General features: G+C 43.4%; 1 protein-coding gene across 1 annotated transcript; it reads right to left on the reverse strand.

Moving 5' to 3' along the window:
* Positions 1-1,744: 1,744 nt before the first annotated feature.
* On the reverse strand, positions 1,745-54,787 carry MCUR1 (mitochondrial calcium uniporter regulator 1). The gene is made up of 9 exons (XM_040353748.1): positions 54,432-54,787; positions 50,099-50,215; positions 44,167-44,270; positions 40,797-40,898; positions 35,010-35,051; positions 33,615-33,686; positions 31,189-31,242; positions 10,957-11,071; positions 1,745-2,019 (listed from the first exon to the last, which is right to left on the reverse strand). Exons 1-9 carry the CDS (start codon positions 54,529-54,531, stop codon positions 1,964-1,966), a joined length of 762 nt encoding a protein of 253 aa, XP_040209682.1. The 5' UTR covers positions 54,532-54,787; the 3' UTR covers positions 1,745-1,963.
* Between the last annotated feature and the right edge of the window lie 9,110 nt (positions 54,788-63,897).

Consider the following 63,897-nt stretch of genomic DNA (forward strand, 5'->3'; position numbering starts at 1 on the left):
CTCCTTTTTCTGTTAAGGCGCACTCGACCAGGGCAATAAGTGCTTCATGGGCAGTGCATCACCAGGCTTCGATAGCTCAGATCTGTAAAGCTGCAACTTGTTCTTCAGTCCATACATTTACCAAATTCTATCAAATAGATGTAAAAGGACTTGAGGATTTGGCCTTTGGGCGTAGTGTGCTGCAGGCAGCGGTCTAGGGCTTCTTATCCGTTGGCGGCCTGCTTGATCTGTGTCTCCCACCCTTCATATTGAGCATTGCTCTGGGATGTCCCACTATGTAATGACCAAGCTTTTTGTCCCGTGGTGTACGATAAAGGAAGTAGGATTTTTAATAACAGCTTACCTGTAAAATCCTTTTCTTTGAGTACACCACGGGACACAGAGGTCCCCCCCTTCTATGGGATTCTTACTGCTTTGCTACAAAAACGAAGGTACTTCCTGTATGGGAGGGGTTATATGGAGGGGAACTTGTTCTTATTGGTTGTGCCAGTTTCCAATCACCTCTGGTGACCATACAACCCACTATGTAATGAATAAGCTCTGTGTCCCATGGTGTACTCAAAGAAAAGGATTTTACAGGTAAGCGGTTATAAAAATCCTACTTATATTGGTGGTATTTAGTAACCATTGAATATTTTTTTTTTTACTATATGAAGGAAGAGGGACAAAACGTTGTTATAAAAATAGAGCAGATAAAAATGGCAGGACAATAAGAAAACCCCAAAATTACCTTTTTGGAAAGTAGACACTCTTAAACCGGCCATGGACAGTTTGTATCTTGGCCGTTTCAGCATGGACTGGCAGAGATTCGGACCATGTATGGGCAGGTTGATTGTACCCAAGTTGATCACTGATCAATTTGTGTACAACCAGCATGTTGGATTTTCCATATGACTATTGCCAGCGGCTATAGCTGCTAGCAACAATCACTGTGTGTATTTCTTGCCAGGACAGGTCCCTGTGCCCCCCCTGCTGGGAGAACACAATAGCTCAGCGGTTTCACTGACACACTGACTGTGTTGCTGGGGGAATCCGCAGAGCTATTGTGTTCTCCCACCATCAAGCAAATTTCTTTCCTGCAACCACAGGTTAAAGAAAATCGGTCCATCCATAGCTGGCTTAAGGTGATCTCATTGTTTTGCAAATAAAGAAATACACTGGTTCTGAGAGGTCCAGACAAGGAGAAAGGTAATGGTGCAATAGATAAATTATTGTACAGGTCACACACAGTGGAAGGAGGATGGATATGAAGGGGATAATGTTTAGATGTGCAGGATAAGGGAGATGAAATTTTAACATACAGTTCATATACAAAGACAGCATTTAGATATAGGAGAGGAGGGGTGATGACAAGGGTTAAAAAGCAATCCAAATCTCACTGAAACTGAATGAATAGATCTGCATTTGCTGCTACCTAGCCATTCATGCATACCCTATTCACAGATTACTACACTCATCCTCTACTGCAGAGGGATCAGTATGTGACTGCTGTGATGACCAATACAGCAATCTCTGTGTACCGAACTGTCCACTAATGGCTCAGTACTCTGCAATTAGCAGGTAAAACGTCTGCAGCACACATCTGCAGCATAAAATGCATTAAGGTGAAAAACCTCAAGACTTTACAACTCCTTTAACAGTATACTGTTAGTAAGCATTCCATGACTGAAAAGAACAGAAAACACACATTTACTCTTAAAAAAATATTTTGACAGCATTTCTTTTTTTGGAAATAAAACATTTGTTGGTATGACACTTTTTTTTATTGAATGGACGGAAAAACATTCATTTGACTAAATATAATATCTTTTTTTGTGACATATGTGGTCGTTTCTCACTCTTTGGTTATGCAGCTGCTTTCAAAATAAATACTTGGTTGCCACTGAATCCATCATATATCTTTTTTTTTTTTTTTTAACAACACAGTGAATTATGATGTATAAAAATAACAGATTGCCATGTGTTACATCCACAAACGGTAAAATCCAAGCGCTATTGTAAGGCATGTGAATACAGAACCTGTTAGGAAAAAAAACACAAGCATAAAAGTCATAAAATGACTCACACAGCTAGCAAACAGCAATGCACACAGCACAGTAACCCATACAAACAAAAAAAAATTTCCCCCCCGATTTTATTTTTGAAATTTTTATAACAAAAAAAAAAGTTAAATCAGCATTCCAAACAGTTTCAGCATTGGTACAATTGATACATCATCATCTAATTTTCCCAGAATACATCTGACATTTCTCTCCTACATATAAAAATATTTTTTTTTTGCTTGAAAATTACATGGAACCCCCAAACATTATATATTTTTTTAGCAGAGACCCTAGAGAATACAATTGCGGTTGTTGCAACTTTTTATCTTGCACAGTATTTGTGCAACAATGAGTCGAACGCGTTTTTGGGGGGGGGGGGGGGTGGTAAAGTTAGCCCATTTTTTTTGCATAATGTGAAAGATGAAGTTACGCCGATTAAATAGATGCCCAACATGTCACAGTTCAAAATTGTATACGCTCGTAGAAGAACGCCAAGCTTCAGTACTTAAAAATTACTCTTCTTTTTTTAGTTTAACACTTTGGTTGCAGGAAAAAAATTTGCACCATCTATAGCTGGCTTAACAGCATGTAACAGATCCAGACAAAGAAGGGAAACTCTCATTAGGATGTTTAGGAGCAGGATAGAGATGATAGATCAATGCCCTGGTTAAAATGAAAAAAATAAGCCACCTTGGAAATAAAAGGCATTGGACCTCAAAACAACTATGTTCTTGTGTAGCACAAGAAAGCGTACAAGTTAAGGTCACCAACTCAAAAACTCACCTTGCTTAAAGCGGAGGTTCACCCTCAGAGAGCACATTTTCCCCTTAGATTAATGCTCGTTTTGTCTAGGGGAATCGGCTAATTGTTTTAAAATATGATCCGTACTTACCGTTTACGAGATGCATCCTCTCCATCGCTTCCGGGTATGGGCTGCGGGAATGGGCGTTCCTTCTTGATTGACAGTCTTCCGAGAGGCTTCCGACGGTCGCATCCATCGCGTCACGATTTTCCGAAAGAAGCCGAACGTCGGTGCGCAGGCGCAGTATAGAGCCGCACCGACGTTCGGCTTCTTTCGGCTACGAGTGACGCGATGGATGCGACCGTCGGAAGCCTCTCGGAAGACTGTCAATCAAGAAGGAACGCCCGCTCCCGAAGACCCATACCCGGAAGCGACGGAAGAAGATGCATCTCGAAAACGGGTAAGTACGGATCATATTTTAATACAAATAGCCGATTCCCCTAGACCGAACGAGCAGGAATCTAAGGGGAAAAGGGCAAAAATTTAATAAATGGGTGAACTCCCGCTTTAAGTGATGGTGACAAAAGGCAAAAGACAGGGGAATATCCCTAAGGATAGAGAAATTAATATCCCTAATAGGTTCAAAAGGCAGTCTTCGAAGGGATACAAGATTCAAGATCTCACAGGGTCATTGGAAAATATACTGTACAGGGAAAACGATGTGAGCAACACCCTGTACGAAGTCCATCACTAAGGAGCAAACAGCAAGTGGTCTCTGAAAAAGCCCTTGATGGTTCCCAAGGCCAAACCATCATCCAGACCAGACTAGAGGAAAAAAAAAAACGAATCCCACAAAGAGCTTCCTAGGATGGAATTTCCTTGCCTTGCACCACTAGTAAATGCAATTGTAGAGATTGCTTGCTTGGTTGTCTAGAGAGCAGCCAGTTGCTAATTCTATGCCCTATGCTTATTAATAACCAGTTTGCCTCATTTTATTGCAACCTCTATAGATCTACAGTAGCCTACTCGCTGACAACCTAGACACTTACTTGATATTTCGTTGCCCACTCTTTCTCCTGTAAAATGCTCTGAGCTAGAGGCATATATAACCCAGGGTGAGTCTCTCCATACAATTACATCTAGTCTGGTAAACCGTTGGAAGCAGATGGACTCCCAGTGGAGTACTATGTGCATTATGTCCAAATTCTTGTTCCCCATCTACATGCAACACTCACACATGCTTTCCAAATCAGGGCTCTCCCCTCTTCTATGATGGAAGATATTCTAATGGAATAGTCATTTTTAAACCAGGAATAGGTGTTGTGGGATAGGTGTTCCTCCTCCCTTTGAATGCAGATGTCAAAAACTTGGCAAAGATTGAACTTGGTTATTACCACCCTTGTGCATAAAAGACCAATCTGGGTTTATCTTGGGGAAAAGAAAGGGAGATCGCTTTGTTCAACATGACAATATTGGCACCAGGGTTGTTGCCTCTGTGGATGCCGAAAATACATTTGAATCAATAGTGTGGCCTTTTCTTTGGGCAATCATATGTAAATTTAGTTTTGGAGCCAAATTTACCCAGTGGATTAATCTTCTCTATTCAGGCCCTGCAGCCAGGATCTTTGCCAACAATACTCTCTTGACTCCCTTTTCACTACACAGGGGTACAGGTCATTTTTGCTCAAGTCATATAATTTCTGGCTACCCTTGCTTGTACCGACGCACATATGTGTGTTGGGGCATTGGAGAAAAAAACTATCATTATATGCTGATGGGTTATTGTATCTAAATGATCCTCAGTCCTCCCTGGCTGCTACACTGGAAACCTTTAACAAATTTGGATCTCACTTTTGTATTAATCACTTCAACGCTGAGTACTGTCATCCCATTCCTGCCCAGCCTGTTTTTCATCCTTAAGAACTGTCACACTTTGAATGACAATTGTGTGGTCATGCAACACTGTACCCATATGATATTTTTCAAATTTGTTTTCACATTAATAGAGCTTTCTTGTGGTGGTTTTTAATCACCACTTTGTTTTTTATTTGTTGCTAAATTGTCTTAGGGAAGAAAAGCCTAGGACAAGGCTGTGTCTAACAGATTCTTCCATCTAGACCAGTGTTTCTCAACTCCAGTCCTCGGGGCGCACCAACAGGTCTTGTTTTCAGGCTTTCCATTATTGTGCACAGGTGATTTTATCAGTTTCACTGCCTTAGTAATTACCACAGCAGTTTGATCTGAGGGAAATCCTGAAAACATGACCTGTTGGTGCGCCCCGAGGACTGGAGTTGAGAAACACTGATCTAGACAAACAAGGTAGACTGATCCCCCAAGCACAGATACCCAGGTACTTCAAGTGATGGGATGCTTCAGAAAGCAAAGTGAAAAGATCAGACCCACAGCAAATGAAGTCTAGAAACTGACCTGCAGTACACAGAGAAATGCTAAAGGACAAGAGGCAAGATCTAGGAGACAATCTCTATCCTGATAGTCTTCACCCTCCCAATGGGAAAACTGTTTAAGGAGCCTTTACGGACACAGGATTTAGGGGTTCCACCAGACAAATGCACCACTACTTAAACCTATAGAATGCTCACTTTATAGAGTGCTCTGCGGCTAACTCTGTTTAACACATACACTGTAGCAAATGCCTACAGTGCCTTAAAAAAAATATTCACACTCCTTGAAATTTTGCACATTTTGTCATGTTACAACCAAAAACATAAATGTATTGTGATTTTATGTGATAGACCAACACAAAATGGCACATAATTGAGAAGTGGAAGAAAAATGATAAATGGTTTTCAAAGTTTTTAAAAATAAAAAGTCACCTAATTAGTAAATAGAGTCCATCTGTGTGTAATTTAATCTCAGTATAAATACAGCTGTTTTGTGAAGGCCAAGGAACACACCAGACAGGCCAGGGATAAAGTTGTAGAGACATTTAAAGCAGGGTTAGGTTCTAACAAAATATCCCAGCTTTGAACATCTCACGGAGCACTGTTCAATTCATCATCCGAAATCTGGAAAAGAGTATGGCACAACTGCAAACCTACCAAGACATGGCCGTCCACCTAAACTGACAGGCCGGGCAAGGAGAGCATTAAATCAGAGAAGCAGCCATGGTAACTCTGGAGGAACTGCAGAGATCCACAGCTCAGGTGGAAGGATCTGTCCACGTCACAACCATTAGTCGTGCGCTCTACACATCTGGCCTTTATGGAGGAGTGGCAAGAAGAAAGCCAATGTTGAAAGAAAGCCAAAAGAAGTTCTGTTTGCTAGAAGCCATGTGGGGGACACAGCAATCATGTGGAAAAAAGGTGCTCTTTCAGATGAGACTAAAATTAAACTTTTTGGCCTAAAAGCAAAACGCTATGCATGGCGATCGGAATTTCCGATGAAAAAAGTCAGACGGATATTCCGACCGTGTGTGGGCCCCATCAGACTTTTTTTCATCAGAGTTTAGAAATTCTGATCGTCTGTGTGGAACTCCGAAGGAGAAGAAACCATGCATGCTCAGAATCAAGTCGACGCATGCTCGGAAGCATTGAACTTCATTTTTTGGCTCGTCGTAGTGTTTTAAGTCACTGTGTTTTGGACGGTTGGACTTTGGTCTGACAGTGTGTATGCAAGACAGCTTAAACAGAATTCCGACAGAAAATTCCATCGGATTTTATCCCATCGGAAATTCCGATCGTGTGTACAGGGCATAACACTGCACATCACCCTGAACACACATAGTGGTGGCAGCATCATTTTGTGGGGATGCTTTTCTTCAGCGGGGACAGGGAAGCTGGTCAGAGTTGATGGGAAGATGGATTTAGCCTTCAGGGCAATCTTAGACTAAAACCTCTTAAGCGTCTGTAAAAGACTTGAGACTGGGGCAGAGGTTCACCTTCCAGCAGGACAAAACCCTAAACATACAGCCAGAGCTACAATGGAATGTTTTAGATCAAAGCATATTTTTGTGTTAGAATGGCCCAGACCTAAATCCAATTTGTGGAAAGACTTGAAAATTGCTGTCCACAGACGCTCTCCATCCTATCTTACAGAGCTTGAGCTATTTTGCAAAGAACGGGCAAAAATGTAGTGAAAGGTGGTTCTACAAAGTACTGACTCAGGTGGGCATACAAATGCACGGCACACTTTTCACATATTTATTTGTAAAAGATGTTGGAAACCATTTATCATTTTCCGTCAACTTCACAATTATGTGCCACTTTGTGTTGGTCTATCACAAAAAAAACATTTACAAAATGTGGAAAATGTAAAGGGATATGTCATGGATCTTAAGATATTAAAGTGTTTCTACTTGACATCTGTTACACAGGAGAGGGACATTCAATGCAAGGACACCGGCTATTGAAATGCTAAGTGGAACCAGCTAGAGAAATACCTTTTATTGTGCTCTGCAGGCTAAGAGCGGGTGTCGGAGACACTCCGTCTGGCTAAAAAAACTATGGATTGAAGGTTAATTGAATCTAGAATGTATGTGTGAAGAGGTATGTGTTTATTGTTCTAAAGGTCAGAAGCCTCCTGTCAGCTGTATTGAATTAGCATTCTATTGTCTAAAGCAATGTAACCTCTCAGAGGTAGTAATTAAGTAGCCCGGGTTATTGTGTACATTGATTACCCCCTGGGGCTTCTGTCTCAATACACAAGTCTTTCTATCCAAGCTATTGGACCAATCCCTGTTGACAATTTCAAGTCCTCATTTGCATGGTCAAGGAGGACTTGAGTGAAGACTGGATATACTTTACAATTGACCAATAGGAAAGCGGTTGTTGGGAGTGGGATGTTCCAAAATTTTGTATAAAAGTGTGCTGTGTAATTGAAAATAAAGAGTCCTGTTGGAACTTACATACAGCCTGCCTGGTGTTTGTTCCTAATGGGTCTGAACGGCACATAGCTGTAGTTCGGACCCCGGAACCTTGGATGACTGGACCATCAGACGTTGCAATCTGCAAGCTGACTCACTGGTAGCAGAGGAGTGTCGGGAGAGCAGGACCTGGACGAGGAAGGATCTCGTCACATTGGTTGGCAGCGGTGGGATTTGCTCTCCAGTTACTGGGACAACTCCAAACCACCACCATGAATGACCAGCTATGCAGCCTGGAGGAGAACCATGCTAAAAGACTTGCTTGAGAGCCGTGGAGGGACCGGTGGGAAGAACAAGGCCACCCTGATCATTGCGCTAGCCGAGATGGATCAGAGGGATGGTGATGCAGGACCCCGGTCAGTCGAAGACTTGTTCCAGCAGCGAGTCCAACAACGGTTGGCATTATATGGTGCTAACCCATCAGAGACGGCCATACAGAATACCATTAGAGACCTCCAGCTGCAGGAACAGAGAGAACGAGAGTGGCAACAGAGAGCACGAGAACGGCAACAGAGAGAACGAGAGCGGCAACAGAGAGAACGAGAGCGGCAACAGAGAGAACGAGAGCGGCAACATGAGCTGGAAATCGCCTACAAACAGCTGCTAGACTCCGCTCAGCAGCAGGATGGGGCTCCCTTTGCCTGGGACTATGAGGAAATATCAGCTGACAACGCTGAAATCCTGGCTGATGAATCAGCAGTGGAAAATCGGGAGCTTGCCATTCCCAAAGCAGAAGTGCTGGCAACAGGGCAGAGTGCTAGCAATCTCTGCCCAGCACCGGAACCAACTGTGGAGTTCCAGGGAGCCGGGGCAGTTGGCCCCCCTCCCCAGCAACAAGCTGAGGTAGTGAAGCTGTTACTCCCAGCTGAATCACTGGCAGCAGGGCAGGATGCTACTGGCTGCTGCACACCACTACAGCTTGAGCGGATATCGGTGGATGGGACTGTGGTCTCCACTCACAGCAGCCCAGCGGAAGAGCTGGCAACAGAGCAGAGTGCCCCGGGCCTCTGCTCTCAACTAACAGAAGAGGGGGTTCCTGTGGTAGTGGATGGGACTCCGATCTCCACGGACACAACCCCAGAACATGGTGCGGCACTGAGACAGGAGGATGTCGGCTTTGCTTTGCAAGCACCGGGGGATTTTTACCTAGCCTCAGTGGATGGGACTGCAGTCTCCACTGGTATACCCCAGGAATGGTGGCCAGTTGGCCCAGATTCCCAACGGCATGATGAACTGAGCCCAGCCACCCTGTCTTCTCTCCAGCGGCTGAAAGGACTCCAGGGAGAAGGGCCAGTCCAGGCCTCTCCCCAGCGGCAGGCGTGTTCTCTGAGAGAGGCAGAGATTGGCTGGGTGAGTAATGCTCTGTTTGGGACAAGTTATCTGGGGTACTGGGTGGGTACCGGAATTGGGGTCTCTCCCAGTGTTAGTCTCCTGCCAAAGGGGGTGATGTGTGACAGACCTAGCCGGGACAGGGGCTTTTGGAGAGGACTGAATGTGAGCCTCTTGCCGTCCGATTATGGGCCAGGACCTCAAAACAGGAAGGCAGATGGGTCATCCCAGCGGACAGTCCTGGAACCTTAAGACTACTTTTCCAACATCCTCGAGTTGACCCGTTTGGGTCCCACTGCGGCTGTTGGACTGTTTCCCAGGGGAAGTAATGTCATGGATCTTAAGATCTTAAAGTGTTTCTACTTGACATCTGTTACACAGGAGAGGGACATTCAATGCAAGGACACCGGCTATTGAAATGCTAAGTGGAACCAGCTAGAGAAATACCTTTTATTGTGCTCTGCAGGCTAAGAGCGGGTGTCGGAGACACTCCGTCTGGCTAAAAAAACTATGGATTGAAGGTTAATTGAATCTAGAATGTATGTGTGAAGATGTATGTGTTTATTGTTCTAAAGGTCAGAAGCCTCCTGTCAGCTGTATTGAATTAGCATTCTATTGTCTAAAGCAATGTAACCTCTCAGAGGTAGTAATTAAGTAGCCCGGGTTATTGTGTACATTGATTACCCCCTGGGGCTTCTGTCTCAATACACAAGTCTTTCTATCCAAGCTATTGGACCAATCCCTGTTGACAATTTCAAGTCCTCATTTGCATGGTCAAGGAGGACTTGAGTGAAGACTGGATATACTTTACAATTGACCAATAGGAAAGCGGTTGTTGGGAGTGGGATGTTCCAAAATTCTGTATAAAAGTGTGCTGTGTAATTGAAAATAAAGAGTCCTGTTGGAACTTACATACAGCCTGCCTGGTGTTTGTTCCTAATGGGTCTGAACGGCACATAGCTGTAGTTCGGACCCCGGAACCTTGGATGACTGGACCATCAGACGTTGCAATCTGCAAGCTGACTCACTGGTAGCAGAGGAGTGTCGGGAGAGCAGGACCTGGGCGAGGAAGGATCTCGTCACAGGATATGAATACTTTTTCAAAGGAACTGTAACACAGAGCTCAGTTACCCAAGGACACATTACAGACTGGCCTCGATTTGTCTCAGCGGATGTCAGGTACAGCCTCCATTGCAGTAGCCAACCTAAAAAAGGAAGACCTTCTCACTCAGCATGCAGTTGCAGAGATTTTATAAAGATAAAATGAAAGTGGTTGTAAAGGTAAAAAAAATTTTTTTCCCTAAATAGCTTTACCTTAGTGCTTAGTTCTTCTGTCTGTAACTACACACAGTAATGCGAGGCTTTCTCCCTGGTGTGGAGAAAGCCTCTTGAGGGGGGAGGGGGCGAGTAGGAGGGTCAGGACACTCTCTACTTTGCAGATAGAGAAAAGAAGCTGTGTGTTAGTGGGCGTCCTGACACTCCTGCTCGCCCCCTCGCCCCTCAAGAGGCTTTCTCCACACCAGGGAGAAAGCCTCACATTACTGTGTGTAGTTACAGACAGAAGAACAGGAAGTGAGGATTTCTCAGAAGAAAAAAGGACATTTAAAAGCAAAATCGAAGGATGAGGTAAGTGAAGGAGGACTGCACTAAGGTAAAGGGAAATGTTTTTTTACAACCCATTTAAGTCTTGATAAAAAGGAAATAGTTTGCTTTTTTTTTTTTTTTAGAGTGGAGAGAAGATGTCCTTTTTCTTAGGACACTAGCATATATGCTGGGTGTGACAATTATTATACTGGGCTGTCCTTACAGCATTGTTTTGCCGGTGTCCAATCTCCTGAACTCCGCAACATAACTATGTACCTGCAAACTCATTCTTTATCCTGCAATGTAAGATTAGGAAAAGGTTTTTGACCAAGAAAGCTAAATATGTTCAAGAAACAATACCTGACAAGGCAACTTACCTGCAAGATATTTAATTGTATCAAGTTTATGCGATTCCAGCATAGTTTTCAGGCCGGCTACTTCTGTGTCAATCTTCCTTTTGGTTTGTGTCAGTCCTTTGTCTTGATCGACATGCTACAAATAATAAAGACATTACTAAATAATCAGAACTTCAAATGGTAAGCAGTGTTAAAGAGTCTCTGTTACAGTCCTTTGTACTTGGCTCAAGTGAACTTAAAATCCTCTAGTAAGTATAGCCTTTACGGCAAATTCGTTCTGGGGAAGTGAACCCTGTTTCAGTTTAATGTACTTGCCTTAAAACTAATATGTGACACAGACGCTGCACTGAGTATAAGTCTTTTCTCAGGCAAGTATAAAAAATAAACATATAATCATGACAGCATCCCTATATGGTAGGGGTGTAGAATTAAAATTCACACGGTCAAATCAGTAAAATTTTCTTCCAGCAGGGGTCTGAATTGCATGTGCAATAATGCAGAACCTTCACATCAAAGCCCCACTCCCTCCCTCACATTTATATCACAGTCCCCTTCTTCAACATTGTCCTCAGTCCCCCCTCACATGACAGTTCCCCCTTCACATCGATATTCCCTGCCCCCTTAACACTCCCCCTTCCCATCAGTGTCCCCAGTCCCCCTTAACCCCCCTTCAGCACATTGTCCTCACCTCCATTTCAGAGCACTATCCTCATTCCCCCAATCACCCCCAGTTCAGAGCACTACCCTTAACCCCCCCCAATCACCCTCAGTTCAGAGCACTACCCTTACCCCCCAATCACCCTCAGTTGAGAGCACTGCCCTCAGCCCCCTTCCAAGCACTATCCTCACTCCCCCCATTCACCCCCAGTTCAGAGCACTGTCCTCACGCCCCTTCCCACTCACAGCAGAGTTTTCAGCCCTATCCTACACTGGGCAGGTCTGTACAGAGGCCGGGAGCTGCCCAACCTTTCTCGTTAACAAGCTGGAGATTGGTTGTTAGGACCACACAGCATCCTAGCAACCAATCATCCACTTGCTGCTCCTGAAATCTGTCCAGACCTGCTGCCTCTCCCATCCCCTGCCCTGCGAGGATGATGGCATGGCAGCTATGGGTAATAAACAGCAGCAAGATCTACATACAAAAGAGAACGAGAGATCAAGCTCCTGAGTGATGCGACCACGGCTGCCTGGATGGGACTATCACTCGTATCTGGAAGCCAGTCCGCCATTTAGTGATGCCTGCTACAGTATATGAAATCCATGGACATGAAGTATATCATTTTATTCAAGTACAGAGATGTAGCAGTTGATCTTGTTGGAATTCATGTACTTGCAACTTCCTGTACGCTGAACTGAAATCTCAAACAATGTTACCTGCCTTCCTAGCTATCTTCTGTGAAGTACAAAAGCCTTCCTCCCTAAGTAATGAAAATGAGGACAGTAGGAGGTATTTGTAGCCCAAAAAAATCAAGAAAACAGCCTACGCCGTGACGATGCTGCTCTTGCATAATTATTAGAGTGCTTATAAAGGACTTGCAATTCTAGCAGTGAGGGCAGAACCTAGTTAGTCCACACAACAGTACAGTGCCAGTACTATGTACAATCTCCCTATACCATTTTTAATAGGAGCTGCAATATTAGTTGAAAGGGAAAATATGCTCTGGCCCTTACAGTGTTAAACAACCAGCCAACCACCACAAGATTACTTTACTTTTATGGCTACTGCACAGCGAGTTCAAGAGGAGTTAAAAAGAATAATTTAATATTTGTCCCTGTACAGTACATATAACATGGACAGTCACTGGAAATGATTCTGTGCTTAGCATAATGATGAAGTACTCTTGGGAAAGAAATATGTACTATAGCAACAATCAAGAATGTATAAGTCAGTGCAACTACAGTATTATGTCATCCCTATTTAAACTTCATGCTTTAATGCAGTTAAAAAGTGAGGATTTTGCATAACTGTACAATCTTGGTGCCACTGTGAGAAAGTCTTCAGTGCATAGTAAGAATGTAAAGAGTATCCATTTTCAAAGGCATTTCATTTTATGTGGTAGACGTATCAAGTTAGCCTCATTCACACGACGGACCGTTCGGGTCCGCCTGTCAGTTTTGACGACGGACCTGAACGGCCGCTCTATGCAATCCTATGGAGCGTCGGATGTCAGCGGAGACATGTCCGCTGACATCCGACCCTATCCGATCCGCTAAAAACAGATGTATGGTGGGCACGTACCCATGCGGATCGGATTGGGTAAGATCTGATGAAAACGGACATGCTGTCCGTTTTTTATCAGATCGCTCCATAGGACACAGCGGTGCCCGACAAGCCCCTCCCCGCTCAGTGAGCAAAGAGGAGCTTGTCATCCGTCGGCTCAGCGGAGATCTGCGGACTGATCTCCCGCTGAGCTGGCGGGAGCAGGCGGAATCTGTAGGAACGGATTCCGCCTTGTGTGAATGAGGCCTTACATGCACATCCATTATGTATGTACCTTCCAATAAAGGTAACAGGATAATATAGACATGTTTTCATAATCAAAGGCCATTTGTTACATACTGTAAAACTGTTTCATGACTCAGTCTTTTTTGTGTAATTCTTTTGGAGAAAGATTAAAAAATAAATAAAAATAGAGTTGGTGGAAGGTAGGGTGATACCCCTAATATTATAAAAGCTGCCACGTGTAAAGAAAAACAAAACAGGTAATTTGGCACCTATCAAACCTTTAATGATTCAATTAAGGCCACATGCACACTTATGCCACCTACACACAATTGGAAATTTTCAACAACAAAACCATGGATTTTTTTCCGACTGAATTTTGGCTCAAACTTGTCTTGCATACACACGGTCACACAAATGTTGTCCGAAATTCCGAACTTCAAAAACGCAGTGACATACAACACTACGACGTGCTGAGAAAAATTAAGAGAAAAATCAAGTTCAATAATTCCGAGCATGCGTTGGATTTTTGTGCGTTGGAATTGCATACAGACGATCTGAATTTCCAACAAGAACTTTTGCTGTGGAAAAATTGAGAACCAGCTCTCAAATTTTTGAGCAAAATGTCCGATGGAGCATACACACGGTCGGAATTTTCGTCAAAAAGCTCACATGTGTGTACACGGCATGAGTGTCAAAAACTGAGCATTTATTTCTGCCTCTAAACACCCCTACATGTGAGGCCTGGTACACACGATAGGATTGATCCGCGGATACGGTCTGCCGGACCGTATCCGCGGATAAATCCTCTGGCGGATTTGGATCCGTTGGCATGTACTCACCATCGGATCCAAATCTGCGCGGAATTCAACCGCGGTGACGTGTCGCGCCGTCGCCGCGATGATGACGCAGCAACGTGCGCGAAGCTGTCATATAAGGAAATCCACGCATGCGTCGAATCATTACGACGCATGCGAGGGACGCGTTCGGACGGATCGATCCGGTGAGTCTGTACAGACCACCGGATCGATCCGCTGGAGCCGATTCCAGCGGATAGATTTGTTAGCATGTCTACAAATTTTTATCTGCTGGAAATCGCAAATATCCGCGGATAAATATCCGCTGGAACGTACACACCAGGGGATCTATCCGCTGAAACCGATCCGCTGAGATTTTTCAGCGGATGGATCCTCTCGTGTGTACGGGGCCTTAACCTACATGTCAATGCACACATTGTAATTTACAGGCATTTTTTTTTAATAATAAAAAAAAATAAAAATCACTTTAAATCAGTGCGTTCAGGAGAGGAGCTTTTTTTAGCAGAAAAATCGCCTAACACCCTAGACATGTTTAGCGCTTCAGCATTCATTCATTTCAATAGCCAGAATAAAATAATATTGTGGCCAATGGAATGAATGAAAATTCTAATGCTTGACATGCCTATAACACGTTTGCAAAACAGTTTTAGGTGAGTTTTTTAAGCTGCTTGTCTCCTGCCAGGAGAAAAAAACGTTTAGAAGAGCTGGGAAAACACCCAGTGTGCATGAGGCCTATAGGATTTATGCTTTTCATTCTACTTAAATGAAAAAATATATATAATGGTTTTTAGTCAATTGAATGTTAATGTTCATGTTCACATGTTCATAAACTTATTTTAAACTTAAAGAAGTATAGGATTCTTTTTTTTTAAAATCATACTTACCTAGGTGGATGCAGCATCGGTCCAATGCTACATCTGTCCCCCGCCAGCTCTAAGGCTGAGAACCAAGTGATCAAACACTGCCGATCCCTCAGTTCTCAGTGCACCCTGAGCAAAGAGCTGGTCACTGTCAGTCACTGGCTCTCTGCTCCTCCCCCCTTGCTTACTGGAGCGCTGGACTGTGGAGGGGGCGGGAGCGACCGACTCAGACTCTCAGCAGCTTTCTGAGAGGTTGAGCCGGGTATCCCACCCAGGCATGTGGGCAGATCCATACACATATATCATGAACTTTCCCGAGCCTGGACCGGCTCTACGTCCTCAGCCAACAGCAGGCTTCAGCACTACTGTGGTCCATAGAAGTACAGCCAAACAAACTTCAGCTGTACCTCGTTATAATAAAAATGAACAGTCCCTTGCTGGTTTAAATACTTTCTGATTAAAGTGATATTAAACCCTCAGATTTTTAGCCACCTTCAGCAGCTGATTTAATAATATAGTGAGTAAGCAGCGTCTATCTTCAGCCCAGTTTAAATTGGCCTAGGTTTCCCGTTTCAGGATGGCTCCTTTCACTTGCAGAGTCCTATAGGGCCAACCTTGCATGCAGGAACCCCAGTATTGTCTTCTTACACTGTGTGCATCATTAGAAAGACACAGCTCTGTACCCTGGGATGGTGAGGTGCTCCCCCTGTTCTCCTCCCTTCTCTTCCTTCATCCCTATAAGAAGCTAACAGACTACTGGAGGCTGGAGAATACACTGTCCTCATCTAACGCTTTCTAGTGAAAACCTGGAGTTCAGAGAAGCAGCGCTGGGAGAACAGGAGCCAGCATCATTGAAAGTTGTAAACTGCTGGATTGAGAATTTCAAGTTTACTCGGGAAACTTATTTTTGTGCTCAATGTGTTGAACAAGATCTCTCATTAGAATTGTTTTTCTTTGGGACAAAGTACATGTGGTACTTTGTTGCCTGTTTCTATGTTATGAGTGCTGCCCCCTCCCCCCAGGCGATTCTACAACAGCTCCTGCTGCATACAATCACAGTCAGTGAGGAGAGAACAGGGGCGGTGGCAGGGCCAAGCCTTTTGTGTGGACACACTGAGCAGGGCTTGGGAGCAAGCACACACAAATGCCTCCATAGCAAGCAGCTTGCTATGGGAACACTCAGAGGAGGAGCCAAGAGCACCGGTGGGGGACCCAAGAAGAGGAGGATTAGGGCTGCCCTGTGCAAAACAATTACACAGAGCAGGTAAGTATGACATGTTTGTTATTTAAAAAGAAAATGCCTCTACAAACCCTTTAACACTACAGAACAGCCAGTCATCAAGCCAAGTCAGAGCCTCTGATCTCCAAACTTGTTCTGAAAGATCAGATATCAATGACTCAGCACAACAGCCAGGAAACTAGTATTTTCAGAAGGCCAGAAATAATTGCTGTGGGAACATTACAACATACATTAACTTATGCCATGTACACACGATCGGTTCATCTGATGAAAACGGTCCGATAGACCGTTTTCATCGGACGAACTGATTGTGTGTGGGCCTCATCGTTTTTTTTCCCCATCTGTGAAAAAACTTAGAACCTGTTTTAAAATTATCGGATGGTTAAAAAAAAAACGATAGAAAAAAACGATCGTCTGTGGGCAAGTCCATCGGTTAAAAATCCACGCATGCTCAGAATCAAGTCGACACATGCTCGGAAGCATTGAACTTCATTTTTCTCAGCACGTCGTTGTGTTTTACGTCACCGCGTTCTGACACAAACTGATTTTTAACCGATGGTGTGTAGGAAAGACTGATGAAAGACAGCGTCATGGGATATCTGATGAGAAAATCCATCGGTCAGTTTTCATCGGATGAACCGATCGTGTGTACGTGGCATTAGTGCATTATTAGGCCCCTTTCGCACTGGGGTGGGAGGTGCAGTGTCGGTAAAGCGGCGCTATTTTTAGCTTCGCTTTACCGCTAATTTTGCGGCGCTATTCGGCCGCTAGCAGGGCGGTTCTACCCCCGCTAACGGCCGAGAAAGAAAGGCGCATTGCCGGCGGTATAGCCGTGCTGTCTCATTGATCTCAATGGGCAGGAGCGGTATACACACCACTCCAAAGATGCGGCTAGCAGGACTTTTTTTCCGTCCTGCCAGCGCACCGCTCCAGGGAAAGCCCTCTGGCTTTCACACTGGAGAAAAAGCAGCCGCTGTTTCAGGTTGGTTTTCAGGCACTATTTTTAGCGCAATAGTGCCTGTAAACCGCCCCAGTGTGAAAGGGGTCTTAGAGATTCAATGATATGAAAGGTGCAGTAGATGTTATGGACATGATTTGAACTTTGCATTTATTGTCATTACAAGGTACATGAACTTTTGGTGCAGTAGTTGACTGGACTGGAGTTGACTATTTATGTTTAGGTATTAGGAACTATTTGGTTCTGTTCCTCACCAATGTTTCATCTCTGCACCTATGAGAATAAAGCATTACTATTATAATGCTATAAGTCAGGGGTCTCCAAACTGCGGCCCGAGGGCCAGATGTGGCCCTTTGCTAGCCTTTATCCAGCCCTTGGGGCACAATTCCTTCCACTGACATGAGGCACTATTCCTCCCATTGACACCAACAAAAGGGCACTATATTATCCACGGATACCAATCATGGGATACTATTCCTCCTACTAACAGGGGGAATACTCCTCTTCCTATTGACCACCAACCCCAAGGCCATATTTGTTCTCACTGATGCAGAGTCCGTGACATTTTCTTCCCTTGCTGGCCCCGATCCGGCCCTCCTAAAGTCTGAAGGGCAATAAAGTGGCCCTTTGAAAAGTTTGGAGATCCCTGTTATAAGTGATCAGAATGATTAAGTTCAATACATCTGCAGATACCAATCTATACCAGGGAGCGAAGCAAAAGATTCTTGTTGACTTGAGGTAAACCTGCTGAGCCATCTAGTTCCAATTATCTTCCATATGGAAATGATTGCTTCTATGGTGATCAACTATGCTGATCTATTACAAGGTCACATTCCATGAATGGTACAGGAGATATTATTAATATACTGATATGAACTCTGTGTCTTTGTTACTATAATAATCTCTTAGGTGCAGCAGTGGAGAACGTGGGAGTAGACTATTCATGTTTATAAACCAGGAGTCATCTGGTGCAATCCATCATTATTGCTTCAACCTACACCCATGTGATTAAGCTTTACAACGTCAATGTTATGAATGATTCCAAGTTCCATACATCTACACACGATCAGTGTATATCAATGTAAACAAAAGGGAGCCAGTCTAGGAAATTAATAGTTTCTTCGTCAGACTTGCTGAACTATCAAGTTCCACTTGGATTCTATGACCCAACATGAGGTGAATACCCGAGTGGTTTCTATATGACCTATTAGGATTATCCTTTTGTACAGATTATTGCCAACATTCCTGTAATTATATGAGATAAATCATTTTTCCCACGCAGAATATACATTTTGAACATATCCATGTTACTGCTAATGTGAACAATGTACAGGCAGGTACAAATTCAATACCATAAAAAAAATTCATGTTTTTTTTTGCACGTGTTTACGTCTTTGAGCCACAAGGTTGCTGATCATTTTATTGCGGTACAGTGCCTCTGGTCTGTGACCTTGCTTAACCGTGAATACAGATAAAAAATGTAGGGCAAAGTGCATGCTTATCTATCTCGTTCTGCTGAGGAGCTTAATGTGTGTCCGTGTTTATTTGAAATGGTTTTGAAACTTTTGGGACTTTAAGAGGCATTTTTTGTACTAGAGACGGTTTGTGTATAATAATATACAATTATGTAGGGAAAAGAAAAACGTGTGTTGTGAAGTGAGGGGCGCTAAATTCAATAATGGATTAAGTGTCACAGTATGATTAGGTGATATACAGTCTAGCCATATACGCAAATCTGTGTGAAAAACAACAGATGGTAGCAATAAATCCTTAAATACAATTGTGCTAAATAATAGTGAAATAATATAATTATCCAACAGAAGAACTATAGTGCAAAGTCCCAGAACTGGATAAAGTCCAAGTGCAAAATTGCAAATATTACGGTCCCAAGTCAAAGGGATAAAGTGCAAATGCAATGTGCTTGTGAATCTTCAAACAACCAAAAGTGCGAGAAAGGGGTGATCCGCCTTCACCTATAGGTCACCAGAACTAATATTGGATGGCTCCTTACCGGTGTTGACCAGATTACTTAAAATATGGTCAATAAGGCTTGTTAGTAATATGGATCAGCAGGGTCTCATTGGGTTCCAATGTTAGCGGTTGCGGCAAATGGTGTACCAAAAATGGAGAAGAGATGCCACCATAGTGTAAAACCATTTAATGAACATCAATAAAAATACAATGCCAAATGGCCTCCTACTGTTGTTGGTGCCCGTATCCCGGCACTGAGGCTGTGAGCTTGGATTGGAATAAATACTTATAGAGCGCCGAATGCGAGTTGTGAAACTCGCGTCTAAGCGCTTACCAACAAGCTGGGGGTATCCAGTTCCCAAGAGCAAAAAGAAGAAACTAGGACATCTAAATAAAAGAGGGGAACAGACAAGAAATAAACAGAAATATAAAAAGAAGGGGGGGGGGGGGGTGTCAGGGCACAAAAAGCCAATCCCTACTCCCTGACCATGGACCGCAGCCTGGGATTAAGGCAGCGTCCTGCTAAGGGCTTGGAAGGCCAAGTCTCTATCTGTAGGCTTGTGAAAAAAGAAGTGTTTTCAAGCCCTTACGGAAGGCCATCAAGGAGGAGGATGCTCGGAGCTGATGAGGGAGCTGGTTCCAAAGAGAGTTCCCCAGTGTTTGGAGCCGGCGGCCACCTTTTGAAGCTGATCGACTAGATTTAATAATTGCTAACAGGGCGTCAGTCGAGCGAAGCTCTCTGGGTGGACAGTAGTGTTGTGTCATATTCGATAAGTACATCGGACCTAGTTGCCAATAGGCCCGAAACACCAGACAGAGTGCCTTGAACTCAACCCGTTTTGCTATCGGGAGCCAGTGTAGATTCTTAAGCACCGGGGAGATGTGATTCCGCCTTGGGCAGTTTGTGACTAGTCTTGCAGCTTATAGGGATATGGAGATGTGATGAGAGATGGCCGCGTCCTGGTAGTTCTGGTGACCTATAGGTGAAGGCGGATCACCCCTTTCTCGCACTTTTGGTTGTTTGAAGATTCACAAGCACATTGCATTTGCACTTTATCCCTTTGACTTGGGACCGTAATATTTGCAATTTTGCACTTGGACTTTATCCAGTTCTGGGACTTTGCACTATAGTTCTTCTGTTGGATAATTATATTATTTCACTATTATTTGGCACAATTGTATTTAAGGATTTATTGCTATCATCTGTTGTTTTTCACATAGATTTGCGTATATGGCTAGACTGTATATCACCTAATCATACTGTGACACTTAATCCATTATTTAATTTAGCGCCCCTCACTTCACAACACATTCTACGGAAATTCAGTATTCTGCATTTTTTTAGGGAGCAGCTTCACTTAGCCAGTCACTTGATCGATCAAGTATTTATTCAGTGTAATTAATTTGGCGCGAGACTTCCTTTTTTTCAAAAGAAAACCGTGCCAATATAAAAATAAATACGAAAAATTATAAAGTCCATAAAAAGCAGCAGCTTAATGTGAGATATGCACAGATACGTAACAAGATAGGAGAAGCCGCAATAATTTAGTCCAAATAGGAAATCAGATTAACCACTCGTCCTCGGGTGGACGTCATATGACGTCCTCGACTTTGTGCGGTGATATCTGAATGATGCCTGCAGCTACAGGGAGCATTCAGATATCACCGTCTTCTGCCGGCGATTCTGTGCATGATAAGAACGATCATAGCACCAGTTACGCCGCTTGATCGTTCTTATAGGCAGCGGGAGGGGACGTCCCCCCCTCTCGCCGTCACCCGGTGCTTCTCTGGGCTCTCCCATGCCATCGGGGGCCCAGAGAACGAATCGGTCACCGCCGTCTCACGACAACAGAGATGACTGGTGACCATATGGTCACCAGTCATCTCTATGACCTTCGGAGGCCCAGGCGCGACGTTGTGACGTCACGCCCGGGTACCCAGAAGTAAACAAAGCCGCATTGCGGCTGTCGGCATGAGATCGGTGAATTTTTTTTCATGATCTCATGCTTTCCAGCCTGGAGGAGAGGTGTGGGGTCTTATTGACCCTGCATCTCTCCATAAAGAGGACCTGTTACAGTGATTCCTATTACAAGGAAAAAACGCGGCTGTCCCCGGTAGCTCGCGCTCAGAAGTGAACACGCATGTAAGTCCCGCCCACATATGTAAACGCTGTTCAAACCCCATATGTGAGGTATCGCCGTGTGCGTTAGATCGTTTGCAACAATTCTAGCACTAGACCTCCTCTAACTCGAAAATAGTAGCCTGTAAAAAAATTAAAGCGTCGCCTATGGAGATTTTTAAGTACAGAAGTTTGGCACAATTTCATGAGTGTGCGCAATTTTAAAGCGTGACATGTTAGGTATCTATTTACTCGGCATAACATCATCTTTCACATTATACAAAAAAAAATATTGGGCTAACTTTACTGTTTTGTTATTTTTAAATTCATGAAAAAGTTTTTTTCCCCAAAAAAGGCATTTGAAAAATTATTGCGCAAATACAGTGCGAGAAAAAAAGTTGCAATGACCGCCATTGTGTTCCCTAGGGTGTCTGCTAAAAAAATAATAAAATAAATAAATAATTATATATATATATATATATATATATATATATATAATGTTTGGGGGTTCTGATAAATTTTCTAGCAAAAAAATGATTTTTACATGAAGGAGAGAAGTGCCAGAATAGGCCCGGTGGAGAAGTTGTTAATTGATTGAAGAACATACGACTTGCTCCAGTGATTTAGAATGGTGAAATAAATTCATCTAGTAAGAACACCACAGTGATTCATTTCATTAAAGGCGTTGTAAAGGTCCGTCTTATTTTCTAAATTGGTTCCATTAAGCTCGTGCATTTTTGGTTCACTTACCTTTTCCTTAGATTTCCCTTCTAAATGTTTTTTTTTTTTTGTTTGAATTTCTCACTTCCTGTTTCTCCTCAGTAAGCTTTCCACCATCTTCCGAGCGGTGGAAAGTCATTTAGAACTGCTTACTGAACACCTTACTGAGGAGGAACAGGAAGTGAGAAATTTAGACAAAGAAAACTAAGAAAAAAAACATTTAGAAGGGAAATGGAAGGAAAAGGTAAGTGAACCAACAATGCACTAGCTTAAAGGAACCTATTTAGAAAATAAAAAACGAACCTTTACAACCCCTTTAAGTTCACTGCCACCATATAAAAAACTTGCTTACCAGATGGCAAGCAAAACCGGGCATGTGGATATAGCCCAGCCAAGGCCTGGGTAGATGATTGCACTGATTCTCACACCGATACCACCATAGATTCCGTGATCGTAACATTCAGAAATGGACTCAAAAAGAGAAACTGACCATAGCATAATATTGTCTAGCTGATAGTTAATTTAAGTAAAAAATATTGCACTTACATTTAAGGATTAAAATTAAGAGCCGACCAGCTACAAACTCCCATCCTCCTAGTGAGACAGCAAGGTGACGTCAGCACGTACCCTTCTCCAGACGCGTTTCGTCATACGTGACGTTGTCAATGGGGAATATATATATATATATATATATATATATATATTTTTTTTTATTATGTATATGCACGTTTTGCAATGGGCGTGCATATGTGTGGCCATGGGGCGGCCACTTAGGATCGGTCCAGTACAGCTTCCTGATGGGCTCACTCAGGTGGCTTCAGACTAGGATCCGAACATACCTGAGCTCATCACTAGTCAGCAATACCAGCATGTGTTCTTACTTCAGCATGTGGCCTTTAAAACAGTGTTTTTTATAGTACAAAAAAATAAATAAAAACGTTTTAGTAAAGTAATTATTTGTTACCAGGGCTTCATAAACTATTTAAAGACACACTGTCACAAAATCAAAAGTAAAATAAAAAAGAAAATTCAAGTATTGTGAATGCTTACTTGCAGCGTATTTCCTATCTATGAACTTTTTACTGACAGACAATGTGCCTCCAAACTTGCTAGTAAATTTAGCTACTTCATAAAGAAGTTGATTCCCTAGCAGAGCACCCTCCCTCCTTGCATATCACAGTGCTCTCCTCTTCCAGGAGTGTGCGATTACTCTCTATGCTGGCCTAGCTAATCCGGCTCTTTTGACCCTACATAACCTTTTAATGTTGCTGCCAGGGGAGGAGTGAAGGGGAATACTATAGAGCAATAGCTATGATCCTGCTGGGGCTAATAACACATCCAACATGGAATCTCCCAGCATCATTCTCAGGGCTTATATATTTCTTTAATGTTTACATCATCATTCTAAGACTCTAAATTACCCAGGCAATTCTTAGTAACGTAAAAAATAATCAATATTTTTTACTTTCTGCTATAAATTATATATATATATATATATATATATATATATATATATATAGTCAAAAATCTAATTTCTGCATTAAATTTAGGCCAATATGTATTCTGCTATATGTGTTTTTATATTTTTTCAATAAATCAGCATTTTTTAAGCGGGACTGCGACATTGCGGCAGACAAATCTGACACCAAGTGATACTTTTTGGGGAAAAGTGACACCAATACAGTGATCAGTGCTAAAAGAAATGCACTGCAACTGTACTAATGACACTGGCAAGGAAGGGGTTAACATCAGGGGCAATCAAAGGGTTACATATGTTCCCTGGGAGTGCTTTCTTACTAAGTGGGGGATATTTGCACTGTAGGAAGACAGATCCGTGTTCCGGCTTAGCAGAAACACAAGATCCCTATCTTCCTTACTAGGCAGATTTTGACGTCAAATTTCTAATTAGTTAATGATAAAAATGCAATTTTAGTTTTAGTCGTATTTTAGCCATCTGAATTGTTTTAGTCAAATTTTAGTCGACTAAAATAAAGTTGTTACATTTCGGCAACGAAAATATTTTTGTTGACTAAATGAATCCTGTCTAGAACTGCCTGAAGCATAGATCCCTTTATAGCTCACACAGGCTATACCGATTAAACTGGAAGAGCCTCTTTAAACTAGATCAGGAAAAGCACACAGTGCATGATTCACCGGGCTGGACTCGTTTTGCATTCCTCACATTTTCACACTTGGATTATGTATGCAGAGAACTATAATTTTAAGGGATTTACAATAACAAATGATGTTCTTGAACATTGTCTCTGATGTTATTAGTATTACTCACAAGTGGTAAACATGGTAACAAGAAATTATTGGTGAGAAATCAGAGAGCACAGATTGCAAAAAAAATAAGGAAAAATAAAAAGGCCTGCAAGTTATATCAGCATGTGACCCTCAATACTTTCCAACGTACCCCTTAGGTCACTCTTTTAGAAAGTGCTTAATCCATTGTGGACATTAAAGGCATCATCTGCTGGCTGTCGTGGCCACTGTTAGGCCCCTTTCACATTGGACCTGTAGCTGCAGTGGCGGTATATCGCACTAAAAATAGCGGCGCTATACCGCCGAGATTGCCGCGGGAATCGGCCGCTAGCGGTGCGGTATTAACCACGGCTAGCGGCCGATAAAGGGTTAATACCGCAATACCTCTGCAGAGGCGCATTGCGGGCGGTATTGCCACGGTTTCCCATTGTTTTCAATGGGAAGGAGCGGTGAAGGAGCGGTATACACGCCGCTCCTCTCACCGCTCCAAAGATGCTGCTGACAGGAGATTTTTTTGTCTCCCGCCAGCGCATCGCCTCAGTGTGAAAGCCCTCTGGCTTTCACATTGAGGTAGCTGGGCAGGAGTTTTTCAGGCGGTATAGCAGCGCTATTTTTAGCTCTGTACCGCCTGAAAAACTCCTCAATGTGAAAGGGGACTTAAGCTCAAATCTTGGGGATGAACAACAGTCTGTATTTTAAACTAACCATATACTATGCAGATTTGCAGGTCATGTCACCCCCTCTCCAATTATGAAAAACTGAAGGCGCTGGAAAGAAAATAAAATGCAGCTGCTGTTTGGGTGACGGTGACTCTCAGAATACAATAGGCACAGTAGGCGTTTAATCCATTCATGCTATATAGCGTAGATAGAAGAATCTGTCCATTTTTTTTTAAATAGTGTATGGGCAGCTTTAAGACCACCGACTGTGTCTTCTATATAAGCAAAGTCTACTAACTATGCTTGGTTTGTTCCTCTATGTGCAGCTCAAAACTGTTTTAGGCTTACTATCCTGGCAGGGGTTGCATGCAACCAGGTTGATTCTTACATACTGTATATGGTGGGATTGCCCAAAGGTTCAGACATTTTCGGAGGAGAACTCAATGTGTGGAGATTATATATCCATTCAGTATTGTTAAAGGGAAACTCCACTTTCATGAAAAAAGAATTAAAAAAAATATAGCATATACAATTGTGAGTCATATATTAATTGAATGTTATTAAAAATTACCTTTCTTTTTTAATCTGCAGTTTTGTAATTTTCTGTAACGTGCAATGCAATATGGCTACCTGGAGGTGTTCTGTACACAGAATGTGTATGGAACACCCCACAGAAACATAATTTCCTGCTTGTGTGATTGGCTCACAGATTTTCTCAGAAGTCTACACTAATATACAAGTCCGATTTTTGGCATCCCCTGCAATAAAATGTTAATTTTTGGTGAGATACTCGTAACGGAAATAACGTCTAAAGAAATGCAGGCCCAGCAGTTTTCCTCATTAGAGGCCTGATTCTGCAGAAGCTGGTTGATAATTAATAAACCACTACCATGAGACTCACAAAGCACAGGGGCACAGAGGAACAAACAGGGATTTCCTCAGAATAACAAAGGTAGGAATCTGCAACAAAGTTTGTTAAAAACCTTGCAATGTACACACTGTCGATCACCCAGAGGGGAATGTTTTTTTCCTTAACGCGTTTGTATACCCAAAATGTTGTCTTTGCATATCATTTTGTAGTTTTTTATAAACAATGAATTGACATGAGTCATTTTTACTGTACCTGTCTCCTGTACGTGTTATCAATATTTTCTCGAGTCATTACGTATACCGCGCATGCGCCGTATCCTCCTTCATTCTGGCAAGCCGAGACCCTGCAGGAAAGATTCAGTGTCCATGTCGGGGCTGCGTCATTTCCTGTTTTAGACATCAGCCCCAACATCCCGCGATACTACATCATCATTCAAGCACAAGAGCATCATAGTTACCATGTGACCTGTACGTCACATGGTACAGAAGAGACAGACGGCAGACAGACTCTTTAGAATGCTCTTACACAGCGTGCTCCCGGAGGTATTGTCACTCCTTTCTGAAGCACGCTGTGATCTATTTTCTATACGTTTAGTAACCGGAAACGAAGAGGCTTGGAATATCTCTTTACTAGTGCGCATGCGCGGAATTATCGAGAGAAGGACGTTCTGTGAGCGGAAATACAGAGCAGATTTAGACACAGAAGACTACATTGAAGATGGCGCTGGCGAATATGCTGAATTTTTTTTTGGATTATTAAGAACATATGCAGTAAGCTAACATTTTTATATATACACAAAGTGGTCATTCGATTCATACTTATTTTGCCTTTCGGAATATTATGAATATAGTATTGATGTGTGTGGGTTTACTACCGCTTTACCAAAAGTGGAGTTTCGCTTTAAAGAGCCAATGCAATTTCTATTTCATGATATACACATGTTCTAGTGAAAGCCTACAAAAATAGTGTGTTACCTCACCTACGGATTGTATTGCAGCCAAGAGCCTTATCTCTCCAATTTTGGGAAAAGTACAAATGTCCCTCTGCACTTGACTTAAAAATTAGAGATGAATATGACCAGTTCTATAAAAAATGGGCCTGTTGGCTTTATTTTCCTCCGAAAGCAAATCCCTAGACACTCAACTTTTACTGGATTTTTAATGGATAATGCCTTGTACACACAATCGGGCTTTTGCCGGGCCAAATCACATCGGAATTCAGTCGGAGTAAAATAGAACATGTTCTATATCTAAACTCCAACGGAATTCATCGAAATATCCAATGAAAAAACTCAGATGGGGCTACACACGATTGGAATATCCGATGGAAAAAGTCTGACTTACTTAATTCCGATCGTGTGTACAAGGCATTAGAGTTTCTGTTAGCAAATTCATGCATGATTTTCTGTTGGGGGTTCATGTCTTCAACGGATACCAAGACCTGTTACTGATGGATGACTAGAATTTGCATTGAGACTCAGTTTTAGTGGTTTCATTTTCTATTTTTACATATACTGCATAATATAACAATATCTCTTCTCTTTCTTTATTCAAGCTACTTTGGCACCCTCTTTTGACTTCCTCTCTCAACAGCCTTTTGTGGCTTTTCTTTAGGAATGTTGGACCAATAATTTGGTGTACACTCCTGTATCATGATTTTACTTCTGACAGTTTTTACCATCACATATCTGTAACTGGATACAGTGGGCATATGCTTTGTTTAATGTGAACACCTATCGCTAAATTAGATATAATAAAAAATAAAGTTTTAAGTTTACACTTTAAAAATAGCTTAACTTTGAAGACAGTACGGGCTCAAGGGTATTATAGGTAAACATGATTAATAAAATGATTTAGAGCCTGTTTGTTCTAACATGTTGGGATAACATGCATGGTATCACAACATGCATTAATAATTTACTTCAACCTAACACACTAATGAAAATCCACCTTGCGTTGCAGTGCATTACAAAAGAAGGGTCAGTTCCAATTTTCAACACATATGGTGGTTTTGGCACAACACATTAACACACTGCAAAGTAAATGGTCCCAAAAGGAAAAGTTTAGACACCCTGTGGAATTCTGTCAGGGCTCAGCACCGAAAGTGTCAGTATGTGTGCCCAATTCATGTACTTGACACAGACAGATACATGAATTTGTCTGTGTCTGCACTGGGGAAGGGATGTCCACACAATACACTTCCTCCTCAGTGCACTCACTCCTGTCCTCTCTGGCCACTGCACTTTTCATACTGACAGGCGCTTGGCCAAGGTGGAGCCTGATGGGGGAATGAGCGACTAGTTCAGTCATTTTGTCCCTGTGCCTTTGATGTCTTTGTAACCGTATGGATTTTACCATCTTTAATAAAAGTTGTCATAAGGGAGTGCTGCCGTCCAGCTTTTTCTTCAATTCCTTAGTTCAGTAATGTTACCGACACTCGTGCAAATCACTGGTGCAAATTAAAACTGTCTAAAAAAACTGCCTGAATTAGGCGCAGGTAGTTGTTAAGGGAACTAACACCATAAATCTGTTGTCAGGGCCATTTTGAATTCCACCAACTGTATTTAAATCCAAATAAATTATCATTAAGAACTAGTCCTTCTGGCAATGGGGAACAGAAGATCAAAAGTTTTTCTGGAGGAAGTGTTCCATTGCCTTAAGTTCCACCACATTGTATATATCTTAATTTTATACAGTATCTCAATACCCAATGTGGCAAAAAGCCAGTCTGGTTCTAACCCCATTTGCAAAAGAAGTTTCTGGTATCCTTATAATAAGCTGGGGATACCTTTACAATATGTTGCATAAAAAGGTCCAACACTTGAGGCTAGGGTTTGGTCACAGCATTGGCACCGGAAACAATGGGTCTAAATTTAAGAGGAGTCATACCCTGATGTATTTTAAGCAGTTGGTAGATTACTGGGATTCTAGGGTGTTCAATAGCAAGAAACACAGCACCAGTGTTCATGATCAAGATTCTTAACCCAATATTAATTAACTGCTCTGTTGTATGGTCCTGGCTGGATCATCTGAATTTCTAGGAATGTGTCCGAAAAGCAAGCTCCGAATGTCTACTAGGTAATCTGAATATTTCACAAGGACCATAGCACCCCGCTAACTGCTGGATTAATTAGAATGTCTTTAAATTCCCTTTAGTGATTATAGTGCTCAGAGCTTGCCTTAAGCAAAGTTGGAGCACGTTCTTTGCTTTCTTGCACTGTGCATGACGCCATGGGGGTTATTTATAAAAGGCAAATCCACTTTGAACTATAAGTGCAAAAACCATTTGAAATTGCACTGAAAGTGCAGTCGCTGTAAATCTGAGGTGTAGATCTGAAATGAGGGGAAGCTCTGCTGATTTTATTATCCAATCATGTGCAAGTTAAAATGCTGTTTTTTATTTTCCTTGCATGCCCCCCCTCGGATCGACAGCGACTGCACTTCCAATTGCACTTTCAGTGCAATTTCTAAGTGCACTTTGCACTTGTAGTGCAAAGTGGATTTTCCTTTTGTAAATAACCTTACATGTCTGGTAGTTTTAGGCCAGCCATAGACGGAGTGAATTTCTTTCCTGCAAGCATTGGTTGAAAGAAATTTGTGTTCTCCCAGTGGTGGGGCGGGGAAGCCATCCCCACTGGGAGAAAACAGTGATTGTTGTAGTGGCTATAACAGCCGCTAGCAATAATCGCATTAAAATCAGACAGGCTGGTCGAACAATTAACTTGGGTACACTCAGCCTACCCATACATAGGTCGTATCTTGGCCATTCCCTGCTGAACTGGCAGAGATTCGAACTGTCTATGGCTGGCTTTAATGAAACTTTCTATACAGTGGAATTGTCCAGGGGGAATAAAGGGTAAGGGTAATTTAACTGTGTCCTGCTCCTGTTTATCGTATGTCTTTGTGCCATGGAAATGCTGTTTTTACTTCATGTTTCTTTCTAGTTGAATATGTCAATATCAGACTTAAATGTATCGATCCATTCCAGTCCATTGTTGGGCAAAATGATGGTCCCTTATATTATATTATGTAATCACCCTGGTTCAAGGTCCTTATTGATATGTTGAATACCAGACTTTTTGTAAGATCCTCTCTTGTTGGTTCTTACTTCGCCAAGTTATTTTTCTTTGTCTTCTCAGTCTAAAAAAAAGTGTTAAAAGCTGAAGCTGAGGTGTTGGGTTGATGCAAGCTGTAGCGCTTGTGTCTTTGTCTGAGGAAGGTTTTCAGTTAGTTTGTCACAATAAGGTAGATTTGGTTTTGTCACGTTTTATGACAGTGGCAGCCTACAAGCATGGTTTTCCAGCAGCTACAGGATAATGCCTGGTTCACACTTGTGCAATTTGAAGGTTCACCAAAGAAGCTTCAACACTCACCACTAGAATTTCCATTATATTCAATGACGCCTGTTCATACCTAAGCATAGCATAGCTTAAAGCTTATTTTGGTCCCAACAGACTTCAATGGGAAAATGAAAATGATGCATCACTGCCCTGGACCTGTAAAGCATTCTGCAGCTTACTCACTCTGTACAAAAAGTGTCTGGAGAGTGCTACAGCAGAGGCACAGTGCCCATAGGTCACATTACAGGCCAGTCTTGGGTCTTCATCACAGCAGCATCCATATACAGTCTTGTTGGCTATAATCTGGAAAGCTGCAAAGTGAGCTCTTCTAGCTTTGCAGCAACTAGATAATTTTGACTGAAGAAAAAAAGAAGGTTGATAACATGCAAAAAAAAGTAAGAACTCGGTTTGAGTCTCCAAGGGAAAAAAAACAACAACTGGAGTATGATAGGAGTGCCAGCGTCCAGCAATCTCCTGTAGACAACAGCATAACCCAGTGTCTCAGAAGGCGCTCGAAAACTGCCCATAAAACGTTGGGCATGTTTACTGTGTTTTTGCGGCATTAGCGGTGCGCTTTTTATAAGGTCACGTGTTTAAAAAAAAAAAATGTGCGGTGCTTTTGAATCACTTCCCATTTATTTCAATAGAAAGGGGTGTTTGAGGCCCTTTAAGTGCTCCAAACATGTTCCAAAGATGCTGCTTGTAGGAGCTCATTGAAATGAATGGGAAGCAGCTTTCAGGAGCTTTGCGGGTGCTATTTTTAGCGCAAAAGTGCCCGAAAAGCAGTGTAAAAGGGTTCTTAATAAAAGATTAAGAAATACCCGTTTACTTATTTTATCTACACATTAAAGTAAATCTTCACACAATTTAGTCTTTTAGTAAATCAACATGTTCCAACAATTTTCACTGAGGAAGGCTGTAATACTAAAAAAAGAACCTAATGTTCTCCGATTTTACGAACTCATTATTTTAAAAGCATCAGTTACATACCATTTCCACTATCTCTGTTCGAAGTTCTAGGAGTTTTTTATCATGATCAGCATACTATAAATGAAAAGAAAAAAATAGATTATAAATGCACAGCACAAATAATATTTTTTTTTTTAAACATGTAGAACTTGTTGAGCAAATCATGTTCTCAGTGACAAGATTAAACAGTGCCCACATCGAATGTTCCTGACACAGTCTAGAAGTCACAAATCTGACCCTAATGCCGGGTACACGCGATCATTTTTCGGCTTGTAAAAAACAAATTTTTTCAGCCTCTAGAAAAAAATTTTTTTTCCCAACTTTATCATTAAAACGACGTTGCCCACACATGATCGTTAAAAAAATGCTCTAGCAAAGCGTGGTGACGCACAACGGCACTATAAAGGGGAAGTTCCATTCAGATGACGCCACCCTTTGGGCTGCTTTAGCTGATTTTGTGTTAGTAAAAGACGATTCGCGCTTTTCTGTCTGTTACAGCGTGATGAATGTGCTTACTCCATTACGAACGGTAGTTTTACCAGAACGAGCGCTCCCGTCTCATAACTTTCTTCTGAGTATGCGCGGGTTATTAACGTCGTTTTAGCCCACACACGATCATTTTTTACAACCCGAAAAAACAACATGGTTTAAAACGTTGTTAAAAAATGCAGCATGTTCGAATTTTTTTTTGTCGTTTTTCAAAACCCGAAAAATTATGTGAAGCCCACACACAGGATCATTTTAAATGACATTTTTTTTAAACGTTGTTTTTTACATGCCGAAAAATGAAAAAGTGTACGCGCCATTATGGATTTGTCACTAAATTTAGCAGTTTACTAAGGTCCCTTTCACACTGGGGCGGTAGGTGCATCGACGGTAAAGGGCCGCTATTTGTAGCGTCGCTTTACTGTTAATTTTGCTGCGATATTCGGCCGCTAGCAGGACGCTTTTACCCCACCGCTAGCGGCCGAGAAAGGGTTAAAACCACCGGAAAGCGCCTCAATGGGCAGGAGTGGTGGAGGAGCGGTAAACACACCACTCCTTCAACGCTCCAAAGATGCGGCTAGACTGCCTTTTTTTACCGTCCTGCTAGCGCACTGCTCCAGTGTGAAAGCGCTTGGGGCTTTCACACTGGAGAGACAGCAGCCGCTGTTTCAGGACGCTTTGCAGGCGCTAATTTTAGCGTTATAGCGCCTGAAAAGCACCCCAGTGTGTAAAGGGTCTAAGACTTGACTTTAAAAGGGTTGTCTGTTGGAATAGAAAGTTAGTTTAACTTTACAAATGATGCGGTTATTAAAATGAAAAATATATATTTAAACTGCGATTTAGCAAATGATGTTAACTACTTGCCGACCAGCCGCCGCAGTTATACGGCGGCAAGTCGACTCCCCTGCGCGAGAGCCTGTAGCTATACATCGCTCCCTGAATCGGCCACTAGGGGTGCCCCCCGCTCGTCCCTGATCCCGACGCACGTGCCCGACCGCGCAATTGTCGGTTAAAGCGACGCAGTGCCGAATCGCAAAAAGTGCTCTGGTCTTTGACCAGCAATATGGTCCGGGGGTTAAGTGGTTAACCTTTGTGTAGGAGTACTCCAAACCCAAAATTATTTCCTGACTCTTTTGCAATAAACACAATAATGTATGTGAGAAAATATTTATTTTACCTTTACCTATCTCTCAGTTCAAAAAAATAATCTAAAGATAAAACAGAGGCAAGCAAAAAGCATGACTTATTGCTAAATCCACTCCTATCATTTCAAGCTTACAAAATGACAATCACAAGTGTGGTACATGATGGGATGTAATTGAAATCACACTACGATTTCCATCATGTTTCCATCTGTATCTATGGAAACATTTATTGCCTAGTTTAAAGAGGAACTCCAGGCAAATATCTGCATAATAGGTGGTTTTATTTTATCTGCTAAAGGATTTGTTAGATATTCTCTTTACCCCATTGTTTAATTTCACATTTGTTTTTCACATAACATAGCCAGATGAGGGTGACAATATTATTCCCTTATCAGCTGTTCTTGTGTTAGGCCGGCCATAAGCGGTTTGAAACTTGGCCGGTTCAGCTTCTTGAAAGGCAAGAAAAATATAGAACCACCATTGGTTTCCTAACCATATATTTTGCTACACTGATCACTGCAACTGAGTGGATTCATAAGGTTTGATAGTGAGGGATACAAAGAAGCATGAAACACTTTAAAGAATAAAGCACATGCTCACAATTATAGGTTCTATCTCAAGCAAACTAATGCTAACCACATGAGACACATTAGTTCTGTAATTATGGCAAAACATTTTAAACCTATACCCAATAAATGTAGAGTGATATCATAGTAATGCAAGTTGTATGGATTTTACGTGAAGTACAAATCCACTGATGGGTGGTTAGGAGTTACTGCAAGTGAAAACAGATGTGCGAAAGTGTAACATACTTACCATTTCCTTTATTCTGCTTTTCTCAGAGTTAAAGTCCAATTTATTGTTTGCTCTGACTTTAAGAATTTCATCCTTAGAGAAAAAAAATAAATAAATAGATTTAAGCTCTGGTTTACCAAAAGGTTAAAAAAAAGGGTTCTGCACAGCATTCATTTTTGTTATACATCCGGTGCCCTAGTGATACCAACCAAAGAGCTGCTAATGCATTCCAGCATACTGCAGCAAAGTTCTCTGCAATCCCATGGATCCACTGCACAAACTATATAGACCTCGAAGGGTCAGTGGGAGGACAGAAATCCAAGAACAAAAACTTTTATTATATTTATTCCTTACCAGCCAAAAAGGATATAAATCAATGTTGTGTGCGACAAAGGATTTTGCAGGCCTTGTTATTACCTTGAGTACTGATGACATCATCACTATGCTGCCTATGGCCTGTGCAGAGAGCAGAGCTGTGGGAGGGACACAGCAATCCCAACCCCTACAAGCTGTCTGAAGTAAACTACAGTAGGGAGGCAGATACAAGACGAGTCACCCTGAACAAGGAGGTTTGTGCAGGAGTTTCTTGTAATAAAAGAAAAATTTCATGCTGGATTACCGCACATATCTGGAAGAAATGCACAAAGCACACCAATGTGCAGCCAATAATTAAAATGGCTCTTGTATTTAGACAATATTTCTTATTTCAAAGTTCAGCTTTAACCTCGTGCTAACATTTATGTAACATTCGATCTCTTGGCTACCTACATCACCAACCACACTGAAACTTTAAGGGCAGGTTTGGAAAGCTATGAACAACCTCCAGTGTAGCTACATCTATTTTTCACTCCCTCCATTCGTTTCTTCCTGCCAGTATTAGGCCACAGAAGCATCCATCCACTCTGCTCCCATCAGCATGGGATCAGCTCAAAGGTCCCCTGCTGATCACAACAAAATCTGCCCGTGAGAAATGGTCCATACACTCACTTGTGCCCAATCCCGTAAGTTCTCAACTTTGCAGCCTTAAAGTGTCTATCAGGAGTCTGTGCAGCACTGGCCCCTGTAGGTTTTTGAGGTGGACCTGATCTGACCCACTGTTCACCACTATGAACTAGCAGGTGTAAACTTGTGTCCATTTATCCCTGCATACCTCCGATCCCATCCAGTTTGCCCGCGGATCGGAGGGCAGTCAAATGTAGATGGACAGCGGAGTTCATAGAGCAGAGTGGGCTCAATCTGTATCCACTTTGCATAAGCTGAGCAGACATGGTCCTGTCATCCATCCTCTCTCTCTCCTCAGGTCAGCAGGAGATCAGCGGACAGACCCCTAATATCCAAGGTTTCAACACAGGTTTGTTTATTGAACATTTGTTAGAAACCAAAGATTTGTAGTGAGAGTAAATTACAAAAACTTACTTTTAACTGTTTCTTCAGTTGCTGTATCTCGATTTTTACTTTCTTTAAAGGAGAGAGGAAAAACAAAACAAAAAAAATAAAAAAAACAGCAGTCAAAAACTTTTTTACATTTTGATGTGATTTTGTTCTAGATAGACAGTTGTGGCAACTACTACGTTTAAAAGATATTAAACTGAAAACTATATAACTACCGTAAGTGTTCTTTTAATGCAAAAATCCAGAAAAATAACTCAGAGTTAACTACACCCCTAAGCGACTCTTCCTTATGCACAAGAGTCCTTTGTGCCACAAATGCGAGGCTGAACAGGGTGGTTTGGACTTGCACCAAGATCAGACCTTTTTTGTCAGAGGTTACGGAGTTTATTGCCTCCAATTTTGAACTCTCTAATGTGTTTAACCCCAAATGGTGTCTATTAGGAGTATTTAAGAATGTAGATCTACGGGCTAAGACCAAAAGTTCTCTTAGACTATTGCTCTTCTATGCTGGGAAAACAATTTCTCTGCATTGGATAAATGTTGATGGTCTCCAATTGGGCCTATGAAATCAAAAAGTTCTGCTTTATAAGCGGACATATGAGGCGAGAGGTCGCCCTAAGAATTTTTTTTTAAATATGGGGACCATGGATAGACTTGCGGGATACTAGTGATTGTTTTTTTTTCCTTAGTGCCCGACCCTCTCCCCTAGTATGCTCTTACTTTGAGTCTATATGTGCCTATGACAGAGTGCTGTGTATTCGAACCTACATTGATCTTTGAGTACTGAATATTTCTTTCCAAAACTGGCAATATGGGTGAGCACCAGTTACTGTACAATAATGTGTTATCTGTAGTTAAATACCCCATAAGTTTACGGGTAATTGTGTTAATTTTCTTCACTTTTACTCTTTGTGTATCACTGCAATATACTGTTGATTATAACTATGTGGCTATATCTATTGTCAATACAATGCAACTTCTGATTTTGATATTTCCATATTCATTGTATGCTTTATATACACGATTTTTTGGAAAAAAAAATAAAATAAAGATAAAAAACACACTCACACACACACACGATCCCCTTTAATAGAGTGTCTGAGAAGTCGGTTTCAAAAACCACCAAACGTTTTGCATTACAGCTGCCACAGAAGCTATCAAGACAATTTTCAAATAAACAAGCATCTTTACATTTTGTAAGTAGAATACAGAATTATACCGCACAAGTGTAAGCAGCTATACACGCCACACAACTACACCCGAGGATTAAAAATAATTATGATTGGAAGAGTGAAGTTCCACTTTAACTATTATAAGTAAACCAGTTTTAAGTTCAGTGTATACTGGAAAAAGAGTATGCCTTTTCCAACTTACTTTAGTAGAGTTTATCGGCAAAATGCAAAGATACTATATATGTAGCGTTCATACATATCACACAATTCTATTAGTTTATGGACCAAGTGCCATTAGCGATCCTGTTGCTGACAGCAACGTGCACTAATAGTTTTGCTAAAGAGAGAGCTTACCCACTCCTACAGTGTTGCTCCTTCACTGGTTAAAACAAAGCAACCCGTCAGCCAGTAAGGTCACAACATCAAAGGATTGCTATCTGCGCTCTTTTAGCAATGCTGTTGCTCGATTGCCACCTGCGACAGGATTGCTCGTGTGGCATGGTTCCAACAGCGAAAAAAATTCCGGAAAGTTTCCCTACAGGTTTAATACAGTTTCTGCCCAGAACACACTAGTGATAGTGGCTGGTGGGTGGAATTTTAGCATGCAGCATCTGGCAAACCTGGAAGTATTGGATGCTGAAAATTCTGTCAATGCCTTTAGCTCTGCAAGGGAATAGAAATTGTATTTATTTAACAGCATCATACTGCCAAGACATTCATGTCTTGTATTGAATGCTGGGGGTCCCCCTTAAAATATATATTGGCTCTCTAACAAAATCGGTCGGTTTCACTTCCTACTAGCCGAAGCTTCAGCAAAGCCAAACACCCCATTCAGTTTGGCTGTTCGCCAAGCATATAAAATTCAGGCCTCACGCCCACTGACGTTTTAAAAAACGGGCTGTAAAGCTAGTACAGATGCCAGGAAAAAAAAGCGGCGTTTTTAACGTGATTTTTTCCGCGTTTAACATTGAATTCAATGCACGTTTTGGCGCCCTAGTTTTCAGCCGCGTTTTTCTGTCTCTATTCAAAATCAATGGTTTCCTATGGGAGCCCATTGATCTGAATAGAGGTCGCACCAGAAGTCAGATCAAGATGATCCGACTTGCGGGGCGACTGGTGTGTGGAGAATCTTGAAGGGGAACCCGCGCAAATTAAAAAAAAATTTGCGTGAGGTTCCCTTCAGGATGATACTAAGCCCTTCGATCTGGGCGTTCCCCCAAAATCCATACAAGACCCTTATCCGAGCACGCCGCCCAGCAATGCGGGGGGACGGGGGACGAGCGAGCGTACATCATACCCCTACCCATTTACCGGGAGGAAAAAAGTGTCAATAAAATAAACAAACAACACAGGTTTTTTAAATAATTTATTAGCCAGCTCCGAGGGTCTTCTCCGCTCTCCGTGGGTCTGCTTCTGAATTCGGGGGTCTTCTCCGCTCTCCCCGGTTCTTCTCCCGCCTTCTTCGGGGCTGGTCGCTGCTATTTTCTTGCAGCGCTTTTACTAGCAGCGGCCAGCCTGGTTCGGTCTTTCTCGTAGCCTTCTGCCTTCTTCTTCCAATGTTGCCACAACGCTCCCTCCCGCTGTAATGGCGGGTGTGCGGTGCACGATGATTTATATAGGCCTCTTATGACGTCACAGTCCCAGCATGCTCCGGGTGGTGTCACCACCCCAGAGCATGCTGGGACTGCGACGTCGTAAGAGGCCTATATAAATCATCGCGCACCGCACACCGGGCATTACAGCGGGAGGGAGCTTTGTGGCAACATCGGAAGAAGAAGGCAAAAGGCGACGAGGAAGACAAGACCGGACCGGGCTGGGCTGCTAGTAAAAGAGCTGCAAGAAGATAGCAGCGGCCAGCCCCGAAGAAGGCACCCGAGAGCGGGAGAAGAACCGGGGAGAGCGGAGAAGACCCCCGAAGTCAGAAGAAGACCCCCGGAGAGCAGAGAAGACCCCCGGAGCTGGCTAATAAATTATTTTAAAAACCTGTGTTGTGTGTTCATTTTATTGACACTTTTCATGTAGGGTGGGGGGCTGGGATCTGGGGGCTCCCAGATTCCGATAAGCCCCCCACCCGCAGACCGACAACCAACGGCCAGGGTTGTCGGGAAGAGGCCCTTGTCCCCATCAACATGGGGACAAGGGCCCCCCTGCCCCAAAGCGCCCACCCCTCATGTTGAGGGCATGCGGCCTGGTACGGTTCAGGAGGGGGGGCGCTTGCGCACCCCCATTCCTGACCAGCCGGGCGGCGTGCTCGGAAAAGGGTCTGGTATGGATTTTGAGGGAACCCCCAAGCCGTTTTTTCGGCGTAGGTGTTCCCCTTAAAATCCATACCAGACTGAAGGGTTGGCATCATCCTGAAGGGAACTTCACGCAATTTTTTTTTTAATTTGCACGGGTTTCCCTTTCAAGATTCTCCGCACACCAGTCGCCCCGCAAGTCGGATCATCTCGATCCGACTTCTGGTGCGATCTGTATTCAAATCAATGGGCTCCCATAGGGAACCATTGATTTTGAATAGAGAAAGAAACGCTGGACGAGGCTTAACACAGAGTTAAGCCTCGTTAAATCACGTTTGCCGGCGTCTGACGTCTTTATAGCTCTAACGCTGGAGCTTCAGAATGCACTGGTCCTGGTTTTTTTTTTGCAGCTTAAAAACGGCTCAGCCAGTTACAGCTCAAAAACGTCATGGTGGGCATGAGACCCTAGGCTAACATGGAGAGCCGTTTTTAAGCTGCAAAAAATGCTCAGAAAAGTGGCTGTAAAAACGTCCGTGGGCATGAGGCCTTAGACCGAACAAGGGGTCATGCGAACCGGAAAACACATCCCTACTGGTAAGTACAGTATAGTCAATGGCCCAGATTCAAGAAGCTATTGCGCCCACGCAACCATAGGTTGCGCGGCGCAATAGCTGTTTTGCTCCCGCGTAGCGAATGCCCCTGATTCAGGAACATCGTTACGCGGACTGCAGCCTAGGATATGACAGACATAAGCCTCCTTATGCCTTCATATCTCAGGCTGCATTCTTGCGTTGGCCGCTAGGGGGCGCGGCCATTGTGATCGGCGTATAGTATGCAAATTGCATACTACCACCGATTCACAAAAGTTGCGCGGGCCCTGCGCACGCAAGGTACGGAGTTTCCGTACGGCGACTTTAGCGCAAGGCTGCTCCTGCTAATAGTAGGGGCAGCCAATGCTAAAGTATAGCCGTTCTTCCCGCTCGTGAAATTTAAATTTCACGTCGTTTACGTAAGTGATTCCTTGCGACGTCATTTGCCGCAATGCACGTCGGGAAAGTTTCCCGACGGAGCATGCGCTGTTCGCTCAGCGCGAGAGCGCACCTAATTCAAATGATTCCCGCCCCCGGCGGGATCATTTACATTAGGCGCCCTTACGCCGGGCTAATTAGCATAGCGCCCGCGCAATTTACGGAGCTACTGCTCCGTGAATCGCGGGCAAATCGAAATATTTGCGTGGGCGCAGAGCAAAAATCGTTGCCCTTTGCCCACGCAAATATTGCGCGGATCTACCTGAATCTGGGCCAATGTATTTAAGGAGATGCTGTAACAAGTATACATGTATCCAAATGACAGTGCCTCGAAGAATTTAATAAAATATATCAGTCCTGCCTTGAACAGGAGACATTTTAGAAAAAAAACATCTTTTAAAAAACACAAAAACATATAATATAGATAAACACACTATGTTTTCAAAAGTATTGGGGCGACTGCCTTTTCATGCACATGAACTTTAATGGCATCCCAGTATTAGTCGGTAGGGTTTAATATTGAGTTGCCCCACCCTTTGCAGTTATAACAGCTTCACTTCTTCTGGGAAGGCTGTCCACAAGGTTTAGGAGGTTTGACCATTCTTCCAGAAGCGCATTTGTAAGGTCAGGCACTGATGTTGGACGAGAAGGCCTGGCTCACAGTCCAATTCATCCCAAAGGTGTTCTATTGGGTGTAGGCCAGTCAAGTTTCTCCACCACAAATTCACCAACTTAATATTGAACTCTACGATTAAGACTGGGATACCATTAAAGTTCATGTGCATGTAAAGGCAGGTGTCCCAATACCTTTGACAATATAGTGTAGCAGCCTTCTGGGAAATGTTACAGGTCCCAGAAAGCTGCAAGACCATTAACAAAGCTCAGCGCGTAGTGGGAAACCTGCTGTGAAGCTGTAATGATGCCAGCCCCTGGACCTGAAGAGCTGGCTCGGCTAAGGACCAAGCGTGTCCTATTAAAAGCCAGCTACAGTATTTGTAGTTGCGGACTTAATTTTTTGTTTCCGACTGAAGAATCGCTTTAACATTTTCTTGCTGTTCCTCGTCAGAAATTTGAAAAGTATTGAGATTGGAGACAGCCAGGCACCTAGCATTTTTAGAAGGGGTAGAAAATGGCAGCCCTCATATTTCTCTCAGCAGAGGTTCCTAAAGGAACTAAAGCAAAAGTGTAGCGTGTAAAATTCATTGTTTACTGACATCTAAACCTGGTTCTTTGGGTTACTGCACTTTGCACACTTTTTTTTTATTACTGCATATACCCTTTTTTGTAACTATTATGTTTAAATATAAAAGCATATGAAACAAATGGATAACACTAGGACATTTCTATAACACTTATCTAGTGTGTATTAAGTACCTCATTCTGTGTTCGGAGAGCAGAGAATTCACTTTTCTCCAGGATGATCATATCCTTTTTTACTGAAGCTATGTGTGACATGACCTGCTGAAGAGTGATCTCCTGTAATAAAAGATGCATAAGCCCTGCATTAGCTTGATGGCAGTGATATATTAGTAGAGCTGGCCCATACGCTTAGGTTTAACAATTCATTTTTAATAGAATAGGGATGGTAGGGCAATTGAGCAGTATATGTCTTATAGAATATAGTGATAGAAGAAATTACATTACTTCTATAATGTAATACTTAATCTAATCATTTGGGGGGGGGGGCAATTATATTTTCATCTTTTTTATGCAATATCTTAAATCATTTGTCATATATTGTATTATGTATATAAAGTCTTTGATTTACAGGTAAACATTTAAAAGGAGAGTGCATATACCGTATGACATAGGATTTACAGAGCACTATGGACTGTCTAAAGAGAGTAGATCTGCAGAACCCGTCTAAAAATAAAAAGATCAGGGTTTTCATTTTGGCCTACTGAGGCACATACACTAAGGTCTGCAGTCATACTGGAGAGGACATAAGTTCTTATCATATCGTTATCAGAGAGGGGTGGGATAATACATGGGTCGATGAAAGAAGTAAGTCATAATTGGTGCTTCTCTTATGCCTCTCTCCTGTATGCAATCCTACAGTTGTATTTGTATCATGCTTATTGTAGGACTGTAAAAATGTCAAAACAAAGAATTTTAAATAAATAAAGATGAGAGGCAGAAAGGGGGGCAAAGAGCCACTCAGCGGTGTACATAAATGTCAGCTTTAGCAACTGAGCTCTGTAAACAACTTGCTTTCAACAGAGCTGCCAAAAATCGATGTAAACATGTGAAAAGGAGCCGAACGGGCAACCTGCTGGCTTAAAAATGTGTAAATATTTTAATGCAATATTTCTTTAAAAAAAAAAAAAATTGAGAAAATATACAGTTAGATCCATATACATTTGGATACAGGCACAATTTTCATACTTTTGGCTCTGTATGCCACCAGAAAAGTTAAAATGAAACAATCCAAATGAATTTGAAGTGCAGACTTTCAGCTTTAATTCAAGGGGTTAGACATAAATATAAAGTACAAATGTTAGGAACTGCAACCATTTTATACACCCACCACCCCCCTCCCCCATTTTCAGAGTCTCAAATGTAATTGGACAAATGAATATAATCATAAATAAAATGTTAATTTTTAATATGTTGATGAGAATCCTTTACTGGCAATGAATGCCTTAAGTTTGGAACCCATGGACATTACCAAAGACTGGGTTTTACTCATTTCTGATGCTTTGCCAGACTAACTGCAGCTGTCTTCAGTGGTTCTTTCTGACTTTAATTTTGACTTTAGCAAGTGAAATGCATGCTCAATTGGGTTGTGATCAGGCCATTGTAGAATATTCCACTTCCTTTCCTTCAAAAGCTACTGGGTTGCTTTTGCCGTATGCTTTGGATCATTGTCCATCTGTATTGTGAAGCCCCCCGTCCAATCAACTTTGCTGCATTTGGCTGAATCTGGGCCGACATATCTCTAAACCCTGCAGAATTCACCCGGCTGCTTCTGTCTCATCAATAAACACCAATGGCTCAGTGCCACAAGAAGCCATGCATGCCCATGCCATCTCATTGCCTCCACTATGTTTTACAGATGACATTGTGTCCTTTGGATCATGAGCTGTTCCAAGCCTTCTTCACACTTTTTTCTTCCCCTCATTCTGGTACAGATTAATCTTAGTTTCATCCATTCAAAGAATGCTTTTCCAGAACTGGTCTGGCTCTTTTTTAAATTTTATTGGCAAAGTTTAATCTGTTTTTTCTATTCTTCAGGCTTATGAATGGTTTGCACCTTGTGGTGAATCCTCTGTAGTCTTCTCTTGATTGTAGACTTTTACAATGATACACCCACCTCCTGGAGAGTGTCTGTCACTTATCTGGATGTTGTGTAGAGGTCGACTGATATGAGTTTTTCTCTGGCCGCTGCCGATAGTTAGAAATCGGAGGGGCGGCCGATGGCCGATTTACGATGCCGATATTTTAAGTCGATTTTTCTTTTTTAGCAGGTGGCACTGATTGGCACAGGCAGGTTTGGCACTGGCAGGTTTCACAGTTACACTATATGTAACTCAATGCAGAGAGAGACCCGCTGTCAGAATTCAGCAGTGATGTCGGAGGTGGGCGGGACCTGGGGTGGGCTATCAAACACCAGCCAATGATTGGGCTGCTTAAGAAAGTGGGCAGGGCCACACATAGCGGCCCGCCCAGATCACATCCCATTGGCTGGTGTTTGATAGCTGCTGGGTCCCACCCACCCCTGACATCACGCTGAATTCTGACAGCTTCTCTCTCTACGTTCAGTCACAAACGTCAGTTTTCAGGGGCGTGTGAAGAAGGGAGGTAATCGGCCGAATTTGCACAAAAAATCGATCGATGCCGATTTAAAAAAAAAAGGCCAAATATCGGCCGATATATCAGTCGACCTCTAATGTTGTGAATGGGTTTTTCTTTACCATAGCGAGGATTCTCCGATCATTCACCACTGCTGTCTTCCATGGATGTCCAGGCCTTTTTATGTTGCCGAGCTCACCAGTGCTTTTTTCTTTCCTCAGAATGTACCAAGCTGTTAATTTAGCCACTCCTAATGTGTCTGCTATCTTTGATGAATTTGTGTAATTTTTGAAAGCTTTACAATGGCTTGTTTCACTTGCATGGACAGCTCCATTCACAGCAATAGATTCTAAATGCAAATACCACACTTAGAATCAACTCCAGACTTTTTACCTGCTTTACTGATGAAGAAATAACGAAAGGCGTAGCCCACACCTGGCCATGAAACAGCTTTTGATTCAATTATCCAATTAATTTTGGTTCCTTTGAAAAAGGGGGGACAGCTATTCTTAAGAGCTGTAATTCCTAAACCCTTCCTCCCATTTTGATGTAAATATGCTCAAATTAAACCTGATAGTGTGCACTTTCCGCCCATATCCATTATATAACTATAGCTTGAATATGTTTTGATAAATACCTGAAAAAAACTAAAATATATAAAATAGTTAAATGTATATTAATGGTGAGTGGTAAGAGTCCCAATCCACAGAATTCTGTAAACTGTCGGTAGTAATAAAAACAAGACAGCTTTCTTTAGCTGAGAAAAAGCCATTATCTTTCTAAAGCCAATAGTTTCAGACATCAGCTATAATGACACATTTTTCAGTTTAGGAACACAAGCCCTTGCTCATTTTTCTGCCACAGGAGACACCCAGGAATATTTAGGTTTTTGGATATTTTTGTTTCTAGAAGGCTATACCCACCCTTAGATCCCATTCTTCTAGTTTCTAACCTGTTGCACTTTGGAAACCATGTCCTGGTATATGAGATCCATGTTAGTATTCATGATTTTCACTAGTGCTGACACAATGACCTCCGACTGCTGAGTGCTGAATCCTAGACAAAAACACAAAACTCAAATGCATGGTACTGGAGGACATTCCAATTAAACAGAGAGTGTGACCATTTTAACAGTTTTTTGTGTGGATCAGTGATCCAAATCAGGTGAAATACAGGCCTTACAGTTCAAGCAAATGTTGCATAGCAGCAAAACTTGCACGTGTCTGTTGTTAACAGCCAACAACTGTTACAAGCATTATCTTATGAACAAAAGCTAACAATCCCCATTGAAGGCCATAAAAAAGACCTGTGCACAGTCATCTTCTATCATTCTCTGTTATACTCTGGCCTGCTTTCATATATGAACTATGATTAACCAAATGCAAAGAAAATGGGTGGAAAACCTGGAAATGGAACAAATTCCCTGGAATTCATAAAGACTGACGCAGCCAGATTTTGCAAAAGTGTGTCTCATGCATTCTAAAAGTGGTGAAGAATACACTAAATTCATACACCTGCCTAGAAGTTGTACTTGAATTTAGCTGTAGTGTAAATATGAGATATGAGATCTGGGGTCAAAAAGACCTCAGATCTCATATTTATGAGGTCCTGTCATGCTTTTTTACTATTACAAGGGATGTTTACATTCCTTGTAAATGGAATAAAGGTGACCCAAAATGTACTTATTTTTATAAAACAGTGTTAAAATAAAAAATTTTTAAGTAAAATAACATTTAAGTAAAACATTTTTTTTAAGCGCCTCGTCCAGAGGAGCTCACGCGCAGATGCGAACGCATACGTGAGCAGCGCCCGCATATGAAAACGGTATTCAAACCACACGTGAAGTATCGCCACGATCGTTAGAGCAAGAGCAATAATTTTAGCTCTAGACCTCCAACTCAAAAGATGCAACCTGCAGAATTTTTTTAAATGTCCCCCATAGAGATTTTTAAGGGTAAAAGTTTGTTGTCATTCCATGAGCAGGCGCAACTTTGAAGCATGACATGTTGGGTATCAATTTACTTGGCGCAACTTTATTGTCACAATATAAAAAAAAATAAAAAAAATTGGGCTAACTTGTTGTCTTATTTTTAATTGAAAAAATAGGATTTTTTGTACTCACCGTAAAATCCTTTTCTCTGAAGTCCATGGACGGACACAGCTCCTTAAATCTTGACAAGTGGGTTATGTTCCCTGTTTACAGGAGAGGACTAGGCAGAAACATGTTAAATAGTTAAATACATGTTACATTAACAGAGTTGAACAGCCCCGCCCAGGGGGCGGTCCCTCCAGACATAACCCTCCTCACTGCAGCTTGCAGCCTCAGTTCGTAACAAGCAGTACAAACCTAAAAAGGAGGGGTGGGAGCTGTGTCCGTCCATGGACTTCAGAGAAAAGGATTTTACGGTGAGTACAAAAAATCCTATTTTCTCTTATCGTCCATGGACGGACACAGCTCCTTAAATCTTGACAAGTGGGACGTCCCCAAGCAGTGTCAAAAAACGAGGGGTGGGAAATATATCAGTAAAAACAATTTTAACTTCACCCCAAAACAAGCAGAGCTCCTCAACGGAGGAGGTGCAACTTTAAACAGCCGCCGGCAAAAACTAGCGGCTGAAAAAAACATCATAAGATGCACTCACAGCAACCATGTAAATTCTGGAAAAAGCGTGAACGGACGAGCAAATCGCCGCCTCGCACACCTGTGAGACCGACGCATGATGTCGGGGAAAAAAAAAAAAAAAAAAAAAAAAAAACCAGGAAGCACCAATTGCCCTGGTCGAAAGTGCCGTGACCGGAAAGGGGGGCCCGCCCTTAGGAGCATAGGCCTGTATGACGGCCTGCCCGATCCACCGAGAAATGATGGTCGACGAGACCGCCAGGCCCTTTTGTGGACCAGACACCGACACAAAAGAGAGTCAGAAGCTCCGAAATGGAGCCGTAGTAGGCTGGTATACCCGCAAAGCGCGTACCACGCCTAAAGTATGAAAGGCCGAAACCTCCTTCGGAAGAAGGGAAGGTCGCGGGCGCACCATCACCTAATCCTTATGGGGGATCAAGCATGGCGGCTTGCAAGACAAGACCGCCAACTCAGAAACCCCTCTAACAGAGGTAAAGGCCACTAAAGGGGCCACCTTCTGAGATAGTGTCAAGAGAAAATCTCTCTGATGTTTCCAAAAGGAAGGTTCCTGAAGAACCGAGAGCACCAGAGTCAAAACTCATGGGGGAAGAGATGGGCCAAGAGGGGAAAGTATATGACAAACCCCTTGCACACAAAAAAAAGGGGACCCACCAGGGAACGGGCCGCAAAAAGGCCACTAAAAGAACACAGCCAAGGCTGAAATCTGCCCCCAAACGGTGCTTTAAGCAATTTTTAGATCCAATCCAAGCTTTAAAAACAGCAGGACCCTGGACATTGAAAGTACGCCCGTGGACGTCACTCCATCCCTTCGCACCAAGAGAGGTGCGACGGTAGATCCTCCGGAAGAAGACTACGGTGCCCTGTTGAGATGACCGAGTCAGACAGACGTTGGTCACCTAAAGTCTGGCTTCCAATAACCATGTTAAGCAAGTCAGTGACTGTACAACAGGAGGAAGTATGGGACCTTGAGACAGGAACCTCCTGCCCTGGCAATCGCCAGGGTGCCTCCGCTACCAGGCGCCCGATATCAGCGTACCAAGGACGCCGAGAGTAATCTGGAGCGATTAGAATCATCGGGATCTCCTCAGCATCCACTCTGTGGAGCGGCCGAGGAAGCAACTACCATGGAGGAATGGCAAAAAATCACCGATACAGACAACACAGGGCCACCAGCGCGACTGACGCGTCTGTACAAGATCACTAGACCTGGCCACTAACTGACACCCTTGCGGCGGAGACAAGCTGCCAGGAGATCCATGCCATGTGAGGCTCACCTCCTGCAAGGGAGCCGAAACACCCCAAGCACAAAGACCAGTCGCCCTGGTCCAGCATCTGGCGACTCCAGTAGTCTGCCTGCCGGCATACCTGATGGTAGACTGAAGCCACGGCCGTGGCGTTGTCCGGCTGAAACCAGATTGGTCGACCACAAGGAGAAGCATAGCCTGATCGCCTAAAATAGTAGGACAATGAACAGTAGACAGCACCTGGTATTCCCAGGCGGTCTTCCACCAGGCACTAGCCAGGCCCGACCCTGGGTAGCTACCGAGACCAGACACATTCAAGGAGGTGTGGTCATAGGTCCACGCAAGTCCAGCGACTCAGGGCCGACTGGACCCCCCAGTTTTGTGAACCTCCAGGTTCACAACCCGTGAGCTGGCATTCGTCGTAAACACCGACCACTGGAAGGAAGGAACAACTTCCCGGACCGAAGAGTCGGGAATCTCTGTCACCAACTCAGAGAGACTGACTAGGTGGCGCACAGGAATCTAATGATTTCAGAGACAAGAGATTTTTACCACCTGGACAGTAGTTCCACTGGAAAACCAGGGTGTGGAACTGGGCATACAGTACCACCTTGAAGGAGGCTACCCACAGACCCTGAACCAGCAGGCGCCCGGAGAGAAGACCGATTGCGTGATGCCAATACCTTCTCCGCAGACTGAAGAGTCTGCAATTTCTCCAGGGGAAGAAGGACCTTTGCCACTGAGGAGTCTGGATCAACACTAGATACTCCAACGCTGAGTCGGAACCTAGCATGCCCATAATTTGAACCCTGGGTCGCACACATGTAGGGCAGGCTTGCTGCCACTGAGCTACACTTTCTGGCCTAAACGTTTAACATCCACCCGAATCTTCGGAGGGTCTGAATGGGAATAACCTATCCACTAGGTCGGAGACAGAAGCTGCTCTCAGAAGAAAGTCGTCAAAGTAGCCAATGAGGCAAAGCCTCGCTGTCCCAACAAAATTCAAATAAGTGCGAGCTCCTAGCTGAAAACCCATGGTGCTGACGCCAGATCAAAAGGGAGGGCCACAGGCTGACAGAGACCCTTCTCTCATCACGAAGCACAGAAAAAAACACTGTGACATGTGCAAAACGGGACATGCATGTATGCGTCCCTGATGTCAGAGGACGTCGGGACATCCCCCGGATGAAGCGCAGCTACCACCGAACAAATGGATTCCATGCGGAACTACCCGACGTTCACAAAGGTATTTAGGGCCTGAGGCCCATAGAAAACCCCAAAACTCTCGTCCTGCAGGAAAGGTAAAATTACCTTGCAGCTTAGCAAATCCCACACTGCCCAAGGCAGACCGACGTGCCGGGAGGGGAAGACACAAGGACAGAACTTTGTTCTGTGGATAGGAGGAAACCCTATCTAGTACTCCGAAGAGACCACCTCGCAGACCCACTAGTCGGAGAGCAGGGAGGTTTCACTGAATTGTGAACCTGCAAGCCGCCCCTCCCACCTAGAGACAGGGAGGGAAGGCTATATACATTGGCAGGATTTGGGTGCCGGCGTGATCGGCTTATGCACCCAGGGACAGATTAGTCCCCCAGCTGGGCCTTTGACGGCCTGGGAGGGTTGCCCCTAAATAATACACACACATAGTGTGTATGTATATTATGTAGGTGTATGCACACATGTCTTTGGAGGAAACCGGAGTACCCGGAGGAAACCCACACAGACACAGGGAGCGCTGCCAAGTAATGGAGTTAAGCACTACACCTTCAAGAAAAAGTAAAGTAAAATAAAATAAAATTTCTCCTCAGGGCGCTGGGCCCAAAGGGAGCCATACGTCCTTCTCCTTTGCTAGGCAGAACGAAACTGAGGCTGCAAGCTGCAGTGAGGAGGGTTATGTCTGGAGGGACCGCCCCCTGGGCGGGGCTGTTCAACTCTGTTAATGTAACATGTATTTAACTATTTAACATGTTTCTGCCTAGTCCTCTCCTGTAAACAGGGAACATAACCCACTTGTCAAGATTTAAGGAGCTGTGTCCGTCCATGGACGATAAGAGAAAAGTAAATTTTTCCCCAAAAAAGTGCACTTGTAAGACCGCTGAGCAAATACGGTGTGACAAAAAGTATTGCAACGACCGCCATTTTATTCTCTAGGGTGTTAGAAAACAATATATATATATATATATATATATATATATATATATATATATAATGTTTGGGGGTTCTAAATAATTTTCTAGCAAAAAAAAAAAAAATGTTTTTAACTTGTAAACACCAAATCTCAGAAAGAGGCTTGGTCCTTAAGTGGTTAAAAAATAAAGTGTATTTACCTTTTTATCAGTTTAATTCAGTGGTCACATTACAGCACAGCTTTATCCTTTGCCCTCTTCCTTATTGCAGGGGGAATGTTTGTTTATTATATGGGTAGGCAGTGTATTTATCTCCATTACTGGTAACAATGCTTATCAATCAGTGGGTAGAAGGGCGGAGCCAGCAAGACACTGCTGTTGTAGGTGTGGCCCTCCACCTCCATCCTCACTGTCATTGCCTATCAATCTGCAGACAGGAGGGGCAAGGTCTAAGGTGAGGCACCCTATCTCAATCCACAGAGACAATGTTGAGCCAGAGTTTAATTCTGTGGGCAGGAGTGTGGCTGCAAAATATTACAGGAGATACAGGTATGCTGTACTTGTGCACAGTGTCCTGTAACTCCTAGCAGCATTCCCAATGACACAAACTGACCACGCCAGCACAAATGCAAAAGGAAACTGGCAGGTATTTAGCATCAACATAAAAATAGAAACATTTACAGGCTACATTTACTAAAAAAGAGTAATTAAACACGTATATGGATTCTTCATTTTGGGGTCACATACAACAGAGAAAATTGTACACAAACAAAATAATAGGTCCTAGTACACTACAAAAATAATACATTTAATATGGTTCCCAAAGCAAGACAGGCCATTTGTTTTGTCGGTCTAAGCTTGCGACATTGTTACCTTTGTCTTCCAGAACTTGCACAACAGCATGAGTGTCAAAGTAGAACTTCTTCCCCACAAATGAAAATACGGTCCTTTTATGTATCTCCCCAGGTACTGAAACGGATGTTCTGTAATCTGGAAATCACAGACACTAATGAATGACTGTCACATCTACAGAAACAATCCTGTTATGAAGGTAGACCCAACACAGTTGCTGATATACACATAGAAATAGAATAGAAGCACCTGAATAGTCACTCACCAAGGCCACTTTCACACATGTGGACCTTTTACTCCTTCAGTTCAGTCCAATCTGCACGAGTTATGCCTTGTACACACGATCTTGGGTTGCCGTCGGAATAAACTCAGACGGGTTTTTCAGACGGAATTCCGTTCAAGCTGTCTTGCATACAGACGGACACACCAAATTCCGACTGTCAAAAATGCGGTGACGTACAACACTACGACGAGCCTAGAAAAATTAAGTTCAATGCTTCCGAGTATGCGTCGAATTGTTTCCGAGCATGTGTGTTTTTTACTCCGTCTGAGTTCCATACAGATAGATGGAATTTCTGATAGAATTTTTTTCCGTCTGAAAAAAAGAGAACATGTGCTCTTTTCTAACTCCGTCGGAATTCCGATGGGGCATACACACGGTCGGAATATCCGATGAAAAAATTCCGTCTGACTTTTTCCATCGGAAATTCCGATCGTGTATACGAGGCATAAGAGGGAGGGGGAGATGAGAGAAAATGCCTTTAATGAGTAAAAGTCCACTTTAAATGACACTGGGTAACAAAAGGCTAGAAAGATATTAAGTGGACGAGATGACTTTTTATGGTGGATGGCAATGGAATGGAGGATTATTGCAGTAAAAGCTGCATTGTTTTTTTTGTTTGTTTGTTTTTTAAAGTGAACTTTCAGGGTAGAGTTTGGAGGAGTGGGTGTTCTGAATCCCACATGTGATGTGGAGCCTCAACAATTGAAAGATCTGTATTCCAAAATTGTCGGTGTTTACAAAACGAATCATGCACCAGTCTAAAGCCCCATACACACTACTAGATTTCCTTCAGATTTACCAAAACCATATAATAGGAGGTCAAACCTTAAGAGTAGGGTTGTCCCGATACCACTCTTTTAGGACGGAGTACAAGTACCGATACTTTTTTTCATGTACTCGCCGATACCGATACTTTTTTTTTAAATGCAGCCATGTGTCCCCAAATGAAGCCATGTGTCCCCAAATGAAGCCATGTGTCCCCAAATTCAGCCTTGTCCCTAGATGCCGCCATGTGTCCCCTAAGAGAAAGCCAAGTCCACCCCCGCCGCTGCCGACATCTAGTTGATCAGCGCTGGGGGAACATAACAGCTTTCATTTGAATAGCTGTGTGTTCCCTGCCGCACCTCGTCATATATAGACACTCCCCCTTGCCCGGGCACTTTGATAGACAGATCACCCGTCCAATCCTGGGACGAGTGATCTGTCTATCAAAGTTTCTGGGCAAGGGGGAGTGTCTATACATGAGGCGCGGTGGGGAACACACAGCTATTCAAATGAAAGCTGTTGTGTTCCCCAAGCGCAAATTAACTAGATGTCAGCAGCGGCGGGGGGGGGGGGGGGGGGCTTGGCTTTGTCTTAGGGGACTAGGCGGCAGCGGCTCTCCTCCATACGAGGACTGCTCTGCCCCGCTCTCCGCCCCCTCTCCACCCGCACTCCACCAGCTCTCGGGAAAAAAAAAGTATTGGGTCAGGCATCGGGAGCATTTGCGCGAGTACAAGTACTTGCGCAAATGCTCAGTATCGGTCCCGATACTAGTATCGGTATTGGGACAACCCTACTTAAGAGTTTCAATTGGTATGTATCAGGCAGGCCCTTGCACTACATGGTTTTGGTAAATCTGAGGACAAAAATCTGCAGAAAATCTAATGCCGCGTACACACGAAATTCACACAAAAAAGGTTTGATGTGAGCTTTTGGTTTGAAATTCCGACTGTGTGTAGGCTCCATCTGACTTTTTCAGTCGGAATTTCTGACAACAAAAATTTGAGAGCTGGTTCTTGTCGGAAATTCTGATCGTCTGTATGCAATTCCGACGCACAAAAAAACATGCATGCTCAGAATCAAGTCGACGCATGCTTGGAATCATTGAACTTCACTTTTCTCGGCTCGTTGTAGTGTTGTACGTCACCGCGTTCTTGACAGTCGGAATTTTGTGTGACCGTGTGTATGCAACTCAAGTTTGAGCTAAAATTCAGTTGGAAAAAAGTCCACGGTTTTCTTGTCGGAATTTCCGATCGTGTGTACGTGGCATTATAGTGTGTATGGGGCTTTAGGCCCCTTTAAGATGGAGGGGAATCTGCCTGCTCAATGAGGGATCTCTCAGCTGATCCTCGCTGAGCAGGCGGATGACAGGTCCATGTCCGCTCAGATATGCAGAGTGCACACGAACATAGCCTGCTTTCCTCTATGGGGCCGTTGGATGGCCGACTGCGTATCCATTTTCATCCAATTGTCGTCCGATCCAGTAGATAGATGGCGACCATCACCATACGTATATTTTTAGCGTATTTTCTCGGATCGGATGCCCAGCGGACACATATCCGCTGACATCTGCTGCCCCACAGAGATCAATGGGTGGTTCGATCGGGTCCGCCTGAAAAACTAACAGGCAGACCCGATCGGTGGTGTGAAAGGGACCTTAGGAGGAGGCAGAGACAGACATGTCCTTGGTGCATCCCTGCATTACTGAGCGTCCCTCTCTGGGCCACTGCACCCATCACTCAGACAGATGCATGGCTGAGGAGTTTTGTAGTGGGGTGGGCACAGCCCGATGGGGAGGCTAGTTCACCATCCACTCTGCCTTTCTTTTGACTGACAACTCACTGCAGTGGGTAGCTGTGGAGTTGGGTGGGTAAAGCCTGATATAAACCGACTAGATCCCCATCACTGACTGATACTAAAAGGATAATTTTTTCTTTTTTTTAAATAACAAACATATCATACTTACCTCCACTGTGCAGCTTTTTTTTTGCACAGAGTGGCCCCGAATATTCTCTTCTGGGGTCCCACGGCAGCTCTCGCGGCTCCTCCCCGCATTAGATAACCCCCCGTAGGGAAGAGCTCTCCTGAGGGGGTTACCTTGTTACCTCCCGTTCTCTTCTCCACGGAGTCCTGGCGTTGATTGGATAGATTGATAGCAGCACAGCCATTGGCTCCTGCTGCTGTCAATCAAATCCAATGACGCAGGCGATGGGGGGCGGAGCCGAGTCATACACTCGGCGTCTATTGACTCAGCTCCGCCCCCCATCGCCTGCGTTATTGGATTTGATTGGCAGGAGCCAATGGCTGTGCTGCTATCAATCTATCCAATCAACACTAGGACTCCGTGGAGAAGAGAACGCCAGGGGCGGGCCGAGCAGGTGAACTGGCTCAGGTAAGTAAACCGGAGGGGGGGCTGGTGATTGCCAGGCGTTTTTTCAAAACACAAACCTTTACAGCTCCTGAATGTACTATATCCTTTATATCTACCAACAAGTAGATGGAAACAAGATTGATTAGATAGTTCAAGTAGGTCCTCAAACATGGCTGATTGCACAAAAGGCTGGATTGTAATAGTGAGTAAGGCTGCTTTCACAGGACTTTTTTTTAGCATCTTGCCAGTGTGAAAGCTCTCGGGCTTTCACATTGGAGTGAGAAGAGAGGCGCTTTACAGGCGCGATAACGCAAGTCCACGTGCCCGCCAGGAAGCTGACACTCCGCTTTACTAATCACAGGCAGTGAGACATTTCTCGGTCCGTGGCTGCACAGATCAGGAAATGTCTCACTGCCTGCGATTAGCGTTGCGGAGTGTCAGCTTCCTGGCAGGCGCGGGCATGTGGACTTGCGAACACGCACGGACTGCCGATCCGTCCCTCGTAACGGGTGCCTGTGCCACCATCCTAAGGACAGCTTCACTGCCCGTTTCCTACTGCGCATGTCACGCTTTTTGTCCATTTTTTGCTTTAGGTGGACCTCCGCGTTAAAAGTGAGCCTTATTACTGCCAGTTTCCTAATCTGCAAACTGACAGGGATTTTTTTTTTCTAAAAGCAGAACTATTTTTATTTTTTTACATCATGAGCAGCCAGCTTGTTTATTGAAAAAAAAGACATGCGATGTTAAAGCGACCTACCGCCAGGATAGAGTCGTAAAAAGTGTATTTATTTCCCCAGATAATCTGTACAGCACATGTTGGCTCCCTATAACCTTCTTGTTGCTTTACACATTATTATTCCAACATTGCAGCAGGTTTCCCTGCCTGCAGATGAATGGTCCACCATGTTCTCCTATAATCATGGCAGCTGACATCTCACCTCTCAGGCACGCTCTCGGCAGCCCTATATTGCGCGCGCCCCCTACGTACGAGGATACAGCGCGCTCCCTGCAGGCGAGGACGCGCCACAGCAGCTTCATGACGAGAAGATTCCAGCACGCGCCTCCAGAACCGGACCGCTCCCGAACTCCGTACCCACAACAAGGCACCAGAGGTGTCTTCAGAGCGCCTCCATGTTCGGATCTGCTCAACTGTATTATGGGGCTCCCTGTGAAATACAAATATTACAATAGAAGCGTGTTCGTCTGATATTGCTTCAGCAAAGCGTCATCTAATTCCAATGACAGCTTCTAACTTCTAAATCCGTGAAACGCTTTGTGAAAACACGGAAATAGGCGGGGCGCTGAGACACATATAAGTGAATGGCTGTCTGCATACCGGGAGCCATGTTGGCTGAGACTTTTCCAGTGACTGCAATGATTGCTGGTCTTCGGAATCATGGCTGTGCACTAGACAGTAACAAACAGCGATTTTTTTAGGGATTTATTAGTGAAATTAGCTTTGTTAGGACCCAAAACAAATGCTCCTAATTTTTCTTTTGTCAAAATATAATAAAGGCAATTAAAAAAAAAACGTTTTGGACGGAGTGGAGAGAGGTTAGAACACCTGTCAGTTTTTTATTGTCTGCTGACAACCTTAGGCCCCTTTCACACTGATCCGCCCCGTAAACCTCCGCTTGCTCAGCGGGGATCCCTGCTGAGCCGACGGATGACAGGGCGGTCTTCGCACACTGTGCAGGGACCGCCCTGTCTTTTCTCCACTCTCCCCTATGGGGGGATAGGATGAACACGGACCGTCTGTCCATGTTCATCCGATCTGCAGACGGAAGGAAAAATAGGGTTTTCTTCCGTCTGCAGAATCGGATCATTGCGGAGGCGGGCGAGATCGGGTGTCAGCGGATGTTCATCCGCTGACATCCAGAATCTCATAGGGACCAATGTATGTCCCTTTTTCATCCACAAACGGATGAATGAAAAAGCAGACATATGGTCCGCAGGTGTGAAAGGGGCCTTAAAGTGGTTGTAAACCCAACCACACAACTTGCACCTACAGGTAAGCCTAGATCAGTGGTTCTCAACCTGGGGGTCGGGACCCCCTCGGGGGTCAAATGATAATTTGCCAGGGGTCACCGAATCCTGGGCTGTTCCTGAAGCCTGCAGCCCTCTCCCAGCCTTTTTGCGGCCGCCCAGCAGGGCTGTCCCTGGAGTCTGTGACTGCTCAGCTGCCCACTCAGCCTCTTTGCAGGCGCCCATTCAGTTCACGGCATGGCTGGGGGGCAGAGACTAGAGGTCAGCTGACTGGTGAGGAATGTGAAGTGGGAGGGGCTGGAGGAGACCCCATCTCCTGATTTCAGCATAGGTGTCACCGCTACGAGACACCACAAAGTCAGAGACACAGTGAAGCCGGAGACACAATGAGTGTGATTATAGTTGCCATTAAAAGGACTCAGGGAGCGCTAAATGTGTGTGGTTTAGGCGCAAATTACTTGCCTTGCCTTGGGTGCTGACAACCCACGCTACAAAAATTATTTTACTGTTAGGGGTCCCCACAACTTGGGAAATGTTATCAAGGGGTCACGGCACTAGAAAGGTTGAGAACCACTGGCCTAGATTAAGGCTTACCTGTAGGTGCAAAAAATATCTCAACCTACACGGTTAAGGAGATATTTTCACAAAAACGGGCACCGATGTCTACGGCGTGCCGTTTTTGGGAATGGGAAAATCGTGAGTTAATGCCCTATTTGCCGGCCCCGCGCGCATGCGAGAGAGTGACGTCATCGCCGCTCCGGCCAATCACAGCGCCAGAGTGGCGATAAGAGGAAGAATCTCCAAGGGGACATGGTGGTGGAGGGGAACAAGGAGCACTTCGGGTGCTTTGATTTCAGGTAAGTACAACATAATGAGCTAGTATGCTATGCATACTAGCTCATTATGCCTTTCTCTTGCAGGTGTTTTTTTTATTTTTTATTAATTTAAGAGGGTTTACTTCCTCTTTAAGGGACAGTTCACACCAGATGCAGTTCCATTCCGTGTGCTTTTTTTCTGCACAAAATGCATGCATAGTGTTTTCCATGTATTACAATGGCTCTAGTTCACACCATGCAGTCAGTTTCTGCCCCGGAAACTGACTGCATGGTGTGAACTAGAGCCATTGGAATACATGGAAATCACTATGCATGCATTTTCAGTGCAGAAAAAATGCATGCAAAACTGTCTGGTGTGAACTGGGCCTTAAGGAGAAGTATTGCCAAAGCTCGTTTGGCTGGACTTCTATGGATCACAGGATAGCAATTTGTTTTGCACTCCTGTGACCCGTTTTCAGCAGAGAGCGGGCTGAATTGCACTCTCTGCTGATGTCATAGAGATCAGTCCAGGCACCGCATCATCCTGACAATGTAGTCTGGATCCGCCATGTCTCAGCAAGCTGCTGAGAGCGTAATACAGCCGCTCCGCCTCCACCACAGCCCAGCGCTCCAATGAGCGAAGAGGGAGAAGAGCAGAGAGCTGTGACTGACAGTCCACAACTCTCTGCTCATGGAGCTCTGAAAACCGAGTGATTGGTGATGTTCGATCGCTCAGTTCTCAGTGTAGAAGCCCCAGAGGGACAGATGCAGCACCGGACCCATGCTGCATCCTAGGTAAGTATAAATCTAGAAAAAAAAAAGTAAAAACCCATACTACTCTTTTAAAGCGGAATTACACCCTCCATACATAGCCCAACTGTCCCTCATTTCGAAGGACTGTCCCTGTTTTTAAAATGTGTTTACCAGTGCTAAACCATTCATCCAATTTCTAAATTGTTGCATTTGTAAATTTCAAAAGCCAATATAAAGGAATAGTAGTGGTAAAAAAAAGCACTTGTTGATTTAACTAATCTTTTTTTGGATAATTCTCCTTTAAGGGGGTGTGCCCTATACAAACATACTTTTGCTAACAGGTGTCCCTCGTTCCTATCTCATAAAGTTGGGAGGTATGCTCCTATCAGAATCTGCTTCTGTTTGATCTGCAACTGCCATGGTGCTGCACATGCGATCAGTTAAGACACCAGCCATTTGATGGTTTGACTGTTTGGTTGAGGACACAATCAAATGGGACAGTTTGCTTTTCCAACATTCCAGGAATGTAACTGTTTTTTGAAAACGGTAAATCGATAGGTTTATATTGAGAAAACACCCCCACATCTCCCCTGAGGAGTTTGTGTGAAAGAGGTGATTTTTTAAGTGCAATAAAATCAAATATCACATATAACAATATACATAAAAAGCCATACATTTTATTTATACAAAAGTTTAAAACATATATGATATAGAAATATAGCACACCAATATTAACAGAATATGGCCGTTCTGTGCAAACAATGTGTGTTGAAAAAAGTGTGGATTGTAGATTAACGCGTTTCGTCCAAGTAGAGAGGCTTCTTCAGGGTCCAGTTAGCAACATTAATGTAATGTTATATAATTGTATCAATAGAGGTGGCCACCGACCAGTGAAATTGTTTCCCAAAATTACCAGTGATGGAAGTGGTTAATGCATCTGCCCATTGTGGCTGTAAGGTGTAGAGCTCTCCATTCGGGTCTCTGGGAGGTCATCTCACCTGCATTATTTCTCGCCTTGGTTCCCTGGCTGCCGGTGCAGTGATCAGGGGTACCATCTTGAGGGGGTAGCTTATACAGTCTCCTGGTTTCAGCTTTGAGGGGCAGATTTCCCGCAGCCCCATCATTCACACATAGGAGGAAGGGAGGGATAGATATGGGACCCTATTGTTATTATCCAGGGGAGGGAGGAAGGAGGCACTGGCCTTTGGGAGACACATGGGGGGGAGGGGTCATGTCTTGGAGAGCTGTATCATGTGATGCTGTTTCATACTTCATATTTCCAGATATGAGGAGATAACCCTTGGGCGTGCATACAATTATTTATTCATTTTTTGTGGAAATTTTGCTCAGTGTGCACACCCTGCCATTATTGATGGTGGTACCCTCATTTATCTAACATTCACCAGGTTCCAGGTTTTTATTTTAATTTTAATATATAATCAATACACCTGGCATGAAGATATCCAGCACAAGTCATATCAGTGATTAATAAAAGAAAGGTAGCAAAATAGAAAACAGGAGGTCATCCACATGTATATGCCATCAGCTAGATCTAGATTTAGAAAGAATCAAACCCAAATTGATAAGGGAAAGTAAAAAAGGCTAAGAGACTCATCCAAACAAGTAAAAACACTGGGTGGCCGAACATCCCAGTTCCCCAAAACAGGGCCAAGAGAAAACCAAAAAATAAGAGAATACCACCCAGTTCCAAAAGTACTTCAAAAGAGGTAAATATAACGTTGTGATGGGGGATAGCAAATATAGAGTGATGTGGCGATGCCATCATGGCGTTATAAAGTGTATTTTTCCCCAAAATATTGTGCTTGTAAGACTGCTGGGCAAATACGGTGTGACATAAAGTATTTCAACGACCGCCATTATATTCTCTAGGGCAGGGATGTCAAACTCAAATTTGATCGTGGGCCGCATCGGCATTATGGTTGTCCTCAAAGGACCAGTTGTATCTGTAGGACTGGCTGTCCAGAGCACCCCACACCCCCTTACACGCCCCCCACCCTCTCTTACATCACAGTTCACCCCCCTTACCTTGTGCTGCTGCCAGTAAGAAGCTGGGGGTGGAGCTGGGAAACAAAAAGTGCAGGGTCTGGAGGAGGACCAGAGGAGGATTGGAGCCAGCTGAATGGCAAGACCAGGAGAGGTGGAGACCAGGGGGTGCTGTGGCTAGATCTGTAGGAAGCACAGGATCAGTAGAAGGAGTTCTGGCCTCCTCTCTGTTGTCAACTGCTGAGATGGGGAGGGGCGAGGCAGACATGAGCCTCTCTGCAGCTGTAGAAGGGCGGGATCTGGCAGAGGAGATCTGTCCTCCTCCCTGCTGCCAACGGGTGAGACAAGATGAGGGCAGGAACAAGGAGGTTATTACAGCTGCAATAGAGGTGCGAGGGCCAGATGAAATGGCCTGGAGGGCAGATTCAGCCCACGGGCCTTGTGTTTGACCCGCAGAGGTGATCAAATATCACCAAAAGAAAGCTCTATTTGTGGGGAAAAAAGGACGCCAATTTTGTTTGGGAGCCACGTTGCACGACCGCGCAATTGTCTGTTAAAGCAACGCAGTGCCGAATCGCAAAACCTGGCCTGGGCATTTAGCTGCAAAATGGTCCGGGGCTTAAGTGGTTAAGCACTGATCACTGTGTTAGGTGTCCGATTTCTCTGCATCAATATTGCAGTCCTGGTATAAGTCGCTGATCGCCACCATTACTAGTAAAAAATAAAAACAAATAAATGTATTGTAGACGCTATAACTTTTGTGCAAACCAATCAATATATGCCTACGCCAATCAAAATATGTAGCAGAATACTTAAACTGATGAAGAAATCTGTTTTTGTTTTTCATTGGGTATGTTTTATAGCAGAAAGTAAAAATATATATATTTTTTTCAAAATTTTTGGTCTTTTTTGTTTATAGCGCAAGAAATAAAAACTGCAAGGGATCAAATGCCACAAAAAGAAAGCTCTATCTGTGGGAATAAATGCACCTACATTTTATTTGGGTACAGCGTCACACGACCGTGCAATTGTCAGTTAAAGTAACATAGTGCCGTATCCTTCTGGAGCTGAAGTGGTTATGCTAATCACCAAAATTAAGATGTTTAGTCATAATGAAAAACAAATGGGGTTGTTCAAATGTCTAGAAATTAGACCATAATTTGTTTGTACAACATTGTCAAATGTCACACATAATCTTTATTGTTTTATTTCAAAAATCCAAATATGTTAGCTTAATGAATAAGTAAATAAAATATACATATATTGTTATTTACAGGTATATCAGATTTTAACATAACTGAGAATTATCATTCAGTATTTGAAAATAATATTTAAAAAAAATACTCAACCCGCTTTCTTGACTATTGAAAGCTCAGCACTTTCCATGATGTATACAGTAGCTGTATTCACCAGTAAATGACATGTTACATTCAAACTTCGCATCTTTGTATCTGAAAATAAAGGTGTTGTTTTTTTAAAAAGACATGCACAGATGATAGCATAGCTAAAATAGTATGATGCAAATTGTATAGCAATGGGATGCAATGCTTGTCTGTCCTTATTTATTACTGGAAACCTTCACACCGTTCTCATCGGATGGACCGGCCGTGTGTACCCGGCCTGAACAGTCTAAACTTTTACCAAGCATGCTTGTTCCAAGCTCGTGACTTACCAGATGGTGGAGCTAGGAGAAGGATGATGGTCCAGTGGTCCCCAAACTGCGGCCCTGGGGCCAGATGCGGCCCTTGCTTGCCTTTACCGGGATTTTGAGGCATAATTCTTTCCACTGACACCAACAATGGAGCACTATTCCTTTCACTGACACCAACAATGGGGCATTAATTTCTGCCACTGACACCAACAATGAGGCATAATTCCTGCCACTGACACCAACAATGGAGCACTATTCCTTTCACTGACACCAACAATGGGGCATTAATTCCTGCCACTGAAACCAACAATGGAGCATTATTCCTTCCACTGACACTCCTGACAGAACTATTTCCACTGACACAACTATTTCTCCTTGTAATACCAAAGATCTGACATTGTTTACTCCCAGTGGGCACAGTCCGGCTCACCAAAGGACAGTAAACTGGCCCTTTCTTTAGAATGTTTGGAGACCCCTAGTCTAGAATTAGAACATGCACCTTTATAGGAAAACAAATAATTTTTGCTCTATTTCATTTTAAAATGTTTAGTAAATGCAGGTTTAAAAAAAAAAAAAATCTTTACATTACTAATAAGCTGTTTGCAGATGGAATGAACAATGTTTTATAGCAGGGGTGCCCAACCAGTGGCCTGGGGGCCACATGTGGCTGGTAGAGCCCTCTGATGTGGCCCACGACCTCCTGCTCTGGGATGAAATAGAATACTGTTCTTAAAGGTACGTTTTTTACTAAAATCAGTGTATATCTGGGCATATCTGTTCTGCAGTGGTTACTGGGCTGCTTTCAAACTGATCCACAGATGCAAAGCAGCGCACCTGTGGGTTACCTGTACTGAGCCATAGACTTCTGTTATTACCAACAAGTTTGGTGAGCTTTCTGAAAGTGCACCAAACCTGCAGAATATAATAGAAGTCTATTTCAAAGTGCAGAAAAGCCAAAGGTACATTGCGTTGTACCCACAGTGAGGGTAAACCGCAGCGCATCAGTTGTAAAGCAGCCATTGGCCCCTTTCACACGGCCAGTCTGCCCCAATTGGACCCTCCATTCACCTCCAAGGAGTGGTAGATGTAAACCGACTTGCGTCCTACCTTCAATCTGATCTGGCTGTGTCCGTGTCCGCTCTGCATATGCAGAGCGGACACGGCCCTGCCATACCCCCCTCCGCTGATTGTGGCCCGCGACCAGTTACGAAATTTGCTGTCAAGAGAAATAGGTGAGGTTCAGCCTTGGTGGTCAGTAATAACTGACTTCTTCCACCCCTTATTGTATGTCTCTAAACACAAAAACAAAAATGTAATAATATATTGCAACTTACCGGTTCATGAGGTGCATTCGTTTTTAGGCAATTTTCTCTTAATTTTCTATTTTCATTTCATAACCTTGCCAATGACACTGTAGGAGACTACACTTATTCCTCCACAGTATGTATGGAGGTAGCCATGGTTGCCAACCAGGCTAGACTTCCAACATACAGTTGTATTCAAAATTATTCAACCCCCACTGAAATTGATTGTTTTGCCCAGTTTGACATTGATTTTGATCATCCTGTCATCCTGCTTACAATTAAATCAAAGAGGCACGTGTAGGTTAGACAAATATAACATAACATTTATAATGAAATAACCACAAATGTCTTTTCTGTGCTCACATCATTATCAGTTTTATTCAACCCCCAAGTGACATTTAATCTTAGTACAACATCCTTTTACAGTTATAACAGCTTTTAAACGTGAAGCATAGCTTGACACAAGTGTCTTGCAGCGATCTACGGGTATCTTCGCCCATTCGTCATGGGCAAAAGCCTCCAGTTCAGTCACATTCTTAGGCTTGCGCACTGCAACTTTAAGTCCCACCAGAGGTTCTCAATCGGATTTAAGTCTGGTGACTGCGATGGCCACTCCAAAATGTTCCAGCCTTTAGCCCTGGTTCACACTGGGTACGATTTGGAACGATTTGAGATGCGATTTGACATGTCAAATCGCATCTCAAATCGGCGGCAATTGTCGGCAATGGCACTGTCCTAATCAGTGCGACACCGCATCTGCGATTTCAAAAAGTAGTTCCTGTACTACTTTTTGCGATTTCGGGCCGCGATTTACATTAAATTGCGGCCGAAATCGCGGCAAAATCGCGGCCGCGAAATCGCGGTAAAATCGCGCATTTTACCGCGATTTTGAATTCGCAGCAGTGTGAACCTAGGCTTAATCTGCAACCATGCTCTAGTGGACTTGGAGGTATGCTTGGGATCATTGTCCTGTTGAAAGGTCCAACATCTCCCAAGCCTCAGGTTTGTGACGGACTGCATCACATTGTTATCCACTATCTCCTGGTACTGAAGAGAATTCATGGTACCTTGCACACGCTGAAGCTTCCCTGTACCTGCAGAAGCAAAACAGCCCCAAAGCATGATTGACCCCCCGCCATGCTTCACAGTAGGCAAGGTGTTCTTTTCATCATATGCCTTGTTCTTCCTCCTCCAAACATAGCGTTGATCCATGGGCCCAAACACTTCTAATTTTGTTTCATCAGTCCACAGAACACAATCCCAAAACTTCTGTGGTTTGTCCACATGATTTTTGCATACTGCAGTCGACTCTTCTTATTCTTTGGAGACAGCAAGGGGGTGCGCCTGGGAGTTCTGGCATGGAGGCTTTCATTACGCAGTGTGCGCCGTATTGTCTGAGCAGAAACTTCTGTACCCACATGTGACAAATCTTTTCTCAGTTCCTCAGCAGTCACAAGGGGACTTTTCTCCACTCTACGCTTCAGGTAGCGCTCAGAAGTCAAAGTCAGCATCTTTTTTCTGCCACGACCAGGTAGCGTTTCAACAGTGCCCTTTGCCTTGAATTTGCGAATGATGCTTCCTATGGTGTCTCTTGGTATGTTTAACATCTTTGCAATCTTCTTATAGCCATTGCCCTTCCTGTGAAGAGTAATCACCTCTTCTCTGTCTTCCCGGACCATTCTCTTGACTTCAACATGTTTGTAACCACACCAGTAAATGTCTAGAAGGAGCTGAGTATCACAGTCATTTTAAAGCTGCCTGATTGGTGCTTATTAGGCTTTATTGCTGCTCCCTGACATCCACAGGTGTTTTCAATACCTGATTTAAAACACTTCAATGAACCTCTGTTCTTCAGTGGTAGTCTTTAAGGGGTTGAATAATTGTGTAAATG

Source organism: Rana temporaria, chromosome 5 (assembly GCF_905171775.1).
Source record: "Rana temporaria chromosome 5, aRanTem1.1, whole genome shotgun sequence".
Lineage (NCBI taxonomy): Eukaryota > Metazoa > Chordata > Amphibia > Anura > Ranidae > Rana > Rana temporaria.

Bases quoted from the DNA above. Each gene is read 5' to 3' on its own strand.
- MCUR1 (XM_040353748.1), bottom strand. From the start codon at position 54,531: ATGAAGCTGCTGTGGCGCGTCCTCGCCTGCAGGGAGCGCGCTGTATCC. The intron at 44,271-50,098 runs GTAACAATGTCG...GTTTTTGTCTAG, and splicing joins GCAAGTTCTGGAAGACAAAG to GATTCAGCACTCAGCAGTCG. The intron at 35,052-40,796 runs GTACTTAATACA...TCTCCTTTAAAG, and splicing joins CTCTCCGAACACAGAATGAG to AAAGTAAAAATCGAGATACA.